Source organism: Chroicocephalus ridibundus, chromosome 3 (assembly GCF_963924245.1).
Source record: "Chroicocephalus ridibundus chromosome 3, bChrRid1.1, whole genome shotgun sequence".
Taxonomy (NCBI): domain Eukaryota; kingdom Metazoa; phylum Chordata; class Aves; order Charadriiformes; family Laridae; genus Chroicocephalus; species Chroicocephalus ridibundus.
In genome coordinates this window covers 14687381-14748328 of record NC_086286.1, presented here as the reverse complement: position 1 = coordinate 14748328, position 60948 = coordinate 14687381, and the positions used below count along the sequence as shown (strand labels likewise).

At 40.9% G+C, this 60948-nt stretch overlaps 1 long non-coding RNA gene across 1 annotated transcript; it reads right to left on the bottom strand.

Annotated features, from left to right (window-relative positions):
* Positions 1–1479: 1479 nt before the first annotated feature.
* Positions 1480–17921, bottom strand: LOC134513783 (uncharacterized). The gene is made up of 6 exons (XR_010070506.1): positions 17761–17921; positions 17534–17663; positions 13491–13770; positions 8639–8828; positions 2891–2981; positions 1480–1514 (listed from the first exon to the last, which is right to left on the bottom strand). It is a non-coding gene; the product is annotated as an uncharacterized LOC134513783 (long non-coding RNA).
* Positions 17922–60948: the final 43027 nt, after the last annotated feature.

Sequence of the window (60948 nt, the reverse complement as noted above, 5' to 3'; positions counted from 1 at the left end):
CAAACAACTCTTGGCTACTGCTGTCCTAGCTACATCTTATTTTACGATTTTGGCACTTAGATCTATCAGTCATCCAATTGCTTTTTGATATTTCCCTGATTTCATTGGCTTCGCATAAAGGATCAGCACGCGATTCACATGGTTGCGAGCACAGGAGTTGCTTACAGACTTCACACCAAATGCAAACAGACAAGACATTTTCACATCATCCAAGCCAGATTCTTCAAAATGGTAAATAATAACCATTTGCTCCACTCTTCACCAGAAGCGTATCATTTATAGCTAGAAAAATAGAATGATATGGTCTAAAAGTTTTCTCTCTTCTGCTTGAAGACTGCCAGTTCTCTCTGGTGGTAGCTTTAGATGCAGAAAGCTCTCAGGAAAGCAAAAGCATTAAAAATAAATGCAAGATGCTTCATGCAAGTTATAACATACTGAACCTTCAGAATAAATTATTTATACCAACGGTTGGATGTGCCATAATAGCATCCACCCAGCAGCTGAGCAATGTATAGGAAATGGGAGAACAAACCACAGAAACTAACAGAAAGAAGCCTGACAGCTATGGCCTCAAGCCTGATAGGAAAAATAACATAATGCTTAAATAAAATTATTCAAAGAGAGCACAGGGATGATCAGTTCACCTGGGTTTTGTTTTTTTCTCCCCTGGTAGTCTGTAACAAGAACACGAAGACCAGAGGTTTTTGCAGAATTACAAATATGGTGTATTTTGTCATGTTATGCATCCATATTTCTGTGCAAATAAAAAAGTCATAGTTGCCAAGCCTTCACTTTTTTTTTTTTTTAAAAAAAAAAAAGAGTACGACTTGAGATTCCCCATGCAATAATTATATACCAAGTCTTTTAATAGAGTATCTTAGTTCTTACATAGTTCTTACATTGCTTTTAGTATTATATTAACCAGCACCTTCCAGTAGTAAGGTATTAGCAAGTACAAGATTAGGCTTGGCCAGGATGCTTTCTGGAGGCAGTTGCAATCACATTGCAATCAAATCACCTCTCCCAGGATGGGGCTGTATGATAGAGAAAAAACCGTTGTGTAAGGCGGCAGATAGAGCACAGGTTACACACACCTTGGCTTTGTACAGCACCATATTTTATCTCCATCTCCTTGCTATTAACATATAAGGTTGAAGCGTTGGAACAAAAACCCATACACTGATCTGGGCATGCAGATCTCACACCATGGCACAGAAGCAGGAGATGGGGGCTAGTGAGGTAAAATACTAGGGGGAACTTAATCCCAATCCCTTTAATAAATCCTTACTTCCGTGTTCTTTAATCTCTCTTTTACACCACTGGTGATCAACTCTCTCCATACCAAGCATTTCGAATCAAGAGTTCAAAAAGATGGTGCAAAGTAATCTGCATATGGTATTACTTCTAAAGTTACCTTTATATTCTGAAAGCTCCCTCCACCACCAGAGAGCTGTTAGGTCAGAACACAAATACACACACCTGGACATGGAAAACCTTTCAGGCAGAAGTCTTTCCTGTAAAAAGGCAGTCAGAATATTAGACTCTCATTATATCGCATTTCTGTGAAATATTTTCGGATGATGCCATGCTGACAGTGTAAGAGGTTGGGGTTTCATATTAACATAGCTCTCCCTTCCTTCATGGAGGCCTGCTAAGCCGGGGAATCTACTAACTACGCACAGTAGAATATAACAAATTTGAGGGTGCAATATTCAAGTCTGTAAAGCTCTTCCATAAAGCAAGGCAACATGGTACAAATGCTACATAATATAAGCAACGTTTTACAGACAAACATGTTCACCGGATCCTAATGTTTTGCAACACCTTTGCATCAGAGAGCATCATGATGAGGCTGCAGAGGGCACACACTGCACCACCCTGACAGTGGTCCACGCTGCGTCTATGAACTGCTTGTTTTCCATGATGGCTAACAGTAACAGCACTGCTCCACAGCTATACACTACATGGGTATGATGAGCACAGCCAGGTACACCCGTATATTTGTGTTCCAGTCATAAACCATTCTACAGAAGGGAATTGTCCATGCACCATCTTCAGGGCCATCTGTAGGCTATACATCACACTTGGTGAAAGCCCCTGAACTCAGTAACACCCAGTTTATTGTCCAAGACTGTCACCTAAATATAACAGAGCACAAACTAATCATTTTTACTGCTGTCACGAGGCTGAGCACGGGAAGGTAGGATGAAGCTGAGGGGCATACTAACTTTCAATAAACAATCTAAAACACTATTTCAGAGTGTTTTTCAGAACGGGCAACAAAGAGGCTGCTCTTGCAGTGTGGGTTGCTTTGTAGGCTTCAAAGGCATGATGGTCTGCTTTGGATTTTTCATAGACCACTTTGGAAATGCACATACATCACAGATAATGTACTGGGATGTACATTATAATAATGTACTCCTCATTTCAGTATTTTGCCAAGATACAAAATTAAAGAGACACTGTCCTTTCTCACTGTAAATGGGTAGAGAGTTCCATGGTATGACAGAAGTTATGTCTGTATCAACTAATAATAATTTCAGCTGAAATTAGAAGCACATTAACAAAGCATGAAGCATAGAAAGAGATCTATAAAAATAGTTCTACAGTCAAACAAACTATTCAAATCTACACTACATTTCTCACCAAATACATTGGCATACAAAAGTTAGGAGGGCCATCGGAAAGAAAATCCCATCGTGGTATGCTTAGATGCAATTCTCTTATTAACCCCACTATGAATTCTGAGTAATTCCACTGACGTCAAAACTATAATGGTGTAAAAAGCATGAAAATTGTGAAGACAATTGTATCCAATATCGCAACCAGAATAACAGGATGAACAACGGACAAATTGAGGCATAAATTTAGCTGGTGTAAAGCAACTTACAGATTTCAGTGTGGCAAGGTTCATTTACACCAGCTGTGGATGTTGGTCCATTGTCAGCAAATCCTGTTTTCTCACACTTAAGTTAACAAGCCTGTTAGGAACATGGGAACAAATGCAAAAGTAGGTGTAATGATTAATTTGATTAAACTCTCTGAATTAATTTACTCCTTAAAAAGTAATACAGTATGCCCTATAAATGGACAATGTTAAAGTGTTTTTTTAAAAAGCCATTAAAATCACGGTAAGTATTGAGGAAATTAAAGGCTCTGGCAATGATTCATCATTTCATTACAATTAAAAACTAATTGTATGCCTAAATAAATAGTGTCAGAGTTTTATTCATGATACTGAGGAAAATAGGGTTGAACAGTTTATGTTAGAGAGAGACTCTTGTCCTTTCACTAATGGAGAGGATTATACTACATGATAAATTTTACCATCACCAGCATTTAGGCTGCAGCATTAAACACAAAGATCAAAATGATCTGTTTCAGTAAAGAAATTGGAGCAATGGCGTTAATAAAACTACAGAGGCCAGCCATCTTGTGCACCACAGGGAAATGCAGTTTTGCACAGTTGGTGTTTTGAGGCACATATGTGACACAATTAGTATAACAAAATAAGTTTCTCCTTGCTGAAGCATTTACTGCAAATTGAGTCATTAATCTCATTTATAAAACAGGCACGATGGCTAGCACACTGCAATTGGCCGATGCGATTTCTTCTCATTAGGGTATGAATAACTCAATCTTTTTCACTTTAAATGTGGGTCATTTTAACTAAATATAAATACTTCAGCCCTGAGACCCTTCTGAGAACTGTTACTGTAGTTATATGAGCAATTTAAAGTTCCAACATGCTGGTGATGCTGTGGGCTAGCACCTGCTCGGATTACACTACAACCATAGCAGCAGTTATATTGCAGTCATCATTTTAAAGATGAAGGCTCAAAGCTCAGAGGGATTCGGCACTAAGTCCATTGAAAGAATGCATCTTCTAAAAGAGGACACAACTACATTGAGGCTCCTAAATTCAAATAGTGATTCGGAAAATCTCTGTTGAATTGCTGCCAAAAGCTGAAGCTCCTTATGCTCACAACATGTCTACCTACTCAACTGTTTACAGTGTTGGTATCTACCCGAAACTGCCCAGGCTGAGGTACTTGGCACATGTCTCCTGCCTCATCCTGGTCATGTTTCAGAGAATAAGTCTTTTTGCAGCATAAGCCCTCTGTGGCATTGGATCCAGGCTCTTTTGCCACCTATGCAGTTTTGTGGGAGTTTTCCAGGGTCAGGGCCAGGCCATCACAAGTAAAGGGCTGCCGCCAGTCCTGAAGAATAGCTTATGCTTTCTGACCACAAATACAACTCAGTCACTATTTGTGTGGACAGTTTTTGTCCTCTGATTTGGATAGGCAACCTAACCCAACTGCAAAGTCATTGTTTTCCCCTCCTTCATATGGAACTTTCTTATTTTGGTAGACCAAATATTGGGTGACTAGAGGGCGACCAAAGCTGAAACTTCAGGTCACCAAGGAGATGGTGAATCCCTTGACTGACTTCTAGCAAAACTCCCTGTTCCCTGGTATGGGCTTCTCCACATAAAGAAAAGCAATGCAAGGATTCACCTATATTTCTTGTAGGCCTTCACGTACTTAATTTTAAAGCCTTCCTCCTCTGCATACATAACCACTTGGATGACTCATGCCATGTTTCCTTCAATTATATCACCTAATGTAATGCAGTGCCACTGATACCACCAACCACAGAGAACAGCCCATCAGATCAGCACTACAAAAACCTACAGCCCATACAGGAAGGAGGAGAGAGACTACACAACACTCTTTCACAGCACAGACTGTTTTGATTGCTTTTAACTTAAAACACACTTTTGTGCCAGCTGTTAGGCATTTCAGTCCCCATACAAGGGCTGTCCCATCAGCAGTGTCACTACAGGGTCAGGTGTTGATTTGGTACAATGCAGGCTCCCTTCACCTTGAGAATGCAGCAAGCTCCAACACGTCAGGGTTTCTTTGAGGCTCAATTCCCTTTTCCTTCCAAAGGGAACCTGCATCACTTAAACAGAGCAGTCAAGGACTAAGCAGTAGAGGGATCAAAGTCTGGCATTCTTCAAGTTATCAAAGGCAACTCTTTTTTGTTTGGTTGGGTTTTTTGTTTCAAACAAACTTCTCAAGCCAATCAAAAATCATGTTAGCTGCTAACGATCATCAGGCTCCAGAACCTCCCATTGCAACCAAAATGCCAGGTTTGTGGAGAGGCTTAAAAATCTCCTGCAAATAAAAGCATGAGGAAGTCCTTCAAAGTGCCAGAAGGAGCCACTCCTACATGTAACAAGTCTGCAGAAGTATGTCACCTACTTACCTGGCTAGAAAGGAAGAGATTAGCCCAGACTGCTGTAAGCCTCTTGCCTGCTTCCTAGAGATTCCAGGATGACTTCCCCCTCTATTTAAATGCCCAGTGACTCAAGAAGTGTATTTAAGGGGAAAGGCATCATTAAGGCTAGGGGAGATGTTTCTGGTGGGTTAGTCATTAAGGAATTGCTGTTTTGGGAGTGTAAGATGATGTATTATAACTCCCCACCATCTGAAAGCTCTGCTAAGAGAGGACCTTATACACAACTGTGCTGAACTGTCTTTATATGCATACAGATGTATAAAAATTGATATCTAGAACTTATGGTGTCTTGTCCTAGATGGCTTTGTTGGTATTTATAAATGAAAATAAAAGTTTAGGGGTTTTTTTCATAACAAATACTCTGCTCAAATAGGGCTCTTCTCTGAAACAAGGGCTCACAGTAGCAACTCTAAGTGAAGGAATTCGCTCCTACAAAACCCACTTGGCTAAGTTGCAAGACTTTTGGGGCAGAGATGGTCAGATGCAAAGTGCTTGCTGTGTTCCAGCATAATAGGGTCATCTGGCTCTGTGAAGCCTCTAGACATTTCTTTGTTTAGCTAGTCATAGTAAATAATTAATGAAATAGTGCATGCTCTTTCTCAGAGTTTAAAAACATCAACGCTTTGAATACTGTTATTACAAACTTTCATCAGTCACTGAACTTTGATCCCACTGAAATTGAAAATGCTGCTACTTTTCTTGCTACTTCCACCCTAGGATGAAGCCAAAAAGAGTGATGAATCTCAGAGAAAAGGATCATCTCTCACTTACTTTTGCAGACCAGGAAGCCCCAGAAGACTTGGCGAAAGTTTGAATCCAGGACTTTTGAAAATAGTCCTATGATATTATACGCAATTGTGGCATCTGAGAGCGGGATTACATTTCTTTACAAAGGTCTTATTTTTTTTGTGACTGAAAGCAGGGCTTCCTCACCTGCTCTTTCACCTGGCGCTATTTAACCCTCTTCCGGCAATCCTCCCACAATCTTGAAAAAAGGAAGGGAGTAACAACATTAATCCACCGCTGAATGTACAGGCAGGAGTTAAGGTACAGCACTCATTGGATGCCATGAATATTTATAATTGCAATCCACTCTGGCACGTGTTTTCTGCTTGCACTTTCATTGCATTTCTAGGCAATATACATTTTTTAGTTGCTCAGAGTAAATACAGAAACTCTGAACTATTAACAATTAGAGCACTTGCTGTTGTTTGTGAAATATTAGCTGACCTACTTCATTGCAGTTTTAATTAGGTATTACTCCCATGCTGTTCTCATCCCCGTGGGGATTATATAGTTGGCACTGATATAAGTGTTCCTATGGTAGGGCAATTCACCGGGAAAGAGGTTGTTTAGAAATACATCATTCAAGGCAGAGGAGCGCAACAGTGCACTGTAGCATTACCTGGTCCACACCAGCCTCCCTGCTCCCATATCAGGAATTAACAGGGCAGGGCTGCAGGTGTCCAAAAGGGAGGCAGTTTATGTATCCATCTGGGATTACTCCTTAATTCCCCCTGACTACAGCCTAACCCCAGAAAAATCCTGCTGTACCAAAAGTACTGAAAGCCTGGGATGGTGCCCAGGGCTTCATCACCTGCAAACTTAGGTGTATGGTATTGACAACCTACAAGTCATTTTAACAGTTCTTAAAACTGTTGTTTAAATTCCCAAAAGAAGACTTTCTGCTTCATGCCTCAATAACTGAAATAATTCCAAATGAACTACTTTTAGATTTAAAAGAAGTCCGTTGAGGAACGGCAAGGCACAGATCTTAGATTATTTCTTCTTTTACCCATCAGTAGAATCATGATAGCACACTTACTTTGTTTTTTCACTATGGTAGTTTGGTTGTATGCTGCTAACTGCAAAAATGTATTCCCTAGGAATTTTTACAGGGTTTTGTTTTTGTGGTTTTTGTTTGTTTTTTTTTTTTTTGGCAAGATGAATAACTCTGTATGCAAAATTTCACTGCTCTGTGTCCAAAAATAAGCCGCAATACATTGAGCAAGAATATGATTCCATGACACATGAAACAGATACAGTTTCACACACATCAAAGTAATTTCAGAAGCAATTAAGGATGAAACACAAATCAGGGGAGCCTGTACTCCCATTGAAGTGTCCCAGGGGAGAACAAACCCCTTAACTGCCACTCTCCTCTAATTATATGTAATGCCACTGTATAGGACGCAAAGAAATTGATAGCTATGGCTGCCTCAGCTGGCATTTGGAAACAAAAGAAAAAGTTAAAAGCTTCCACAGCAGTGAGGTTTTGAACCTCAAATACATCAGGCGTATTTTTGTTTGTTTTCTTTTTCCTCTCAAAGAGGCAGCTTTTGGGGTAGTCTTCCTTAAGCTGTGCCTTGAGCCATGGTCCTCACTGATTTTCACTGATCTATAGCAGAAACTTTTTCCCCCTTTCTTTATGAGTTTTAAGAATGATTAAAATCACCCTAAATCTGCCTTTCCTATTACAAATGAAAGTTAAAGTGGCCACAGCCAAATCCAATTAAACTGATGGCACAGTCTGACCTTTCATCTTTAAAATCAAGTGATTTTTTCATTAAAGAAATTCAGAAACCTTGAGTTTCTCAGTAAGAGGTGAGTGGCTGAACCTCCAATGCTTCCAAATTCAGGCTCAGATGAAATGAAACATCATCTGCAGTTGGGAGGGGTTGTAGTGTTCCTCTCCAGTTGTTGCGAAAGGAGACACATCAAGATTTGGTAGAATTTCTGCTTTTTATACAAGACACTTAGCAACAGAAAATGATGGTCTGGGAAAAAAAGGTATAATCTGTGAATTAGCTGTTATAAATGAGCAGACAACAAAAATTTGACTGAGTAGCTGGATGATTACACAAAGTTCTGGGCAATAAGAAGGAGTTTATCCAACAACCCCTTTCCACGGCTTTGTAAACACCTCAAATCTATAAAGGGAAAACTTTCCCTCACATCATCATCTACAGATTGCATGTGTGGTACCTCAAACATTTACAGCCCCCTTACCAACCGCACCTCATGCCCATTCCACCTCTCTTGCAACAAATGCATCTTTCCCTCTCAGTTCCCTATTGCATGCTTACTTCAAGCAAGGTTAGACTACCTCTATGTTTGATTACTCAGACAAAACTGGATCTGAACTCCTAAGAAGAGAATTGTAGCATTTCTCACACAAACTTGTGGTCTATTGGAAGATCAGTCCTTTCTAATAACGTGTCTTCAAACCCAATGAACTTAAGAGGAATGGAAGAAGTGAAAAAAAGTGAGACCACAACATTACACAAAGCACATGCGTATCCAAGCCAGGAGAGCTTGCATGAGGTTCACTCACCACTCACACTGCAGTTCATTCAGCTCAGCCTAACCTCCACAGCAATCTGGGGAGGGAAAACCAGCAGAGGGCAATTCCAGCTTGCTTTCTGTGCCATCTGGGTAGAGCAGGTACAGACAGAGTCAAGCGCAACGCAGCCCGCTGTGTCGGCAGATTAGATATTGACATTACTGTTCAAGTGTAGTGTCATCTATAAGGAAATGGGAAAAAACGTCATTTTAACCACAAGTCTGGAAAACAGGGACAGAGCACTCCCAATGACTGTGTAAACCAGACAGCTACAATAATGAGTTACCCTGATTTGGGACATACCTGTAATACTTTAGTTCACTCATTAGGTTTTGATCTGTCACAGCAAGGTTGTCACTGCTCTGCTTGTGCTGTAACACTTCATAAAGGTTGGGTAACTTCACGAAGCCTCTTTCTCCCATCATCTATAAACATCCAGTTAAACCACAACAGGCTTCATTAAGGTGACATAAAATGAGTAAGTTTTGAAGCCTTTGCAAGAGGATTTAGTCACACAACTTCGCAATTACTTTTATAGGACTCACGTAGCAGGAATCTCACTGAGCTACATGAAACATAGCTCTGTAATACCCTGTTTCCCCAATAGCACTTCCCTGCTTCCCTTTCCCCCCCCAGAAGGGGGTGTTGGGCAGTGTCATTTTGTCATGACCCAGGAGACCTAAGGGGCCATACCTGAAAGATGGGCTCCTTTGAAATCAGTGGAAACTCACTACTCTTCTCCCAGATTTCACTGAAGGTTTCTGAGCTGAGCCCAAATACACAGATGTGGGACAGAAGTGCTTCTAAGTTTCGGTAAGACAGAATGCTCCACCTGAGCTATGGATCTACATCAGAGGCTTCAAAGATGTTGCCAGCTCTGCCATTACTTCTCCCTATTCCTTTTGGTTTTTCCAGGACTGTGGGACTGATCACTGGAACTGCACAGGCGAGGCTGGGGGCAAAGGAAATACAGGAACCGAGGAACAATTTCAAGTGAGCAAAATAAGGTGGTTATTTTGCATTTGTACAGGCTGTACCTTGTACAAAGAGTTTGCGATTCTGTTCTATATATCTATATGTAGAAAGCTTTACAGTGAACCTCAGTTCCATCTGAAGGATGTGAAATTCTCTATCATAAGCATACATATTTCAGTGGAAAATACTCATATTCAGTAAAGCTTTTTTTTTTTTTTTACTATGTTCTTCTTCACTTATTTTTTAAAGTACTAATTGGAGACACCAAGAGGTGAAATACTGACTTGAGGAAAGTGATTTCAATGAACATACTGCCTTGTCAAATCACGAGAGCCAGATTCACCTAATTAATACAGGGTTTGAACGGGTAAGGTAGATCTCACAGAATTAAAATTGGCACAGCTAGGTTTTGTTGCAAAAGGTTGGTATGAGTCTACTGCATATGCAAATACTCTAAGCATCAAGTTGTGCAGCAGTCAAGCTACTGCTCTCTGTAGAAAGGGTGAAATTTAATTTCTGTGACTCCTGATCATCCTGACATCTTAAACATAATAACAACATTGCATATCTTATCTACCTATAACACACCATGCCATAGCAGTCTGTCTTTCACTGACAAAATGGAAATGCTTGAGTATAACAAATCTGAGTCATGACATTGGAGCAGGAAAAAAAGACATTTGAAACACTGCATGTTTTCTGTTCTTTTTTCATATCTAAGATTTAAAAATCACCATATACAAACGTAATCATAGCCTGCCATTCCTGAGCTATAAAATATGAGCCATGTCTTGGAGGAAATGGAGGAGAAAAAGTAGAGAAAAAAATGCCACCCACTAAAGACAGCAGAAAAAATATTGTAAATGTTCTGCTAGGTCCTTATCTACATGCAGGGCCATAACAGACACCTCTGCGGTTACTCCTGTATCCATGGCTTGTGAAAGTCATGTTATATCCGTGTGGGTGATGGGTTACCCTTATTGACTGAACATGGTACACACCCTAATGCTTAGGGCTGACTCCTTCCCATACAAGCATGTTTATCCTCGTATTTCATTTTTATTGAGATTTCTGATGCCAGGGTAGCATATTATAGAATTCTGACCCAACTGAACACGTAACAGAAGACAGTCATGCAACATTTTGGACAGGCTTTGAAAAAAAACATCCACAAAAACATACCTTCCGTGAGTCAGCAGCAAGCTACTGAGAGCATAATATGCTTGTAAAGCTGGGCTGAGCAGTGGGCACGGTCTAAGCAGGGACACTTTTACATGGTCAAAAAAAATATGCTTGTAAAGAGCGAAAGATGAATACGTTTTGCTTTTGTGGAAATATGTTTAGTGAATCATGCAAGTGGGCAGTTAATTTAATTTCTATGGTTGTAGTGCATTGAGTTATAAATTTCTAAGTAGCATTCAGAGAAGGAGTAGTTTATAAATTGCCTCATTTCTGTTCGTATTCTATATTAATGCTTATATTAATTTTCAAGCGACAAACAAATAACCAAAGATGACAGTCAAGAAACGAAATTTGGGCTGCTGCTGTAAGGGGTGGGTAGAGTATGCAGCTGCGTATGTTCATATAGTGGAACTGTCCGTGTAAGGAGAGTTACTCATGTGCATTAATGTTTCAGGAGAAAGCTCTTGGGCCATATTACACATTTTGCTTTATGGAACACAAGATTATTTTGTCTTTCATCTTATCCTAAGCACATTGAAATCCATGTCTGCCTTGCTTTGACTTCACTGAGGTTTGAATCAAACTCACAACTGCAATTATGAAGGGCAAAGAGTGATCATAATAATTTGTGATTATTTTGGTGACTTATAAACTGAAATGTTGATTTACCATGTTCATAGCACATTTCCTTTTTCTTTATGTGGATTGGAATTGATTCATGCACACATCCGTAGAAAATGAATTTGATGCTCCTTTTTTTTTCCAGTAAATTTGTCCAGAGCAGACAGCTATCTCCTTACTAGAGGCCACCAGCATTTGCCATTAGTATTTGTGCCAGGTCAGGACACTAAATTGCTCATGATGTCTTTTTTACAACTGCCACTAACAGTTGCCTAGAACTTGAGGGCACGTCTTCATGGGAAATCCCATGATGTTACAGCATATGCTACCTGGCACCACACAGAGTGGTGAGAAGAGGGATGGTCACATTCACAATCTTGCCAGCTGGTCAGATTTACACATAGCAGTAACTTGAAGTGATGCTAATCACCATAGGTTTGACTGTGCTGAGTGCCCTGCCAAGTTTATTGTAGTTCTGGTTAATACTTTTGATTATATTTTCAAATACAAGCAGTCCCTAAAGTTCCCTTTTATCTAGTTCCCTACCACCATCTTTTTAGTGCTGCTCCTAACATGTCCCCCTAACTAATAGGAACAATTACAAATGTGCCAAGAGTTAATTAGCCCAACACAAGAACAGTTTTTTTGGCAAGTTTCCCAGGTCCTTGACTGACATCTTGGCATGGGCTCATCACAAGTGCTTCACTGGTCTGTGAATATGCATGCATATTGCAACCTGGGCAGGGGACAGAGAAGAGGGAGATGTTTCCCCAGTTCCTATGAGGAATAGTGATAGATAACCAAAAACTAGGTTTCACACCTCTGCCGTTCTATATATGAGATTTACTTACAAATTAGGATTTTACAACTATCCACATAAGCACAAGACACAAAGCACGAGGCCACAAGTTTGACTGTGGGGAATAGCACAGAACTGCATGTTTTCTTGCAACATTTCTTAAATAATTGTAAGTGACAGCCATGTCTATAGAAATACAATTTTCTTCAGAACCACTAGAAACCAAGAATTAGAGGAATGGTATCTTGCAATGAAAAAGTGTTCTAAACATCTCTGTGTGCTGATACAGATCCATCTCTATTCTGTTCATGCCTATTTTCTAATATGATCTATCCATAACCATTTAAATCCAGTGAATAGCTTCAACAGATATAGCCTGTTTCTGGCTTTTCTGATATTGTTTTAATCTGTTTGTGTATATGTCCTTTCACTGCATCTATCCAAGAAAGAAGACCAGACCTCTTGTTTATTTATTTGTAAATTATATAGATTAGAGAGTTTGTTTTCAGAAAGCTCCTTGACTGTATCTGGCTATTCCAATGGATTAAATGCCAAGTTCTGTTCTCATTATAGGCAAAAGAATGACTTCTACCAGTTTTAATGTCTTTGCAAAGCTCTTCAAACTTGCTTCATAGCATTATAACAAATGTAGTAGTAGCAATTGAAGTGAAAAAGATAATCTTTGTGAATAGAAAGGCATGCCCCCAGTTTCTCTAGGTCCTTTCTCTAATAGAACCAGCTGACAAAATAAGGAAAACATTAGTCATGACATCTGGTGTCAGAGAACTTAGTGACGACATCATAGTTTTAAAAAAACCAAACAAATTAGTAGAGCAAAAATACCAGCATTCCCAGAGAATCCACGGTCAGTCATTTTATTCTAAGATTTTTATGGTCTTTCTCTATAAATATTGTAAAAAGGGATTTGAGAAATGTAGTGGCTTTGGACAGTTGTTGCTTTATTTAGAAGGATAATGGACTGCAAATTCCCCTTCCAGCCTTATGAGAAGGTTTTATGGCATATGTCTGCTTAAGACATATGTGTTTCTTTTCCCATATACAAATAATAAGATGCAAGATTGAATTATGACTCCTACTATAAACTCTGTCGTTACCCATACTGGGATCGGCATTATGAATAAGTGTTGGAATAAACCTGAACCCTTGATTTGCTCAGTTATGATGACAAGTCTCCCTCCAAGTCCAAAAGTTTCAGATTAGTGCTCCAATGAGACTTATTATAAAAATAAAAGTAAACATACTCACTGGGAGGTACTTTTCTTTGCAGCTCATATATATCCCTGTTGTCCCACATGAACATTTGGAGATGAGTAAGCATTTTGAATCTGTTTCTCCATCATCAGAACTCTTCTAATTCTGCATCTTGGTTTCCCCCAGCACCAGCCCTCAGAGTGTATCGTTTTCCAAGGCCACCACGTCATTCTGTTAGCTGAGCTAGAAGCATTTCCAGGGTCAGTTTATTCAAAATTCCGTTGTAACTTTATCTCCCAAAGATGGATGCTCCTGGCTTTTGAAGACTGAATGCCTAAGGGAGAGTAAAAGAAACCGGCATAATGTGATGGCAATGGATGGGGAATCACTGAACTCCACAGACGTGACTTGTTCTGCAGTGCTCACTCTGTAATGTTTCATGATGGTTGGTGCTATTGGTACCAATAGTCAACACTATTGCCAATCCTTTCCCAACCTCAGTGTTCGATGTCCTAGTTTTCCAAAGAAATTACACAGACCAGAAAAGAGTTCCCTGTGCTGGTCTGTGAATCACAGTTGGAGAATCCCCACACAGAAAAGACAAGCACGTTATAGGAACCGGTGATAAAACAATCATTTTCCCCTCTCAGTTTAACCCCCCGCCCTTAACTATACTTTGTAACTTAACATAATCTACAAACGTTTTGATCACATTTTGAAAATAAGCCGTGGTCCTGCCCTGTCCAAGGATTTATGTGGGATTCAGGGAGACAATTAAGCATGCCTCCTATGAAGACAGGCTGAGTTCATTGCACTTAGTTTGACGATATTTACTGTTGTGGCCTAGACGTATTAGTGGGCATTAGCCCACTCCAGCTGAGGAGATTGTAAGAAGGGTTGTGTTAGTGCAGTTCATTTTAGTGTGAAAGAACTAATCCTCTTACCCACAATTTGTACACCTTTAAGACTGGTCCTAACCTTATCTGAATTTGCAATAAACATTCCCACTTCTTTTGCTCCTAAAACATCATAGCTGTGCCCTAATTTCTGTTGTATGAAATTATTTATCTGTAAAGGGTGACAACCCCATTACTATCCAAAATACCAAGCAAAGCAGAATTTCTCTCAAGCTCTTTTCTGAGCTCAAAATTTAGGAATTGCTGATCCGTAGGTTAAATTCCATAGATACTGAATGCTCCAGTGCTAGTCAAAAAATCACTCTGAGGTTAGGACAAAACATTTTTTTTTCTAGTCTTCAGTAAAAATTACCTGCATACTTGAAGCTGAACATCTGCCTGAGTGCTCTGTTGGATTGAAAACAAAATGTTTAGCGCTTCTCCAGGCAGGGCTCTGACAGTCTCAAGGCCAATGATTTTTACAGCAGAAAGCCATCAAAGGATTAAACAATACAGAAAGAATGCCGAAGATATAAACTTATTGCCTTGCTTCCTCAAGGAGATGACAATGTGTACCCTTTTCACAAATTTTTTTTTAAAAAAAAAAGAGGTTGTAACTGTAGTAGCTGTGAAAGTCAGACACTCTGGGCACAGGATTTATTATGCCTCTACTACACCACAGGCTGCATTCATTTACAAAGAGGTCCTTAACATCAAGAACAAAAGAAACAAAATTTCTTTGAATGCTGAGTGTGCTGACTGCCTAACGCTTTGAGTGCCACTTCACAAGCTGAGCTGACATGAAATAATAATATAATTAGGCAATAATGACCTTCAGGTTGGGCACTTCCTGGCAGTTAACCCAGTCTTTAACCTGAGAGCTTCAGTGCTCCCGGAAAGTGCCCGATCCTGAGGCTTTCATAACTATGACAACTGTGGGAGCGCTTAAAACAAATAAATTACCATTTTTATGTGCTGAAAAGTTAAAAACTGAACTGCACATTGCCATGGATACGGTGTGCTATTTAGAGCACAGAGATTTTCCAAGTAGTGAGAGTCCAGTTTAATATCCAACAAGAACGAAGGCTTCAGTCTTTATGTTTTGTTACATTTATAATCATTGTATTTTGCATATAGGCTGCACACAGATAATGTTAATTGAGTCTTTAAAGTTATTTGTGCATTCTGGAGGCAAATTGTTACTGCCATATTGGAACTGTGTATTCTGCTCTGGTCTGCTCCAGTTCTCACACCACACGCTTTCTGTGATATCTTAGCATATTGCTATAGCCATCAGAAGGGACAATATCAGGCATTGTTTAAGTATCAGTCAAAAGAAATACTGCAATAAACTGCCTTGAGTTTGCAGGCTCATTTAATGCATCGAATGCCCCCAGTTACAGGTGTCCGGACCTGGTTGAAAGTCTTTCTTTTTAATATATTTTGGGGGAATAGAAAGGTTCCACGAGTTTGCTGGTAAACGCAAATGGAGTTATGCTATCTGGATGTCAGACAAATGCTTGGTATTTGTAAAAATAGTGTGTCCCAAAGCATGAATGCATTATACCAAGAAATCTTATTGATTGAAAGAGTCATCCTGACACTTTGCATTCCTTATTGTTTTATTTTAAATGTTTCTGTCATCTTGTCAAGGACTAGAAAACAACACATGAATGAGCTTTTATTGTAAATATTGATTCTAAAGCAACCTATTAGACAGAGACTCTTGCATATAACAAATGTATGAGAAGAAAATAAAAACACGTGGGTTTAGCTCCCGATTATCACATACAAACAGTTTGGCCAGTGCTTCAGTTTTGTATTATTGGATATAGTCTCTGATTGACAGAACTGTTTCAGGTTGTTGGTGGTTTGGGTTTTTTTTAATAACTTTTTAAAATAAACAATGACTTGTGAGGTGGTTTACAAATGATTCAGTGCAATGTGAAACTGAGCATGATTCAGCCATTGTCAGGATGCCTCAGAGTGACATGCTTTCCTGGAGGACACTTGCAGAAAAGTCAAAATACAGATTTATCAAGCAGTCCTGCTGAATATCTGAAGATGGGTCTGAAAGGTGGAAGGGATCTAGAATCTGAACATTCTCATTTACGTACAAGTTGTAGAGGAAAGCATATGTAAGGTCATGGGCAGAAACATACTGCAAACAGCGCAATATAAGCTATAGCAGGATTCGTCTTACCAAAAATGTACTAGACTAGACATGGGATGCTTGGATTTCATTTCTTGCTCTGCCAAAATTCTTGCAAGGCCTTCCAGATCTTTTTCTGTAATGCCTAATCTTTCTCAACCCCATAAGTGCCTGGTTTATTTAGATATAGACTCATGAACTAGGCTGTGGGCATCTTATTATTTTTTCTTTTTTTTTTTCCCCCTCTAAGTACAGAACATTAAGGTGCTATACAATAATATATTACAACTATCAGGTCCCAGGGGAACTTTATTATATTAGTGGGAGAGAAGGCACTACCTATTAGCTACTTATTATTATTCCCTTGAAAATTTCTAATGCTGTAAAATACGCACTGCAATGCCCTGTATAGGAACAAAGATTAATTTGCTCAGCTGTGCGATAAACCATTAAAAATAGCTAACCAAAACTAATTTGACAAATCATTATAAACAATGAGTCAATTTGAGAAAATCAGAAATTGCTCTCAAAGTGCCTCTAGTATCTTCTGTACTGGAGAATGTTGGGCTGAACTCAAGAGCACCTCAGGCTGAGGCTGCCCTCTAACTGAGGGGGAAAGATCCCTTTTCAGAAGGCGCTACCAGTCAGGGACTGATAGCACACAGGTATCACAGGTTGGAAATGGGAGAAGACAAAGGTGGAGATGACCCATAGTCACTAACTCTGTCATATTGAAGGATCTGAATTTGCACACTTAAGGTTATGCCTGTGCCGCATGTGAATTTATCTGCTTTGTACTTCACACTAAGTGAAGACCTCGTAGCCACAGTTAATATGGCACCAGCCTGAGCTAATAAACTCTTCTCCTACAGTAGCAGACCAATACGTTGTCTTGGAGCACAGGCAGAATGAGCTCACGTCTGCCCACAAAAGCCTTCTTAAATATATTTAATATTGGTATCCAAACACAGGCATAACCACAACTAAAAATCCCAATTGTCTTTATTAGCAGAGGTGGCCCATCCAGCCTATGAAAAATCATGGCATACCTGCAAGATAAGTGAGAAGCTCAGGCTGAGCGTAGTCCCAGAACAAGATATCTTGCTTGGGATTCTGCCAAGCTTTGTTTTATCAGCATTCAGAGCTGCTGTTGTCTTTGTGGAAAGGAAACAAACACCACTGAAACAGAAGAGACATAAAATGAGAACAGTGATAAGGACTTCCCTAATTACTCATATTCTGAACTTTCACTCTAGTACTGCATTTTCTGACTCACCTTACGGCAAGTAACTGGCAACATCTGCAAGTATCTCAGAAAAAGCAGGAGAGGTTCTGCATATCTGTCAGGAAGATGCCGTTGTTTACCTGCTCTTTACATTACCTTCATTTCCTTCCATTACATCAATAAGCAATTGCTTGCACTCTTTCTCACACACAAGTGACCTCTGTCCCTGCAGAGCAGTAGATCATACAAGACCATAAAGGAAAGAACACGGTCATCTTCTTGTATTTTAGTAGAGAAAATGGAAATTACAAACACATTAACTCACCAGCAGAAACGATACGTGGTATTTAATTGTTATTCTTGAACTCAAGGGAACTGCTCTAGGAATGGTATCAGATTACCTCAGGTGGAATCCAGCAACAAGTTCTTTTGTGGTAGGGATGAAGCAAGGACAGACTAATTTCTTTTCCCCTCATCTGAAAGGGAAGGTGATGGCAAAATAAATCAAGAGAAACTCACCAGAAAAAAAGAAAAAGACCGTTTCATCAACAAGATACGAACACAATGCTTCTCCAGGCATCATGGTGGAAATAGTGGCAGCAATGCATTCATTGAGGGATGGGACAGAGTTGGCACCAGCATAGACAACGAGAGTGTTGTGTGGCAGCTGTAAACCACCCTCTGGTCCCACCTGCCCTCATATGCTTGACTCATGCAGTAATGTTGCCACTGCTTTGGGTTGAAGCTTTTTCTCCATCTGTCTGAGCAGATGAGAGCTCTGAAACAGCGTCTTAAGGAAAGCTATTGTAGTTATAATGAACGGCATGTTTTTCCATCTTACATTTTTCCAGGCTCATACGTACCCTTCTAGACAGGTCAAAGATAATATTAAAAGAAAAAGACGCTTCAGTTTACTTGAAGTTTGCTCTTGCAGATTACTCAAAGACAAAAAGTTTCACTATTTCACTATCAAACTTCACTTTGTACTTCACAGGAAAAGAGTATTGTTGACTGAAACCTGGACCTTATATCTGGTTCCCAATTATACAGTAACCATTAAGATTTTTGTTATGGCCTATTGTTCGCTGCAGAGTAAAACAAGACAAGCATTACTGATCTACTTTTTCCTGACTGAGGCTCTGAAAAAATCAGCAACTGTAAAGCCAAATGGTGGTTTTATTCACTTCACTTAAGACGTGGTTCAGAAAAGTACTAATTTTTAGCCTAATTTTAAGTGTCTAAGTAGATTGACTGATCTTAATAGGACTACTCAGGTATATAAGCGAGACACAGAAATAAGTATCTTGCACCATCAGCTTACAAATAGCTCTCAAACTGATGAGAGAGTAATACTATCAATTTTAACAGCAGGCTCCCATGTCATACCAGAGTGGAAGAAGAACCTGTTCCAGCAGAACAAACATCTGCTTCCTGGCCAAGTGTCCAGGGCAAGATATAGCAGAGAAATTCTGAAATCCAAGGTGAAACCTTCACTAGGAGGCTGAGAAAGTTATTTTTTTCCCTATTTCTAGCTCGCTTTTGCAAGCATCTTCCTTTTTGTCTCCCCCAGAGGCAGGGATTGTCAGTGATTACAGGTTTGTGCAGGATCTCCCACTCCATAATTCCACCATTTCCTTATTTACATTATAAAATTTTGAGTTACAACCATTACTGCAAGACCTTTGCCACTTCTAATAGATAGCAAGATGCCACCCTGCACATAGTTGCCTAAGGACACTTGAAGTGTACCAGCTGTATGTCCCAGGGTACCAGGATGCACAGCAATCCAGAAGCAGCATGAAATCCAGCCCTCACACTTATCAATAATTTTTGGAGTCATCAAATCTCCATGTCTCAGCAGCAACAAATCTCATTCTTGGTGTGCACAGCGTCGCTCAATGGAAACAATTGATTTTCAATGTGTTCCGGCAGAAGAAAATCTGGTTTGAAAACTGCTTTTCAAGCTTCAGCTCTTAAAAAATGAAAAAGGGAGAGGAGAGGGAGAGGGGATCTTATGAAGATGTACCTAGGTTTGCATTCATTTATGCCTGGTCTCGTCTGTTATGTCATATGGTATCATGAAGCACAAACTGATTTCTGCAAGAGAGAGGATCTGGCTGCTACTAGTTATGTGATCCACTTGGGACTTATCACAGAAAAAAACTTGAAATGCCACAATTCAGATGGACCAAAGCTTCTTTTTTCTTTTAATAAAACCACACTAAATTGCACGAAAAATACTGTGGTTGCTTTCTGGCACTGTCAGTGTTTGGGGTTATTTTTCCTTTTTTTTTTTTTTTAAAGCTACATGAAATCGATAAAAAACCTCATTGTCCAAAGGGTGATAATTTTCCAATTCTCAGTAAAATCAGTGGGTGGGAGATGTTCTCGACTTCTCAACTCTTTCACATGTTGGTGCAGCAGTGCCTGACCAGTTAAGGCAAAAAATACATGACAGAGAAACATCAGGTTCACATTCTACAAACACATAGTTTCCCTCACTGAGGTCTTATAGCTCTTTAGTTCTAGTAATTTCCTTTCTAATTTTATGCGCACCATTTCTAATACCTTGGTAGATCACAGAAGGAAAATTCTCACTCCAGAGAACACGTGAAACAAATGTTGAAGTTAATGGGGCGATTCTTGCCCATTGCAAAACAAAGAAGCCTCTTAGTGTATGTCCTTAGGCCAAGTAAGTGGTATTTAGTGTTAGTTCTTAATCTTCTGCAGTGAAAAATCTATTGCATGTTACCGAGGGGTAAAATGAATCAATCGGACATGTAAAACATCGACAGTGATGAAGTCAACCTGCAAAGACTCAAGAAACATACTCTTTTCCTTTTATGATTGTCAGATTATGTCCTACAGAGTGCAAGTAATTTCTGAATCTGGAGAGTATGCTGGGTCTGTAAAACCCAGTCCAAATAATCCCGTGACTCCTGCTCACTGAGCTGGCTGGTTGACAAAGGAACATGTTTCCTAAGGGTGGTCATATGTGCTGAGAGCTCCACTGACTGCACTCAGCAGCTTTCCTCTGATTGCACATCCTGCTCCCAGGCCTAATTCACTTGCCCTTTTTCCCCTCAAGAAGAAAAAGCTTGGCACTCCCAAAGGTTACAGAGCATTTCAGAAAATCTTTACTTATTAACAGATGACTCCTACTAGTTTGTGGGAAAAACTAGATGATATGACCACTAATGTTCAGGCATTAAATGTCAATACTTCCAGAAGTCCAATAGAAAAATCTCCCCACTTTGCTTGACCTCTTCAATTTTTTATCCTGTAGAGTTTTCTGGTGTGATATCACAGACAGTAAATTTTTCTCTTCGTGCTTGGCAAGGCTCCAGATGGTTTTTAAGTCACTTGTTCAGGCAAAAGAAGAACGGTACATTTGGGATGAAATTATCCTGGAGGGCATTGTTGCAATTAGAGAGATGAATGGCCTTTGGCTTTAATTAGAACACTAGGTACACGTTTCATACCCTTATTCAGAGGAATTCAGCTCAGTCAGCTAGCTAATGCAGTGCTACTAAGTCAATACCTGTAGAACTGCAAACACTACTTCTAAAGAAGGGGACATTTCAAGTCCATGTTTACTTGTAAAAAAAAAATACAGCTTAGTAGGAAAAAACATCCTGATCATCATGAATATGCCTGCCTTATTCCTCCTAGCATGTTGGAGCTGCTTTTAAATTTACAATAGAATAGTGTAATTGAGAAGCTTGGATGGGTGTGAAAAGTGAGATCAGGACATTTATATTACCGTCATAAGTATACCCATGCCAGATAACATGCAATTACATATCTCAAATCCCATTCTAATAGTAGAATTGTTTTTGTGCTACTTGAACAGAAATCTGCTCTTTATGACCTTAATAACGTTCTTTTAGTGTTTTTGTGTTTGTGAAGCTGTAGATATGTAGCACAAAATGGTATTTCATGATGCTTGAAAAGCACAAGAAAGCAATATGGTTTAAAGACAAACTCTCTTAGGGTTAGGAAAGGAAAGAATTAAGATTACTAGTGCTGAGTCAGCTCAGATTCCCTTTTGTATGTGACTTACAACGTAACCTTTGATGATACAAGTGTATTTTTCCACAAAATTTTTCCTGCCTCCTTTTGTGCATAGAATGGACTGTGCTCACTTAATGAGCAGCAATTTAATATTTTGTCTTCTGCTTCTTGTTCAATGTATTGCCCCAGGCCTTATTTACTGCACATTTACAAATGTGGTTCTGAAGACAGAATTATTAATTTCCTCCTGGTGTTTCTGTGGTGCTCATCATTCGTGTATGTGAGTGCTTCACAAACATTACGCAATTTATCTTCCCAACACTTTTGGGAGGTGAGGAGACAGAGCCATCCCCAGTTTACCGAAGGGAAACCAATACAAAGACATTAGAATAAGGGGAAAATACACTAATTCTGGATGCCTTGTTTGTGACAAACAAAAATTAGTGACTAATAAATGATAGGTCTTTCTATTAGAGTCAATTTTTTCTCTTGTTCATTGCATCATTTCTCAAACTGGTCTGGTTTCTACTCTGACAGCTCTTCACCTTGTCTGTTTCCTTTTCCCCAGCTTCATCTTGCTGATTCCTCAGCCAGTCTCAACGCCACCTCTGTATTCCTCTTTCAAATGTTTCTACCAATCCCACCCTTTGTATCTTAGCTGCTTTTCATCATTTTTCCCCATCCCTTGCTCCATTAATTTAATTACAAGACTGGCTGGACTAGAAGAAGGGAAATCTCATCACACAAACTTTCTCTCTCCCCCTATCTATTTTCTTCTTGCTCATCTTGCCCAGCAGTCCCCATCTCCTTTCCTCACATCTTTCAGGGTGGTTAGTTTTTTTTTTTCCCTCTACCACCTCTACACTTCTAGCTTTTGCTCTTTTGCCTCATTTCACGTTGTCACCAGTGTATGCCTGTCTCCTCAGCAAATTCCAGCTCTCATTCTGTGAAGGGGTCGTATTTCTGGTATTGGTGCCCAGCAGGGGCTTCTCTTCTTGGAGAGGGAAAAGAAAATCCTTCCTTTTGTTGGTAGCTCTCAAGTTTGACATTATATGTAATTACCAAGCAGGCTGTTTCAGCCCTGTATTAAACCATGCCCCATGCATGCAGAAGCTTTGGAAGACTTAGCTGTCAAACTTATGAACTTTGTTGAACTCCAGCAAATCAGGTATTTTCAAAGGCTTATAGTTTGACTGACAGTGGAATTGTTTTGTTTTGTTTTTCTGTAGACATAACAACAGAAGCATCCCTATCAGAAACTCCCTGCTCCATTCATTATTTCGAAGCCTCACTTTGAAAATGGGAATACTAGAGCCTTCTGATGACTCACTCTATTTTTTTAAGACAAGGAAACCTTGTTTTGTCATGTTTCAGTTGTAAACCAACCAAATATTCTTGTTGAATAATAATTTGAATAATTTGGATGGGCCTGTTATAGAAAACCCTGCCCTCAAAATTCACGTTTTGGAGGGCTATAACATCCTATTTTCAGTTTCTTGTAATGGGAACCTTTTGGCAACTTTAATTATAGAAACTGTCATCAGCCCTTCCTGTAATACAGATACCTGAATGCACACACATAATCTTCGTGCGTGTGTGTCTATCTCCACGACAGGGGAAAAAGAAACCCAAACAACTAGATATGTGCAGTCACAGAAACATGAACATATACAAATGCCTTTAAGTTTTCATTTGCTTAAATAAAAACACCCAGGGGAATTCTTTAAGGGAAAATATATAAAGCAGAAAAAACTAATTTTCCGGGCAATTTATCACATCCCCGCTCAAAAGCATATTCCAACCATACAGTCATCTCACAGCTCTTGAAAAAATGAGCTAGCTCTTGTTAGCAAGGGACAAACTACCAGTACCACAGTATAGCTGAATTTCTAAATGTATGCATTACCAAGAGGTGCTGGTACTCTCATGGTAATTACCATATGCACCCTAAAATCTGTCTGCACCCCTCTGTTGCCACTGCAACTGTGGTCCCAAATCCCCTGCCCCATCTATTAATAGTAATAGGATCACAACGTTTAACAATAACATAACACTTTGCATCACTATTGTGGAAGACCCAGATGGTCGTGATCACATATAGCAAGCTGCAGGACACTGTCACTAGCATCCAGGACAACGCAGCACAGAGCCTGTAGCCAAGTGCTTCGTGTGTTTGTTTATTTGTTTGGGGTTGATTTTATTGGGGTTTTTTTGTTTGTTTTCAGGTTTTTGGGTTCTGTTGGGGTTGTTGTTTTTTGTTTTGTTTTTTTTTTTTTACAGATGAGATCAAACTCAGTATCTATCAGTGTCAGACTCCCTCAGGACCCTCAGGCTTCTGACATTTTCTCTGTTATCTCTCTATACAGCAGGATACTTGCTTGGATAACAGCTGCTCCCAATGGACATTTCTTTCATCCACCCCCTGCATCTCAAGTACTCCTAGAGGCTGGAGCTGCTACTGCTTGGTCACCTTAGAGAAATTTAAAAGAGTTAGTGCAAGAAAAAAACAACAAACAAACACAACCAACAGTACCCCAATGACTTTAAAGATCTTCCTCTTAACAGAAATGGGATATTTTGATGCTAAATAAGCTTGAAAACCCTCAGAACTCAAACCAGGTTAAAATGACTTCAAATGCAAGTATTAATTTACAAAAGTCCAAAGCATACAAACGCTATTATAAAGCACGTGTGTATCTTGTCTGGAAAAAAGAGTCTCTTGCACTTCCAGATTTTGTAGTTATTAGACTTTCTCAGACTTCTAGCAGAGGCTCCAGTTCTTTACCAACGCTTTACCTCTGAGTTACATTCCTAGAAACTACTCGATCTGGGAAAATAGGCTGGTTTTCACACTCCTACAAAGGAGCTTCCTTGAGGATTCATTGAGTTTCTGAGTTTCATTCTCGTTTCCCTACCCTCCTTCATAGAATCATTTGATATTTCTTATTAGACTATTAACTACTCTCACCTCTTTAGAAACATCCATGTGTCTGACAGGTTGGGTGCACCCCTCTCTTGTGCTTGACTAAGCCAATTGTTAACTCCCTAAGCAGTAAAAAGTTCTTTCTGTCTACGGAGGAACTATATATCTCTTAACATCGAGCATTTCAATGCATTAAAAATGTGTAAAACACACCAACAGGTGACTATGCTTTATATTAAAAATGTATGCTTTATATAAAAGATGGATAAAATACACATGGCACAGTGGAGTTGATGGGATCCTGATGAGTTTGGAGATGTGTCCCTACAGCTGCCCGATGCCACGCAGAAGGCTGAGCAGGAGGTGGAAATGCTATGTATAGTAGCTGCATGCCAAGACCTGCATAAGCTAGCCAGGGTGAGCATTTATCTCTCCTGGGTGCTGGTCCAAACTGAGAAGCTGGGGACTTAACAAAATGAGCGCGTGTCATGTAAAACTGTCTTTGAGCTATAAAAATTGTTATTCACTCTCCAAGCCCGTCCCAATATATTTCAGATGATATGTCACTAAGTAATATGGTAATGCTCCTGTGTCCACCCTATCCTGAATTCCACCATGAGAATATGCCAAGCCTCATCAGTCCTTCTGACCCTAACAGAGCATGGCTCCTTTCTACATAACTCTTTTCCAAGACATTGTTTGTAAAAAATCAAGGACATATTGCATAACCACTGATTAACAATATACTTAGGCTAAACTACATTCCTGCAACCTTAGGCTTGAACAATAGCAAGGTACATCAGAGTGCCCGCTAATAGGCTTCTAAGTGCACTACTCTGAAGGTTGAAAATTACATGGCATAGCAACGTACTTGGCTTACAAAGCATTGCTGTAGGAGTTAGATGCCAAGGATTTATTGCTTTTGATTTTATACCCCTCAAACAGTTCAGCACTGGGTCTACACACTCCCAAATAAGGTTGCGCAAAAGGGAGTGTTGCAAGCACTGGTGTGCAGGTACTCAGGCAGCTGGAGGATGTTACCCAAATGTGTTCCCAAGGACACTGCAGCTGTACTCCTTCACTTTGCCTTAACCTTTACCTGTGGATAGAGGATATGCCACAGGAGTCTCTCCCATGGAATAGATATTGGATATTGATCTGACTCCTCTCTGTATGGAAAAAAGTTAGAAGTGGCTCCTTTCATTGTCCCCATCAGAACTGCTGTCAACCAATGAGAAGAATGGTACCACCCTTACTTTACGCCTTATTCACCCAACATGTGCAGCAGAGGGAATTTCACTATATGATGTACTTTTCTCTAGCAGGGATCAAGCCCTTGATCAAGCCTAGCAATGCCTTTGAGGGCAACACAATAGACTTGTTGCTGTGTCCACAAGCTGGCCAGAAGCAAATAACTGAAAATATTTTTTTTCTATATACTCCTTCAATACAAGCAGCTAGCTGTAGTATTTTATTGATTGTGCTGTTAGTTTCTATGGAAACAGATGTGGAGTTAATTAAGATCAAGGGTTAGAGCTGATAAAAATTGGAATTTTCAATGCAGTTCATCTATCATGCACATTCAAATTAGTTTCCCCAACAAATCTATTGTAGAGAAATGGTGATGGCTGAATCATTTTAGCAGAAGTAAATTAAACTTGTTAAGAAGAGCTTAAAGCTGATACATTTGTTTTCTGTTTTTCCTGCTGAAAATATTTTTCCTTTGATAAATAAATAAAACCAATTTTAAAAATTTTTTATGTAATCACCAAAAGATCTTTGTGATCAAAAGCAATTCTCGTTATAATCTGCTTGTCAATGTTCATTTCTATTAACTCATTCACCCGAGGACCTTAAGTGTTTTGCACAGCTGCTAAAACATTTGTCTAGGTGAAAGGAACCACTTCTTTGCCTGAGACCTCGTTGTTCCTGTTAATTCATTCTACTGCATGAGCTGTACTGCAATGAGCTGACGGCCCTCAGATGCTTCCTGCGAGGTGGTATGCATTTGCCCCATCTCCAGGTAACCACAGCTCTTAGCAGAAGCTGAACATGTCCTCGCTTTCTACAAGTAGTACCATGAAGAGACAGTTCCCGAGACCAGGTTATGATAACAGGCTGCGTGTGTTTTGGCAAAGCTGTCCCGAAACCACAATTAAAATGCTGGTGGTTCTGAATTTACCTGGATTTACCTGAATTTACCTGAATTACCTACTCTGCATCCAAACACCAGTGCATTTACCCACTCATATCTCATATGTGACTGATCCGAATGGATTCTTAGTGCCTCATGTTTGGAAAGATGAACCTTCTCTTTAGTTCCATCAAAAAGTAGAGGGGCAAAAAGACTCCCTGACCTGCTCACTGTATGCTAGCTACAGCTTAATCATCTTGTCAGTTCACAAAGTGTGCTGTATTTTCTGAAATGGAACAGGAAAAGAAAAGGAAAATTCATGGAGAACGCAGTACATGACCCTTGACTCATGCTTTCACATTTCATCTTTGCAGGGAAGATCCTTTCCAAATGAGCTTACAATCAACAAAATGAATTAAATTACTGTGATATTCCCGGCCCTTCAAAATGGCATTAAAGGCACAGTCAGAGACTGTTTTGTGTCAGATACAGTAGGAGATGTAAGCTAGATCTGAATTCAGTGTTTCATTGCATTTCCCCAGACGGGCTTTAGAAATGTGCCAGGCTCATCTGAATCTCCCAAGGTAGCACAGGTATCACTGGGAGGGGATGCTTTGTCTCAAAGATGGTTTACCCAGTCCCTTTCCTCTCCCCAGCGCTACCTCTCCATTCCACCTGTGCACCTGATTACGTTGCTACTCTGTGAACCAGGAGGATGAACTGACATGATTAAAAATACAGGCAGCCACTTCAAGCTGGCTTTGACATAAAGAGGAAGGTTCAGCTTCAGAAGGAAGCAGAGAGAAGTCTAACACAGGAAGGCTAGTGAGTAAAGAAAGTGCTAATCCAGTTTGTCTGTCAGTCTGTTTGTGTATTTCTAACCACTGCCTACCTGTTTATATTACGGCCATCACTTTAACGTGCCAGTCCTCATGTTTGCTGCATCTACAAATTCTACTAACATGGTAAATATGACAGAACAGTTGCTCCTTACCTCTACCAAAGTGCATTCATCTCTTTTTTTTTTACCAGCTAGGATTTGCCAGATGCTGACATGCTACACAACTCTTCATAACAACCCCAACACAAGCACGCGTGGTGTAAGTCGTAACTTACCCAGCAGAAACTCCAGAGGGAAAGCAGGTAGCCAGAATGTAATTACCTATGCTGGAATTTAGCCAGGACAATGGGGTTAAAATCCCTATTTGTTTGGATTAATTTAATTGCTAAATATATTGTTCCACTAGTTGCTGTAGAAATAACCTTTTTGTATTAGCCAGCAGGTTAAATAGCACTTTTATTGCAGTACTTACCGGCTTCTCCTCCTGCCAGTCACTTCTGCTTTTTATTTGACTTCCAGGTCTTTTGCATTATCCCTTGTCAGCCTTGGAGCTGCACTTCCTAAAGACAGGTACAAAAAGCCACGATATGAGGGGAAAAAAATTGGGCAAGACAACCAGCGATAAGTCATCTTGCACGTACTACTTCAGTCAATGATATTTGGCAATAAATGGGAAAATACCTTTGTAGTGGCTATATTCTTTTCTTTAATAACATCATAAGGAAAAATGGTCACAGATCCTTCAGCCGTTGAAACAAAATTAGCTTTTATTACAGTCTAAAAAAGTAAATATCATAGAGTACCAACACAGTATTGCTGCGGTGTACCCAGAAGCATATATTGGCTGTCCTCTGTATTGTAATTTAACATTGCTACTATTCCTGAGAGGACTAACCCTGCCAAATGCCAAGTATTAAGGGATCCCCCACCTAACCTTGCTCATGCATGGTGTGGTGTATAATAGAAACATAGAATTGTCTAGGTTGGAAGGGACCTTTAAGATCATCAAGTCCAACCATTAACCTAATGCTGCCAAAACCCACCACTCAACCATGTCCCTAAGCACCACATCTACCCATCTTCTAATACCTCCAGGGATGACGATTCCACCACTTCCTGGGCAGCCTGTTCCAATGCTTGATAACCCTTTTGGTGAATAAATCTTTCCTAATATCCATCCTAAAGCTCCCCTGGCACAAATTGAGGCCATTTCCTCTCATCCTATTGCTTGTTACTTGGGAGAAGAGACCAAGACTCACCTCGCTACAACCTCCTTTCAGGTAGTTGTAGAGAGTGACAAGGTCTCCCCTCAGCTCCTTTTCTCCAGGCTGAACAACCCCAGTTCTCTCAGCCGCTCCTCATAAGACTTGTGCTCCAGACCCCTCACCAGCTTCATTGCCCTTCTCTGGACCTACTCCAGCACCAGCACCTCAAGTGTCTTTCTTGTAGTGAGGGGCCCACAACTACACACAGTATTTGAGGTGCAGCCTCACCAGTGCTGAGTATAGTGCCACAATGCACAGTATAGGCTCTGCTCAAAGTAGACTCATATATTCCCAATGAGGTTTTTCATCCTTCTTTCCACATGACTCACATTCTCCCCAAAATTACTTTGGAAACTAAAGCAGGACAGAGCAAATGGTCTACAGATTTATTATGTTTTTTTCAAAAAAAAAAAAAAAAAAAAAAAAAAAGCAAGAGTTTCTTCTCTGCTCTTGATTCATAGGCCTGCAGCTAAGCTGCTGAGAACAGACCGCACAGGTACAGTGGGGGGATATTTTAAGAGGCCCAGAACCAAAGAAACAACTCACAAGTGTCTAAATGTCTACACTATTGTTGCAGGATGGGGAGGGCAAATACAGAAAAGGCTCCCCTTTCTTTAATAGTAAGTATGCATACATCTGTGCAATAAGACCTTATTCAAAGCCACTCCCTTCTGGCCTTTTCATTTTCCCCTCACTGATGTGCTATCTGGAAAAGCTTTGCACATTTCCCTGGGAGACAAGGACCACAACACCCATCATTAATGCATGTGAGCCCAATACAATGAAACCAAGACAATCCTGTGGTAAGGGTATGATAGAAGAAAGCTGGGATGTCTAGAAGTGCATTTTGCAGATTACTTAAACAAAATGCCAAAAATGTTTTTACTTCAACATCTCCCCCATTTTGTGTGGAGGAGACATGCTACCAAAAAACCCTGCAAAATAACAAAAAACCCACAGAACTTGTTGATGGAAGTTTAAGACATTTTAAAAAAAATATATATTGAAGTTCTTTCATATTTCTATTACCTGCAAAAGCAGGTGTATAATTACCAGCTATAAAGAGCTCAGAGGGAATCATAGAAAACCATTAAAACCATCCAAAAATAGCTCATACATAAAGATGTCAGAAATGTGAAGCTTTAAGTCCTTCCAGGGCTTGAAGGAAATGCTGGCTCACCAAGAAGCTAGATCCAAGACTGGAAAGCAGGTGTTTTCAGTTGTGAGGAATCCCAGTTCTCCCTGGTTGAGAGTGTACTTTGAGGTCCAGAAGCAGTAAAAGCCCCTGGGACAGAACTGACTCCTGTGCAATTCCGGCACAGCTGGCCTCTACGGAGGCACCATAGGCACCTCCCCTTCTGCTGGAGGAAAGCACCTGGAGGACAGACAAACTGTCCTCAGAAGAGGAGGGTGCTACAAGCCTTACAATAATGAGCTTAATGCAATGGAAGAAGGCTCAAAAAAATCAGAAGTGCCCAGTAAAGACAAGCACCTTCCAGAGAAACGTTTCTCTAGAATCTCTATCACAAAGATCCTGAGACTTACAGAAACAGAACTGGAGAAATTCTTTTGAGATTCAGCCCCTCACTGTCACATCATCATATTGCATATTCCTTTTAATAAATTTCCATAAATCATCCCTTAACACTAGGTAAGTTTTGGGAAAGAAGAGACTAGTAGAGAACCTTATTCCTCTAAAAATTAGAATAGATGTTAGAAGTTCATAAACTTACTTGTTGCTGAGGCATCCAGATATGTTTCTTTACACATCTTGTGTGCAAAAGAATGAAAAGGAGAGAAAGCCAGATTTTAAAGTCTTTGAACTGCCTATGGCTTTTCTGAAGTACAGATGAAGAGCATCTGCTCATTAACTCATGGTAGAAATGCAGCTTTACAAGATATCATGAGAACAGAGAGTCAGGGAGCAGCAGGACTAGGGGGGAGCCAAGGAGACCCCAGCATGGGGCAGTGCCCTCACCAGTCTTGGCAACATCCCAAAGCATCCAGACTGGCAGCTAGTTCCTTGACTGTCCCAGCAACATGACATAAAGGGTTGGGGCTGGACTCAGGTGGGGCTCCTGGTCCACGGGAAATGGGTGCATGGGTGACAGTACCTGGTGGGTAGGACGATTAAGTCATATGAGTGACCTCAGGGTCCTGGTGCAGAGTCACCCGATCCTCTCCTAATCTCCAACGCAAACCAGGTCCACTTCTGCAACATGCACTGCTAGAGGTGCCAGCTCTGAATGTAGTCCAGTGAGCAAAGCATCCTCCGTCAAAGCAGTGGATGCCAACAGCTCCAAGAGAGCACGTGCTTTCCAAAAGTCAGGCCTCATAAATCCAGTATTCATGCCACTCCAACCATGGGGGACTTTCACAACAGAACATACAGTTAGTGAAGTATTTTTTACCCAGCTTAACTCCTGAGCAAGAATCAACTCCACTTCTTTGGATAGCGCTTCCCAAGTATCATGTACGGCTGTTTTGTATGCACGGCATCTATCACACTGCCTTTCTGTAATAAGTGGTACAATTCCTGATCATTTTTCCTAAGCAGTGCTTCTCCTCCTGTACTTTTCCCTTCATACAGCTGGTAAAACTTGATAAAGTAGATTAGCACGCCTTCCTTCTCACACCTTCAGTGCTGGACTTCAGGTCCCACAGCAACAACGTTAAAAAAAGTTTCTTTTTATTTCTTTTTTTTTTTTTTGTCCTCCCAGACTAACCCAACTACAACTGTGGTGTCACAGTTCGGCTGCTGGCTATAGTGACCTGTTATCTGAGATGCTTCCCTTTTATGATAATACCAGAAGGCGAGAAGATGAGAGTGGGTAGGGCAACAGGTGTCTATATTCTTTTCACAAGAGCCTCCTTTGTTCCTTGTTCCAACTCCATTCCTTTTTCAGTGACAGGTCTAAGGGTACTCTTAAATATAATTTCTTCCAAAAACCATTGAACCACCTTTTGTTAACCTTTCAGTTGTCAGAGTTCTAGTATGTGGGACATCATCACTTCAAAGGTTAACTATAGAATGATTATTTTATACCAAGTACTTTCAGTACTTTCACAGACATTTTCTTTCAGAACTAAAAATGCCTTATAACATGTAGCTAATTTAAAATGTTCCATGAAATAAAATTTCAGGCCAACATAAATTTGAAAAATTGAAATGCAGTATCATCTGAAGAGAATACTTTCTGACGGAAGATTACATGACATTTTAGAAAGCATAGCTTTTTTCCAAAGCTTCAACTGAAAACAAACAAACAAGAAAGACTGAAGCTCTAGCCAATTTCCACATAAAAAAAAAGCTAAGATATAATGTCAAATTTTATGAGATAAAGATTTCTTTCAACAAACCCTGTCTAATGAAACGCCATCAACCAGGCAATAGCGTTGGTATCATAGTCTTACTACATCAAGAATAAGCGTCTCCAGCCATGCAAACCTCCTCCCTTGTTTACAGCCCTGGAGCGCCAATTCCAGAGAAGCTAGACCTCTCATTTGGGGGAATTCTCTCATGCCATTGAGTCTCTCAAGGATCTGCCTTTGATGAATATTAACATCAGCACTGTTCCTTGTCTTGATCAGCTTCCTCTTATGATAGTTTGCTACCGTCTGGTAAAGAGTTGTTCTGCTATACCTTTCATGACGCCATAAACAATTATCCTATGCTGCCAGTTAACAAATATTTGTTATCTCAAAGAGTACAAAACAGACTGTGTACCACATGGAGCACAGGTCTAAAGCAGTGGAGTTGCCAGCAGGGCTGGCTTGATGACTCACAGAGATGACTCAGAAACACATCCTTGGTCCACCTCCATAGCTTGCTGAACCTGGGGCACCTTCTTTAGCCATAACAGCTCCAGGGCCCAAGGTTATTTTAGTACCTGCATGGGAAAAATGGGTAAATGAGTGCCACCAACATGCACAATGATGCTCCAGAAGCACATTCTCTCCATCTTGCCATTAATACATTCCGTGAGTCTGTGCTCGGTGCCTGAATACATGGAGCTCAGCTAGGAGAAGCCTAACAAGAGGAAGGAAGCATAAATCCACGGTTTTATCAACCTCGGTTTCTGCATATTTGCAGGCCAGCTCTGGAGCAAAACTGCATGTGGTTTGTATTTAATTTCCTCAGGGATTCAAACAGTAATTAAAATAAATTATAATTAATGACTGACCAAGTCCAGAACTCTTCATGCACCTTAACAAAGACAGTAAACAGCTGATAATGTTGAAATAAACAAAACGATATGCTTATTCATCAAGACCAGTCGCCAGCAACACAAAAGAATAAAAGAAATTTTTAAAAACCTTCTTGGAAGCTATTGATGTGAGTTACCTTGAGCTCTGCTAGGAAAAAAATTCATGCAAGGTTTCTTAACAAGCTAATGTCCCTGATTTGGTGCTCCTGTGTCCTCTGGCTGTCCGCAGTCCCTACCAAACAGGTGCGATATCTCTCCTCTATCAGCAAAGCAGGATTTGTAGGGTCTCTGCAGGTGAGCACTTACAGTGCAGAGTATTTACAGCTCTGGAGAGGGGTGAGGTTATCCTTCTGGATTTAACAAGGGATTTAACAATGCCAGGAAGCTGTACAGGCATGACTGGCAAAGCCACTTAAACTAAGCCTAGTGCAGCCATTGGTTTTGTTAGGTCCACATCATCCAAGGGATGCCTTTTTCCCCACAGCTCCCAAGACCATGAGGCTTGCCAACCAGAGCTACCTCTCCCCAGCAAGCTTCCCACCTTCATATTCACCAGGTGTGCTGGCAGCACAGACCCACATGTGTACAGGTCACTCACTCTCCCTGTGACAGAAAATTGCAGGTTGGGAGGTCTGTGTGTTTGGTCCTTTAAATACTGCCCATTTCAAGAAACCAGAGCGGTACTTCCTTACAGACTTTTCTCAATTTGTTCATAGGGCCCTTAAGCTTTAGATTAAGCACTTAAGCCTATAATAGAAGAGACATAAAGAAAACAGTAAACTGTTAATTTAGATAATGGTAAGAAAGAAAAACTCACAGATTGCATGCCATTTTAATTCCTCCCCCTCATGTCCAAAGCTAAGTCTCTGTAGGCTTCTACATTCAATATTCTTCTATGCAATGCGAACTCCACGTAACATGGGCCCCCCACTACAGCTTATAAATCCTGGAAAGTGATAGAGAACAGAATGTGAGAAGTAGATTTTTTCCACCTCACCATGCCAAAACCTAGAGGGATGGCCCAGGGCTCTCAACACTAACAACTTATGTGATATAATTACAGACCACACTGCACCAGTGTAAAACAAAGCCTGAAGTAAGTCCATTTGCTACCAGATCTCCAAAAAGAAATTTAACTCACCCACCCAGAATGAGGGAGGTGATTTGGATCAAAGGATTTTCAGCAACAGGAACACGGCCATCCCGGGGGAATTTGGAGCTTGCCTCTTCCCTGACAGAGGACAGGCAATTCCAGTGGAGCCGGGCTGTCACACCACTACGAGTCTGATACTGAAGGGGCATCAGTGGCTTCTTCATGTCTGATTCTACCATTTCCTGAAGAATTATCAAAACGATATATCCACCATGTCACTGCAGATTGCATCCACCTATACCAAAGCCCCTGCCTCTGGAAACAGCCACTCAGCAGCGCTTCAAAACCTGCCTGTCCTTCAGGTCACTGCTGTGGTGGCTAGTGCAAATGTGCTCTCTGGACACAGCTGGTGCCTTCTGCAGGAAAGAGCGGGGGTGCAGGTGTCTTTCTCAAGTGGCTGGGAAACAACCTCCTCACGTTGGTGTGAACTGGGAGATAGGCACTGCCAGGGCTGCGATGCCAAACAGCTGGTTAGGCACTGAGGATGGGTCAGTTTAATTTTGGGAACAGCACCCTCGATCACTTGGCACGTGGCTGCTGGGGCACTAAGCAAGGTGGTGGGGTGCGCCAGGCTTCAGTATGGACGAGGCTGCATGCTTTGGAGCTCTTCAAAGCAATGGCAATTCATGAAGATATGAACATGCATGACTTGTTCGTAGACGTGGGCAGTCCTCGGGCACCCACCTACAGGTACTCCAACATGCTAGCCACCCAGACGTTTACTACAGACCATCTTCCAAGAAAAGCAAGTCCATTCCATGGCTCACCCAGCAGCACCCCTGCTGCAGCACTCACTCCATTCCCGCTGGCCCTGCGAGCATGTGTCAACATCAGCTTTTAATGAATGAGGCCCACAGCATGATGTAAAAGAGTGCAGGGCAGAGAGTCATTGCTGCTTTGCGGCGATGAGTTTCCCAGATTCACTTTCTTTGTAAAGGTGTTGCCTTGCACCTTTACATGTATTACGCTGTAATTTGGCAGCTGCATTAAATCCTTTTGCTTTTACTTAGAGAGAAGCAAAATGCACACAATTTGCCTTCCCTGTAACAGTGATTATTCAGTGTAGCTATAGCATGGCCTTGTGTCTCTACATTAAGCAGTATTAATCTTCTCTGTCTGTCTGCTTATGGAAGTCTTTTCCATACCTCTAATAATTTTTAGCTCTCCAGACACCTCTGTTTCTGCTGTATGCTTCAGATAAGAAAAAAAAAAACAAAAACACACACCACAAAACCCAAACTGTGATAATCTATATTTATATACTATACAGAGAGCCTATACGCAGCAGAGGAAAAAAAAAAAAAAAGCTGATTAGGAAGGACTACTGAAACATCACCTACTTAAAGCAATGCCATACGTAGCCAGTGAAGGCTTATAAAATAATGAGACTTGTAGCAACGACTCAAAGTGGGTATTACACACTAAATAGAGAGGTGTTACAGCAGCCTGTCCAAGAAAAAGATTTAGTAGTTATTTCAGAAACGCTCCTGAAGCATTCAACCTGATATGCTGCTACATTAACAAAGGAGGCACATAGGATGCTAGAATTTCTTGCTAGAGGCATACAATGTACATCAAAAGGCTGATGGTTAAATTACTAAACAAAGCACTCCATGTGGACTAAAAATAGACTCTCTTCTGTACTTGAAATAAGTTGTAGATAGCAAGTAATTACTTGCAGGTTACTACCTTTATTCCTTCCCATTATGCTAGTCCTTTGCTTCCCCATAACAGTATCTGTCCAGTGAACATGTTATTCGTAGCAATTCCTGTCTGCATTCATAGTAACTTCAAGCCATTTTTTGGACAACGTTGGGTTCATTTTTAAGCTGTTGATTGGATGAAATCACAGAATGAATGAAGCACGGGCCTGTTTTTTCTCCCTTTTGAATTTCTTAATTAAGCAGGTCACTGATACACCTTGAGTTAATAACCACCAACCTATCCTGATAAAGGTGTAGCTGAGGGTCTCTTCTTCTGTACTGCTGCAAGCAGCCGTGGCTTGCTACTCTCAAAAAATACCTTGGAAACAAGCCCAGGTTGTTCCTCTGCTGAGAAAGAAATATGCATTGCTTTGTTCAAGGGAGCAATAAATAATATAAAGGGCTGGATGAAAATAAACACCTCAAATTGAACTGAATATAAAGCAAAGTGAGATGGTGGAGATCACTTTTAAATGCTGCCAGGGTTTGAGAAAATGAAGTCCATTTGAAGGGAGAATTTTCCTCTCAGTTATATTGCTCTAGATCAAAAGCCAGTGTAACAGATTGCTGTGTAGGACAGATGTAATTGGAAACAATATGCAGCCTAACTATTTCTAACCCTGGATATTAATAAGGCACACAACTGATAAAAAAAACATAAAATCATGAGATATATCTAAAAGAAATTCTTCTTTTTAAAAAAAAAAGAAATACATTTGAATTTTTGTTTGCCATCTCCTTTCTGAGACTTCAGGAAGTAAATAATATTTTCATAACTCTCTCCACCAGTATGGAAAAGCAAGTAATCAAATATACACACAAGCATATATATTTATATGTTCAGAAAAATCATTTTTAAATCACCTGACTCTCAGCTGAGCTGAGAATATAAGGAAAACACCAATGTTGCAGGACATGCAATAGAAAGTACAAGTTTCCAGCACAGCAGTTGATTTGTTCTGAGTAGGCTTTCAGTTCCATCAATGCAATTCAATATCAGGAGTCTTGAATAAATAGACAACAAGTTTTGCAATACTTCAATGATCATGCATCTGATTTTTAGTATAGGACAAAGCAAAAATTGTCAGCGGTGCCTTATGCAGATCTGGGTTTAATTTATTACACTTACTTTCCACCTCAGTAGCAATTCTTGTATCAGACCATGAGAACAGAAGCAGATGCTAACATGCAGAAGAGGGGAAAAAAGACCAGTGTGAGTAAAATTCCTTTGTGTAATGCGGCACATTAGACTCACATGACGATGGCAAGACCTTTGTTTTCCTTTCATGGGAAGATTTAATGAGCTACCTGGGATACTGAAATCCTTATGATAAAAGCTGATGCTGAATGGGAAAGAAAAAAACAGTCCTAGAACAAACAGCTGCCATTTAAGGGCTTAAAAATCCCTTTTTGCACCTTTACCTGACATCCCCCAAAGAAGCACTTTGCCCTCTCTGCTCCTTACATGTTTCCAAACCTGCCTAAGTAACTAGTCTTCCTCTTTTGGATCTTCTAAAATGACAAGCTGATGAGCCATCAGATTGAAGAGAAACAGCCATTTGGTGGATTTATGAAGCCTGCTCAAGAATGATGTAGCACCTAAGGAAAAAAAAATTATATAGGTATTTGCACTGTAGCTTAACATCCTTCATGATGGTTCCCTTGAGAATAAGCCCAGATAGTGGCTTACCACTAAGACAGAAAAAAAGGCAGAAATCGAAAGCAGGGAGAACGTTCGACGTTTTGTAAAACATAAAAGATTATAATGAATTTTAATTCCAGAAGTAGAATACCGGTACTACTATGGAGAAAAAACTAGAGTATTTATAAATGCAGCAATATACTTCCTAAGTGCAAATTGAATAGGTATATTTAGCATTCTGCAGGGATTCATGAAATTAGGTTCAAATAGAAGAAAACTGGCATGTGAGCGCTGTTATTTCTTATAATAAATGAACAGTGAAACAGGCACATTTTTATAAGAGAAAGTACATCTCATACAGCATACTGATGAGCAAGACACTCAGCTATCCTGGAGAAAAAAACAAACAAACCAACCAACCAACCACCAAATGTTTCCTCCTTTGTTTTATGATTTATCTTCATGACTAGAAGAGCCAGCAATTGCATCTGTCCCCTAAGGTGAGGGCTCAAGAAGAGCACTTCTGCTCCCTCTGGACTCTGCTGTCTCGGCTGTGATCGCTTTTGCAAAGGCTATGGAGCCTGCTAGCACTGCCTTGGTCACTCGAAAACAACACACGCACCGAGGTTTGCCAGCCAGAATTGATTTTGAATGCTGCTTTCACCCCAAGTCAACAGCTCTGCTTTGTCTCCACTAGAAGTGGCTGATCAGCTCTGGAGGTATGTTTCTGTCTGAACTGCACAGCAAGCTCAAAACTAGATTTGTGGGTAGCAGGGGCTGCACCAGCATAGCTGACAGGTGAATTCGCCCCACTTGCTAGGTTGGTGGGTCACTGTGGAAACCTGGAAAAACGGAGTGGTCCCTTTCCCCGTCTCTATGCTAAATTGTGCTGGTGCTGCAGAAGAAAGGCTAGTCCACAAAGCCTACAGAAAACTCGTAGACAAAACCAATTTCATTAAGCTAGAGATAGGCTTCTAAACAGCTGTCTATTGCTGACGGGAAAAACCTTAAGTCAATACTGGATTTTTCTCAAAAACCATTAAAAAATCTTGGGATTTGAAACTTCAGATTATAGTAAAAAAACAAAAAACCCAAACAAACAGAATGCCGCATCACAGCTATTTGCAAAGAAACGTATATTTAAAGTCACTCAAGCAACCTTAATTTTGTCTTCTCTTGTGTATGCCATTCACCTCTCTCCAGCATCTGTGTCTCATGCGGATGAGACGCATTTTGATGGAAGAGTTTTCACTAAAACCTAGAAACAGTTCACCGGCTGTGAGTAGAGGAAACTAAAGTCCCCTCCCTTGGATAAGTTCACCTAAGGAGATGGGAAAATCTGGTGCACATAACATTGCAAGTGCACAGAAACAGACAAGTAGATGTTGAGACCAAAAGAATAAAATAAACACAAAGTCTGACCTCCTGCATAGTACAGCACTAAGAATTTCATGTGTAATCTTTGCCTCAAGCTCTGCTTCAGCTGGAACATACCTTTTAAAAAGATTTTGATACAAATATTTCAAATGACAGAAGATTTACCATATCCCCAGCTCTGCTCTGTGATTGTTTTGTAACATGCACCCTCATGAATGGGAATCTAATTTGTAGTGAAACACATAATTTCCTTTGGCGTTGTGCTACCTTCTTTGCAAACTGCAGTACTTTATGCCTTGTTCTGTCCTTAAGGAGTTTTTCGCTCAGACTCGTCAGATGAATACATTTCCTACCTTCATCTAAATGCTTAAAATGGATGTTTTTCTTCACACATTTTGTTTTCAGACCATCTCCAAATCCTTTCTGCTTCCCTTAGGTTTCCTAGATGAGATTCTAGTTGGAAAAAAAAAAACCAACAAAACAACCCAACCCTGCTCAAATTGAACAAGTGAACTTTGTAGCCTTTATATGCTCTGAAAAACCCCACTTCTCCCTTAAGTCCAAGGTGGCAACCTCATGCTTTTACTGTGAGTCCCTAACTGGTTGATGCTTTTAATTAAAGCCCCAACTCCTGGAATCGAAGGACAACAAAAATCTCAGCCTCCAGAAGAACTCTAGCCCTCATGATAAGCAATAAAACTTGAACATATGACCCAAACACCACAAAAATACAGCCTCAGATGTAAGTCTCTGTTGACATTCCAAACCCACCTGCACACGTTCCTGTGCAACGTGCTCTAGGTGAACCTGCTCTGGCAGGGGGATTGGACTAGATGATCTCCAGAGGTCCCTTCCAAATCCTATCATTCTGTAAAATTGTTTCATGATTTCAGACAGATGAATCACACATTTGGTGCATAGGACTAGGAGAAGTATACCATTACTAACTAGAAGAGTGTGAATCTCCTCCATCTGGAAGCTTACCATCACCTGTGGAACACAATGGCAGGATCTTCCCAGCAAACCCTGCAACTCAGCCTTCAGCAGTGAATTTCTGAAGCAGAAAGTCTTCTTGTCCTCACCTGCTAAAGGAGAAGAAACGCTAAAGGAGAAGATAGAGATCCTCTCTGTTTTCATATGGAATGTGTTTCAAGAGACCAGCTTAAGTCCTCTCCAGTTCCAACAATCTCACTTTCTAAAAGCAAGAATTTCCTCAAGGAGAAAGCCCAACAAAGAAAACTCTATAGACAACATAAACTTAAAGATGAAATGTCTAGCTTTACCTTCCTGAGAGTCCTTCACCATCTGTAGAAGATGGAAGCTATTCTCAAAGAACAAAGCAACTAGTAAACACCTCTGAAAGAGCCTCCTATCCCACAAATAAAGAAGGACATTTGAAAATAACCAGGTGTTCCCAGGCACATGTTCCCCAGCTCAGGACTGTGTAGGTTATAAACACCTATCAGCTGCAGCTCAAAGCTGAGCTTATTGAAGCAGTCAAGGCACTATGCTCAGTGAGAAAAGGATTTTGGCGGAAAATGTTATCAGGTAAACAGATAGCTCTTACACCAGGTCTATGGCAGAGTTTGGAACAGGCTTCAGCTTTCGAAGTTGCCATATAATGCCCTGTTATCCCCAGCAAAGGGAGATACAAGCCCATTCACTGGAGATTTTCCATTCAAACGCTCCCTGAAGGCTGACAGTTGAGTCAATAGTTTAAAAAAAAAAAATCCCAACCATTTACAGCAACAAATAATTGAAAGCAGCCAAACAAACCTTTCCTCCATCCCTCTAATTCACTTACACAAAGCAAATTCTTATTGCTGGTAGAAGCACAAAGCTCTGCAGGGCATGAGGGACTGAAAGACAACTGCTGAGCAGCTGGGCGAGGAAGAGATTTCACTACTTACCAATTTCATGTAAGCTCAACATAACAGCACTATTAGGTTTATATTATGTATCAGTAAAAATACTAATTACAGAGGTCCAGACTTGAAACAGTTTCTCAGAACAACATGCCTACAGCTAGCACGCGGAATGAGTGTTCTTTACAGGGATACGCATTCCTTACTAAACAGAAAAAAACAGGCACAGTTATTATCATTTAGAAAAGACAAAAGCTGCCAAAGCCAAGGATACGCCATCAGTGCTCAGAAAAGAGGCCTTTATTGTTTGCTACTAATTGCAAGGAAAAAGAATTCAAAGACATTTCAAAGCAGCTGCTGTCTTGTCCTTAAAAACTCCTTCCACTTAGAAAGGAAGATTTTAATTTTAACAGCCTCCAGAAGCTTTTATGCCTTGCTACTATCCAAGGCTGCTCAGATGTGTTATTTCTATATTGATTGCATTGTGGGGTTCAGCAAAAAGGTCTAAGAAGCTAAGAGAAAAGCCTGTTGAGCCTGTAACTGGAGAAATTACTATTTAAGCCTCAACAATTTCTGTTAAATTAATGGTTATTTTTCCCCCCTAACACACACTGGCCTTGTTAATTTTACTAGTAAAAATCTATGCAGACTCAATTGCTCAGGAGACTGCAACTTGATCCTTTGAAGCTACAGGTTCCAGCTGCTGTAAATCATCTGTGGAGTGAAGCTGATTTACATTAGCTGAGAATTGGGCCTGCTGTGGCTAAAAACTCCCCATCTGGTTTAATCAGTGTCCCCCCCCCTTCTGGAAAGCCCTAAGGATCATAATTTTAAGCTGTATTTGTCTCTAGGACCTTTGTAATGTTGATCTTGTGCGTACAGCCAGGAATATCCTACCCATTGGCTTGGCTGGGCACTACCTCAGTGATGACTGAACTTGCTAAATGAGGTGCAGGGTGCCCACCTGTTTTGCAAGGTCCTGCAGAATTTTTTGTTTCAGCGGTTTCCACAGCTAAATGTCTTTCTTTTGAGGTGTTGATCCTGCTTTTATCAGCCAGTAAAACTGGCAGCCGTTATTGTGTGCGCCTGACTGTTAGGAGCTGGCATCATTGTATTTGTGGCATTAGATGAGAAAAACAACAACAAAAGCATCTAACTTCTTTTGTGGAAAGATTTCACTTAAATGTGCTTTTCATTTTTTTCTCTTGTGGGAATAGCGTCTGTTTTTCTGTCTCCAGATCTCCAATTAATACTTGGTCGTGAGTGTAAACATCAAGAGAAGCTTTGCTTGGGCAAGGAGTGAGTAAAGCTAAGGCCTCATCTAAAGCAGCTGAAGGGAAAGACAGATCCAAAGTACATCAAGACTTGGGAGACTGGGTTTAGTTCTTTGCTCCGTCACAGACTCTGCTACTCAAGGTCGGATTCAAAATGAAATGTAGGCAACTACAGAGGGAAGGAGGCAGAACTGTAGTCTGGAAAAAGCTTACACATAGGCACTTCAAACTCCTTGTTAGCCAACTTGGACAGGCATCAAAAAACCCCAGTCATTAAAGGACACAACTTGGGACAGCCAGGTCCAGTTCCTGCACCTGCCTAAGGGGATTCAGACATGTCTGCCATCTCACAGGAGCATCGGAACTGTCTCTGTCCAGAGGGACTGAAGAGGGGAAGCCCCACAGCTACATCACAGCTGCATCATCGTGCAAAAAGTTACTCTGGAAATCACGTGTAAGCAGACTGTATCCATACTATTGTAGTTAGGGCATTCATCAGGAAGTACCAGTCTGTCCTGGTTCATACTCAGAATGCGTTTATATTCCCCAAACACTATATCCCCAGGCAGCACACTGCCAAGCTAAACTCCCTCCTACTGCTTGTCTTGCTCTCAAATTATTTCTGATGCAGGGAACAGTTTCAGCGTGGGAAGGGAGGGAAAGGGAGATTAAACTTGGATCTTCCTGAACATAGCAGGCCACTAAAGCACTGCGAAGAGGGAGAGAACTCCTCTTCCTCCAGTATTTTAAAAGAGCTGAGGGAACCCTACCAAGCACTGGGAATGCAGTGGGACACCCATGGCTGATGATCCAAAGCCAAAACTCCTCTTTGAAAACCTGAGTGAGGTAGCCAGGTAGTACAGTTGAACACCTACCCTTGCTCATAGCATTTCTTAGCTGCACAGCTCAAATCAGAGACATCTAAGAGCATTGATTTAAGGCAGCTTTTTTCTCAGTAAGTTGGTTATTTTGGTTTCCATTTAGAGAGGATGAGCCTGTCCTATATATGTAGGCTCCTCTAAATGGAGACTAGGTGTCTAACAGTGTTCTGGATAAAACATGGGCACCAGATGACTGCAAGGTAGGTGCTGCAGTACTGTAATTCTTTATTAGATTTGGCCTTTAATACTTCAGCTCTCCATCTGCAAAATCAGGATAAAAGCACTTCCCTGTTTTGTAGCTCATTTTCATGCTCATTTGTAATTACTATAGAAAGATATTCAACACTGCACCATTTTCCCAGAGCAGTTACCAACACAGTTAAGCAGGAACAAAGCAAAATATGGATGCTTTTAATCTGATTTTATAAACTTGACGCATAACTTTCAGAATAATTCTGTAAGGAACTGATTAGAGCTTAAATGACATTTCCATTTCACTTCTAGGGAGATAACTACATTTCTCACAGCAATGGCTAGGTAAACGTGCAGGCACCCCTGTACTGCCAGCCACACGGCTCACTGCTTCACCGTTACTAGTGCCCAAGAGAGCCATCTTACGGGAATTTAGGTGTGATTAACCCCGCTGGATACCAATTAGCTCTTCCAAACACACGATTTATCAGAGACTATCGGTGACTTTGATTTTCTTGAAGCACCACACTGTGAACTGCAGTGGCTCAGGAGTTATTACTCAGGTGTTCAGATGTCTCTGTCCCAGGGGATACAACTACATATAGCAATCTTATAATCTGTCCCTAAAGATGTCACCTCTATTCATCCAGCTGAGCCCACATGTCACGTGACAGATGTGGATCAGACACATGAAATGGTTCCTGCTCTCAGCTCTCCATCCTAGCAGGCTACCCCTGCATAGCAGGGACAGCTGCATAGGATGCTGGTCCTCTTCAGGCACCCACATTAAACTTGGACCACACAGCTGCAGACCCTGCAGGAACTCCAGCGCAGATTCAGCAATTGGCTTTCAGCCAGATGGTAGGCACCCAGTCAGCTTCAACCAGCTTCTAAACCACACAGCAGCAAGGCTGGGTTTAAAAACATGGACCTGCTCACATACGTTAGTCTGGGCAGCAAACAAACTGCTTTATACTGGGCAGGCACAGTTGCAGTTGTCTGCAACGAGTCCTGTGTATGAATCCTGAGGTACCTGAGCTATCCAAGCTGGTTTTGAAACCGGAAGTGGAGTTCCTAGTCTTGAAGGAAATTATTATAATATTACCCTTTAAGTTTATTGAGAATTTGCGGGATCTGTGATCCTTCCTATTTTTAAGGTCTCCCTTGGCACATACCGCACCAGGGTGTTAAAAGTAATAATAATTAAAACAAACCAATAATTCAGTTGGTGTCCTTGCTGCTCTGGCTCAGCAGCCATTTTTGTGTATGTCTTCGGGAAGAGGAGCCCCTTCTTTCCCCTTTGACTCAGAGCACTGTGGCAGAATCAGGGTGTGATCACAGCATGACCCCCTCCCTGTGCATGTCACCTTCACTGACATTATAATATAATACATGAGACTCTGAGCTGCAGCAGCTGAGGTTCAGGCCGCTCTTTTATCCAGCTGCCGCAGATACAAGGATGAGAAGCCTCGCGGTCAGAGAGAGCACGTGGCAGGAAGCTGTAATGCCTTAAACCACCTCTGTGAGATTCACCAGAGCTCCTTCTGTCAGGGAGCCTTGGCAAGTGAAATTTTCATGAAACGCTAAGCAAGCCTCATTAACGTCTCCTTGAGAAAATGACAATGTTGGGCAGCAAGTAGTTCCTCCATTCAGTCAGCTTCTCCCACCAGCCCGAGAGCTGTTCATCCTGCTGTATGCTTATGGCACAGGACAGTTTGCTCCCTGTGAACACAGGGCAAATCCCACCTGGCAGACTGATAAATCATTAATTATTTGTTAGAGAAACATTGGTTCTGACTGAAAATACAGAGATATTTTGAGGGTCTGAAATAAGTTCTTTGGACACTAAGACTGCACGTGCAAACAGCAAGGCTTTCTTTATCCTGTGGGAACATGTAATGAATTAGGTGACACCCATGACTGAGAAAATACTCACTGTTAGTTTAAAAAAAAAAAAAAAAAAAGAGGGGGTGTTCATAGGAGTAAAATTCTTTCCTTCTGTCTTTTTTTCTTTCCTTGTTCTCACTTCAGAAATGAGACACAGCTTTTACAGCTGGAAGGCAGAGAGTTTTGCACATTAATAGCCACACTGAAGGTCAGTAAGTCTAACTCACTCAAGTAACGGCTGAGTACATTGGATCTCATTTCATTTTATTACAATGGCAGAAGCAGTGCTGATCAACAGTGTCATATTTCCTTTTCTTCAGCATAAAAGATGAAGTGATTGTTCCGTGAGACAGCAGTGGGGGGAGGAAACTAGGAGAGGAGCAATATACCCAGCAATGCGCTCACTACACCTCTATCTGTGTTTTGTCTTTCCTTAGCTCTTCCTCTCTTAGTGCTAACAATGGAGGCTCCGGATAACTCCTTTGGGGTATTGCGGTGTTGCCCCAAAGTATTTCAGGGTCCCTTTTATACTCAGAAAATGCAGATACCTGCATCATGAGTGCCTTCTGCATGGGAATACTGGGGAAAGTGGTACTTAATATTTCTGTCCTGAACGCACCTGCATAAGGACTCTACAGTTCACGAAAAAGATGGAATGTCTTGTCTGTCCTATTTTGTGCAATACAGTGTTGGACATGTCACTGACTGACTCTCCAGGGATAAAGCGGGAAGAATTCTCCCTCCTAGAGGCTGCAGAGGCTTTCTGAATCTTCCAGGTTAAAATAAGGTGGGGAAGGCCCTACATGAGCGAGGTCAAAGGAACCGGGATGGTGACTAAAGGAGTAAACTCCTCTAATATGCTTAAGTGTCTCCCAGCCCCTTAAGATCCGAGTATCTTGCAGTATTTCTTTGTGGCAGAGGACTCGTATCCACATTTAACAGCATGGAAGAAGTGAAATGACTGGACCAGGTGACTTAGAGGAAGCTTGCAATGCAAAGAGAGTTGGAAAAGATTTCTGAAATGTGAGGTTAGTTCATTTCCCACTGAGCCCTTTTTCCTCACTGATTCTCTAATCATTTTCTAAAGACCTTGAATTATTCTCTTCTATACTGGAATACTGCTCCTGAGATCAACACTATATGGTTCCTATTGCTGGGGCACAGGCGTTTTGCCCACAGATAACTGAGCAAGAGGCAAATTGCTCAGGCAGTGTCAATTATTGTCTTGGTCTTACAGAGGATAAACGATGAGCTGTGATCCCTGGAGAAGAGCAATTATTGTTGACAAAATCTGGATGGGCCTCAAAGTGCAGTTAGTGTACAGAAAGTACACTAACTTTCCTCTGTACGCTCCTTAACGTTTCCTAGCATCGATTTCCTGCATGTTAACAAGACTATTGGAAACATAATAGGGATACCGCTAATAACCCCACGCTGGTGTTCATTCAAAAGTAGTCAGACATAAGGAAACCTGCCCCCGAATACCAATGCAGAGCTCGCAAGCTGCTCCTGAGAGCAGTAGGCACTACTTCTGCGCAAAAGGAGCTGTCTTTCCACCTGCTGCTGCAAGAGGGTGCATATCAAGGGAAACAAGCAGCTGTAGATAAGCTGTAATTCTTCTCCTTAGCTTACAGAAGCAGCAGATTTATATATACCCGGCCTGTTCCATCCTCCCTGGCACATGCTCACTTTAATGCTACAGCATTGTGAGAAAAGCAAAGGGTTGGATTCCCTACTGGTGTAAATCAGCCCACTGCTACAGCCACGATAAAGGTTTTGACCAAATATTCAACTTGCCCGTGAGTCCTAAGAGGCGGCGCATGCTTTCCAGTGCCACTTCTTGGAGCTTTGTGCTCCAAGTTCTGATCCACAGTTTTTCACCTCCTGTTTTATCAAAGGCTTTAGAACAGTTCCTCAGGGGGTATCTACATGGTGCAATGAAGTGTTCTGCAAGGATAACAGAGTTATCCCTGGACTAATGGAGTTATTAGGAACAAAACAGCTACATCAAAAAGCTGCTCTGCCAGGGTGGCTGTGCTGACTACAGAGCAGGGTTTATGGGCCCAGCTGGCATGCTATGGCGATACAGTCTGGCACCAGCTTATGCAGACCTAGTTCTTGTCTCCCTGTGTTGCCTTGCCATGTCCCATCAAAGCCCCTCAAGCAGCTGAATCCCTTCGGGCTGCCAGGGCCTTTCACCTGATTGTCCTTTCCCTTTCTAGAAGTGTGGGTCTGTCACAGGACAGACAGATATGACACAGGGAAATCTCTGCCTGGAAGAAGAGAGGTACTTGAAAGTCAGGGTGCCAAGGGCATTTAAAATGATGCTAGATGCACGTGGTCAGGCACACAGCTGCTGCCCACAGATGGGGAGTTTTCAGATATCCAGCACCCTCAAGGTACTTTCAGCAATGGGAATCCAAACTTTAAATTCTGTCTGAGCCAACCACCACCACGTATTCCTAAAGACCCCTCCCTTATCTATGAGGAGACTTGAGGGGAAGAAAGAGAGAGAGGATGCTATTTAAGTTATTTGTAAGTGACCCTTGTCAAAGCTGCAGATAGCCAGCAAAGTGGCCAGAACAGGAAGAAATGCACACGTTCCTATGAGTGGTAACTTACTGAGAGGGAGCATCCTCTGAGGAGTGAGAGCTGCAATGGCTGCTGCCTCAGCTGAAGGGGTCAGCCGGCAGCCTGGTTTGGTGACTTTGTCAGGGACAGCAGCAGGACCCAGCTGCTTGTGTATCACAAAACCCTGCACCATAATTGGGACATTTAAGTTATTAGTCACCTGAGAAGGAATTAAACTGTGGTCCGAAAATGAATATTTTTTTTTTTTTATGCAAAATATCAAATCCTGTGAGCTTCTACTCACCTTCCCTGCTTCTGCAAAGAGTTGTGCTGGGGAGCATGCACACCAGAGCAGCCGTAACTGTGGGAAAGAAAGGTTTTTACACCACCAGTGGGAGTTATCCTGTTGTAGCATCTCCTTCACAATGTGATTCTGGTTTTTTTTGTAGGAGTGGGAAACATTGATTATACATTTTTGCTGAGTTTTTGCCACTGCTAAAATGCAAACTCCAATTTTGTCACAAAATGCAGTATTTCTGAATTATTGCACTTTGAAGACACAAAGGAGCCCCAGAGGAGCACTTTTGAGCATTCTTTTTATTTTAGATTGTTTGCATTTTTCCCCAAGACTAGTCAGATAGATCTAATACATTCCTGATGTAGCAATTTGTTGCTGTTTATATTTTTGTCAAAATGACCTCCACCCACCCACACAAGCACCTTTCAAATTTCTCATCAACTTTTATTAAGCTATTCCTAAACCAAGGAATTAAATAGCTCTTTTTTTTACCAAAATGTTAGATGAGCACACCAGACTCCAGCTGTCTGTATTATATCATCCACAACAGGGAACAGAGAAGTTACACTGTGCAGGTGTTCAACAGCAACAGGAACTGCTGCCGAGAGAAGCCCTAGGCAGTGGCTGCAGACAGAGCGGGGAAGTAGAGAGAATTAGTTTCTCCATGGCCATTTTCCCTGAGTTTTCCTTCCCACCCCAGTGAGGACAGTCACAGAGCAGTGTCCTGCCTCCAGGAATCCACAGATACTCCTCATTTACTGGCAGACGATCCCTGCTCGGTACAAGTCAGGAATTTCCCCTCAGCTGTGCTGCACTGCTGGGCTTCTGTTCGCACTGACCCCAATCCAAAGCTCTCACTGAAGCCAATAGCATTTTTCCAGTGACTGCACAGGGTTTTGGATGTGGCCCATTACAGCCAGTAGCACTAGCTGCAGCCAAAATCTTGGCTTATGTTTTGCAGTCGATGGGAACTGATGATCACAGTTATTCTTTCTAGCTATAAAATCAATGCAATATCTTCGTCTGATATTCCTTGCCTCTCCCTAACAGAGAGCACTTGTTCTGCTCTATTCCTGACCAAGTTTCCTGGGAAATATTAGACTTCATATCGGGTTTTCTCACTGAAATGTTCTCACTGGGATGCTTAGACATCAACACATTTATATCCAAGGGATCCTGAAGAGGTTAGCCAGAGGTGATTACGTCTCAAATGATGTTGTACTATAATTGCTCAGGATATCAGCTTAAATGAAATAATCCGCACAGGAGAGAAGAAACAGTAAAGCTAAGGAAGGAAATTGCTGCTATAATTACTAGAGTATTTCTCTTTGAGGTATTAAAAAGAAATGTTTATAACATAAAAAGCCTGGAGAGGATGACATGTGGCAACTACAGACTGTATGGCAGAGCCTCTCTTACCTTACATCAGCTGTAACAAGCTTCCTGAACATTACTTATACGTGAATGGAGGGTAAGCGTGTAAGGTAGGAGGTAGGTAGAAAATAGCCCGGAGTGCTCATCTAGCTCAAACACTTTATAATTAGTTATAAAGATAAAAAGATATGAGACAGGTACTCTCCTTTAGGGTCTTTTGCCACTGAAATAGTTCAAGCCTTGCTATCAACTTGCATAGTGGCACAACCAGACCCACAGCCAACAAGGGTAAAGAGGACAGCAGTCATTCCTTACAAACAACTGCCTCACTTTTTTCCTTTGATCATTTTTGTCTCTCTCCCTGCCAGATTGTCCTGAACAAAAACCAAACTGAAATCCTCACAGCTAGAGCAGCTGCCCTGTTCTAAACATAACAATACCATGCAAAGTTCTCATGTTTCCTCTCCAGCTCTTTTACTGTTTCCAGAAATATGCTTTATTGGAAACACTCTGAAGAAACACATTTACTGTGGATTTGATATTTCAAAATCTTTTGTGCTTTAACATGCAGGTACCTAATTGTGTGAACCTCACTAAAGCGACACCCATGATTAAGAAAAACAAAACAAACTTATCACCCAAGGGAACATCTCCTGGTCTAAATCCCTCCTGAACCCTACAAGTGGCCAGATATCGGGTCATTTGGAGATTAAGCAGAGCCCTGAGACATTCACTGTTTCACAGTCCCTCTTGGTACAGGGGGATTACAGGATTAATTTTATTCCTAGGGTACATCAGTGTGACAGAATCCTGAGGAGGGATGGGATACAGGAATTTTTCTAACCAAAGTCTAAGTGCCAGTGATGCTCTTAAGGCATGAAATCCTCATGGACCTGCTTGAGAGTTGCAAGACAGATCTGTTTTAACCATTTTCTTCAGATTTTATACAACTTCCAGCAGGGTGACCAGTGACAGCAAACAGATTGGAAATTCCTCCGTTCCAGGACTACTCCCCATTTTTGCTCAAGCCACTGTAGTATTAAACCAGCAAATTCTCAGGGAAAAGCATGGCTTACAACACAGAACAAAAGAAAAGACTCTAGAAATTGATGAGCAGCCCAGGTGAGCGCCATCCGCCTCTCTTAAAAGCAGAGTGACTAATGATTGCTGCCCAGCAGGGAGGTCACTCTGGCCTAATAGATAGTGTCAGGACTAGGTAGGGATGCAGGTGTATCTAACATGGCAATCAGAGCTAATGAACCAGGGACACTTTCATAAACACAGCCCCCAGTTGTGCCCTGTGCTGTCCTCTTTGTGGATTTAGAGGAGCAGCAATACTTGTTATTGCAGTATGCAGAAAAACAGCCCAGCTTTGTTTTGCCTGTTTGTGAATGACCCCCATGTACAGCCGCAGACGCTGAAGGACTTCTGAGATCACAGCAGCATCTCTGAATGTGAGGAGCATGGACTGCCTTGAACTGAAGAAGCTAAGCATGTATACCGGGTGATGAACAGCTTCATGCTTCATTAGCAGCCCCCAATGTTCTGGTCTGATAGGTGCTGGTATATGATCCATGATTTGAAATTGTATTTCATTAAAGTAATTTGGTTTGGCTGGGGTGGGGGGGCAGTGTTTGGTTTGTTTCAGACACCTTCATTTTATTTCAGCAGAAATACCAGGTGATGGTTTGCAGGAAGGAAGGAGAAATCCTTACAGCCATTCCAATGCAAAGCCATATATTTATGTTCAGCACAGGAAGCATTGCAGACACTGAGGGCAGGTACTTTCCTGAAAAACAGAGCCGCACAAGCCTGCGCTCCTTTACAAATAAGACACACAATCAACTCTAACTTCTTCTCCCAGTAGGGATCCTCTGTATGCATTCCTCGCTGTTTCTTACCGCTTCCAAGTCCTGCTCTATTGCCATACATCAGGCCTCTCTCTAGAATTTCTCCTCACCCTCTTGCAGCACTTTCAAAGTCTAGAACTGGCTCAAAAGATGGATTCATTCTTCTGTGCCAGCTGTATTTAATGCACAGATCCCATCCTGCTCTCAACACAGAATCTTGCTTTTCTGCCCAAAAACACTAGGAGCAGGAGCTTTCTCTAAAAATACACATTCTTCAACATATTTGTTTAAAGTTATTATCCTGAATTGGAGCACCAGAAATATAAATTTGTATTTTCCTTACTAGTACTTGATTTGTATAAAAATTCCTGTATACGTTTGAAGCCATAGCATGATGGGCACTGCAAAAACACACTGAAAGAAAATCTGTACCTGATCCAAACAGACAAGACATAGTGGAAAGAAAACAAGGAATTGTTACCCCACTTTACAGAGACTTGGAAAGATTAGCATGACTTGCTCAAGGTCACATAGAAACTCCAGGGAACTGAACGGCGACCACTGCAGTCCCAACACAAAATCTTAATTACCAAATCCCATTTTCCACTTTTCCTTTCATATGTTTTTTTCATACATTAAAACACTTCACATAAGCTTCTTTTTTCTCTCAGGAAGAATAGCAAAAGCAAAGACTGCAAGTTGCCCTTGTTAAACTAGATTGCACAGCCAAACAAATTTAAAATGATATCTCAGCAAGATTTTGCAACCTGTCTGCTACAAATAAAAGGACTTTCACCCTGAAAACATCTGAGCGCTCAGGAGGACTAGCTGAGAGAATTTAGCAAGGCTCCTAATGAAAGAGCTGAGCTGCAATATGTATATGCATGAGTTCATGTATTATTTAAGCCATTCTGATCAGAATAAGCATCATGAGCACAGTACTGAAAGTGTCACTAGCGTTCATGCACTGAATAACTTGTCCTCATAAAGGTATAATAATGTGTTCATCAGTTTTGTTTGTAGTCCCAAAGCAGTAATAGCATAAACAGAAAATAACCCTATATGTTGCAAAAAGCACATAAATATAAATCTAATTATATCTTTCCTTGATATCATGAACAAGAAATTATGATGCTCACTCAAGCATAACATATGACACTAAGTGCATTCCCAAGGGCCTTTGTAAAAGTCTGCTGCCATGTTAAGTCTAGGCTGGGATTTTAGGGGTTAAAATAAATATATTGTGCCAAAGTTGGTCAGGCTGCCTCAGTAACATAGTGGTAGATCCCCTCTTTGACGGGTGGGAGGTTCAGATTATATTTTCAGTGATCCTGTTACAGCTCACCCAGTGCTTGCTGCCACACACCATGCATCTCTCCACAGACACCCCACAGACTGACAATCAAATCACAGTGCTGATGGCTACCTGGGAAGATGTCTTATCCTCAGCGCTCCCACGGACAACTGTGCTACTTGAGATGGTGGGAAGGGTGAGAAAGGAAAGAGACCATAGGAGGAAAAAAATGGAGGGATGCAGCAGTTCTCAAGGTACACCAAAAGCACCCCTGCCTACGTCCACACCCACCTTATCAAGCAAAAAAATAAAGTCAGATTAACTGAAATCAGGATGTAAAACAAAAATAAAAGCCGTCCACAGACAATTTTTTTTTATTGTACTCAAACAGTTGCCTCAGTGCAAGATTTCTATATTAGATTGACTTACGAGCTCTGATCTCAGTCTTTTGTTTTTTTTTTTTTTTTTTTTTATCCTTTTACATGTTAGTGAATTGTACTTTCATGTGAGAAACTTATGCAGCAGCCTGTTCTTGCTGGTAAAAGTGGCAAGACTCCCACTGGTTTCATTCAAAGGTTCAGGCTGTTAATGATGACTCAATCAATCAATCAGTCAAGACATGAGAAGCTGCAGAGAGAACCAGAGCCAAAATTGGCCTCAAAATTCAGTGAGCTCACTTGTTCTTGTGTAGTTTCATCAGCTGAATCAGATATGCTCTCTGGAGTAGTGAGGAAAGATGCATATCTAGGACTCGTTGGGTAGGCATCTTTGGTAAGCACTGTCCCTTGGTTATTTCGCTGCAGTTCCTGTGCGTTAAAAGCTTCAGAAGAGCACAACACAACAGGATAGTGCTGGCTGGGCACTAGGACAAGAGCAGATGCGAGGGGAGGGGACACCAGGACAGGAGAGGTCGAGGTGGCTAGGGCATCAGAAGAGATAACTCCATTTTTGGGGGATCCAGAAATAGCAAATGAGATTGAAATGGCCAGTCAGGCTAGGGGGGTTGAAAGAGACAAGAATGAGCTGGGAAAGACAACCCGGTCATTTACACAACATCAAAATTAGAACTGCGTGGTCTATATTTAGGAGGGGAGACCTAAGACCTTTCTCCTCCAGGAAGTACTGTGGGAATTCACTTACCCCATTTGCTTTTAATGGATGAAGTTTAAATGATATTACTAATCATATTACGCTACCGGTAAATGCTGGACACGTTTACCTCCATAGTCTATGTTGTTAGGAGAAAAATTATGATTCATGTCTTTCTCTGAAAAGACCTATTTGCAATTGTCAAGCTTTTCTCTTTTTTTCCCTTAAATCAAGACCTGGAAAATTATCTTGTGTACTAATTACATTGAAGCAGCCCATAAAGTTTGAAGGAAGAAATGCCCAATAAACATTTATGTACTCTGCAAATGTAAGTTTCACTAGATCTGTTCCATTTTCCTTCTTTAAGAGCTAAAGAGTAATAGATAATACAAAGACACGAATGAGGTATTTATAGCAGAGAAGAACACAAGGTTGCTCTATAGTGCAGGAATGCTTAAAACTAAGTGAAAACAGAAAAGGTTTATTGCAGATACATTTAAGTTGGGTATGCTTAAAACAGTTGTTTACTGAATGGAGCAAGGTATAACTGACATAAGCATATCTACACTGTTTTCTGTCTGCAGATTTACTGTTATGCAGAAGAGTCTGTAGTCTTTAATATTTTAAGCTCAGAGGGAAGAAGCTTTAAAAACAGGAGGAAAATTAGGGGAATACAAAAAGCTATCCAGCACTCTGTATCCTACTGGTTGTTGTTGTGTCCTCCTCCCCCCGCTCCCCGGCTCTAACATCTGAAATGTTCAAGGCCAGAATGTTTAATCCAGATGCTGCCATAATTAGATAAATGGCAGTTCACTGCATTCCAGTGATGTTGCTTGATGAATGAAATGTTGTTTGTTTTGATCAAGGCCTTATGGACTTTCCAGTTTAAACCAGTTTTAGGATTACAGCCTCTATGCGTTCACAGTTCCTGTGCACAAGAAATAGGCTTACTTTTTTTGTTGCCTCTCTACTCCGCAGAAGAGAAGACTGGCCATTGTTCTATACGTACCAATATTTTGCCATGTATTCACACTACATAGAAAGGGGAAGATTTATGGGATTTAAGATTAAGGCTCAAGAAACTTGCCTGTGATGACCAGCTCTGCAATAGGCTTCCTTCAGGCAAAACATAATGACATAGTATGGACACTTTTTCTGGGCTTAAGCACTTTTTCCATAGCTACTGAACAGTTTCTTTCTGCAGCAGCATCTCCTACCTCCATCACTACCAAGAGCTCTGTGATGGAGTGTGAATGAGGAAGGATGGCTGGAGAGCAGGAATGCTGGGAAGGGGCCAAGGACTAGGACACAGGAACCAGAGGGATTCACCAGAACAGGTGCAGAGAGGGGCTTTAGGATCCCCATCGAATCAGCCAGTAGCCTCCAGCTACATTCTGGCCACATAGGGCGACAAGGGAGTTGAGGATATTCAGAGGGATAGCATTTCATTGTTCAGTGTTTCTACAAGAAAGGGTGAAGTAGCCTCTGTGCCTCAAATAAGATTAGAAGCAAATGATTTTCCTACTTCAGCTTGGGTTATGTATTAATCATGATAGACTTTCCAGATGGAAGATACTGGATATATGCAAAATCTTGCCACAATTAAGTAGGCTTTTTTAGCGGGGGAAAAAACCCCAAACAAACCAAACTGTAATGTGAGCTGTTCTACTTTTCCTTTTTTTATTTTTTTTAAAGACTGGTAGTATGGAAAGGTTTAACTTTGTAAGTACTCTGACAACTGAATGAAAGCTTGAGGTATTCAACACCTGAATATTCATTTTAAGAACAAGCAATAGTTTGAAAGTACAAAGAAGTCACGGTTGAACTGTACGACTGAGATAATGGAAAGATCAGCCTCTTTCTGTTTTTCTGTTGTTCCTTAAGAACATAAAGAATTGACTAGTTTGTTTCAGTTTGGCAAGAGTCAGTAATTCAATAATACGCCATATAATGATGAATATGCAAGAGTAAGAAATCAATGACAGAAAGTGTAAAACTTTAAAAAGCTAGTGAATTATTTAGAGCTTTCTCTTAATTGAGCATTTTTTCTAGGCATGTTTTTGAGTAGCTAAGTGTGTTTGGAGATCTAGCTATTTTTCCTCATACATTGTCTGCATTTTGTTTCTTTATCTGCCTAAAAGTCTATAGTTAGCTGCAGCTAAGGGTGCAGGCAAAAGATTTAACATAAAGAAGTCAGGATGGCTTAACAAGTTACCACCTGTCTCCTCAGCTGACATCATTCTCCATCACAGGTTGGGTTTTTTTTCCCCCCTGAAGTTAAGGCAAAATGTATGAGCTTTAGCCTCGTTCATTATTGCTTAAGCTAAGACACACAACTCTTCAGGCAATCTCAGGGCACACACACATGTAGATACAGTGGCTCAGTTAATACATAATAGCTTTAATGAGCTTCTGCAACTCAATCCCATCCTATGGCCTTACTCCAACACAGACTGGCATTGTACTTCAGTAATTTAGTTCTTCGTAGCTGCTCTGCTAGCTTTCATCCAGCTTTTGCTTAGGCAAAGCCAATATGAAACTGTCCTTGACAGAGCAGTATTGTTCTAGGGATACGCTCCTTTCTCACCATGTACAGATGAAGACAGAGGGGGAGAAAAAGCCCCAGTATCAGCAATTGGAGCTAAATTAGATAGTTACATTAATATAACGCTTTGTGCTTGTTATTTTATCCCTCGTTTCTTTTTAACCTCTCTCATCACAAGCACATTTTGCCCAGTATAAGCGGCTTCTAAGCTAGGAAATGTGTTGGCACAATTTATGAAAGTATTTCTGCATCACAAACACTAGGATGGACTGGATCTTAGTAAATAAAATAGAACTTACAGTCAGCTTTTCTAAAGAGCTCAGCACATAATAGCTCACACCACTGTGTGCTTTTGAAAGCTGGACTGCATTAAGGTCTCTATATGGGCTCAGGGTTTGAAGTAACTCAGATCCAGTATTTATTCTGAGGGCGCCTTAGCAAGAATAGAGATCCTGTCACTTTCTAGAGTGAGGAGGAGAACTGAAGGTCAAGGAGGAAAGAGAGAGGTGAGATTGCCCTCTTTCCCCTATATACCTTGTGTCTTTTACACGTATCCCCAAAGGAAGCAGAGAAAAAAAAAAAAAACAGAGCAGGTCTGCTTCAGCAGGAAGCGGCTGATCCAAGATGAGGCAGTTTACATTATCTTTTTTACAGCAAGACCCTTGGGAAAATCCTGTCCTTCCCTTAGGCACAGCTCTTTCTACTGTGAAAATAGTTACCTGGTACCCCTTGCTTAGAGATCTCCCTCAGTCCCTAAACAACTGACAGGCCAAGCCTTTGTAGAACAGTGCAAAACAAAACTAGAAGGACTGATTTAATTGCTGAAGATTTGGTACATATTCCCACATGTTTTGACTTAAGGGTTTGTGAAGCACCGCAGAAGCTTCTATGTAAAATAAGGTTCTTTCCTATATTGTATTTGTCCTATTTACGTTTTAATTCCACCAACTTTACATACAGCAGATTTATAGCAACCATTTTAGTTGCGATCTGGTCTTGCAAAAGGACCCAGTTCACCTGTAACTTGGTACTGTCAGTGCTTCTGTTGCTGTAGTAACAAAGTAGTGTTATATACCTTCAAGGATCAGTGCTGCAGAACTGCTGATTTTTCTAATAAGGTAAAAAAAAAAGATAAAAGACCCTTTTGATTACATTTATTGCTCTTCGTGTTGTAGTGCTGTAACAATGGAACTTTAGTGTTCCCTCTGGAATAACAATATGAGAAAGCAGGGCTTTCTCCATTGTACAAGTTTGAAGGAAGGTCTGAACTGTAAATCCCAGTGACATGGACATATACTGCTGGGGTCAGTTTCATGTTGGTGCAATCATGAAAAATTGCAATGAAGCCTACAGAGTTATGCTGACATAAAATGCCTCTGAGCAAGGCTGGAATCCAACCAACTTCTGTAAAGTAGCATCTGCTATATAACCATGGGCTAACCTGAAGACATATCGTGGTCCACCTCAACACAGTACTGTCCACCTCTGTGATGGCTCTGATGTTTGGTGGCAGTCCAGTGTGCATACAAACGTTTGCTCTAACTGGAGTTTTGTTCATCAAGAACACCTTTCATTCCTACTTTCATTTCCCACTGCATACACTAGAAAAAATGGATAATCAAGAAGTTTCCTATTCTTGAAATGTGCAAGCTCAAACTTAATATAAGTAAATACTTAAGTATTTACTATAGGATGGGTGTCCTCTTCCTTTCTCCCACTGAACGCACCAGCATGGCTACAATTACACTTGTATGCACAGGGGGTTTTGCATGTGCTTAGACAAACATATGCTAGTATGGGAAGCAAGGTCAGTTCAAGCAGTAGATGCTTTAGAAATTATGATGTCTTTCCACATTTATACATACATGGTTATAGGTATATTAGGAAGAGAAAAGCTCTCTAAATGGAAAAATCATATTCAATAATGTCAATATGCTGGTGAAGTTAATCTAGACAATTATCTAGTTTTTAACGAGGACAAAAATTTGTAAGATGAGACTTTCTCCCTACTCATGCTAACATTTCATATGTTGCAAATACTCTTATTTTAATGAAAGTCTTAGGCTTTGTAGTCTGTTTCATATACTTTGAGCGCTTAGAATGAACACCACTGTAGCGACAGAGGGACTGACTGGACAGTATTAATATGTTTGTTGTTGATTTGGGGTTTTGTAATAGGCCTTTTTTGTAAATTTTCACAAATTATTTTAAAACCCCAATGGAAATTATTTACCATGCTAATGCTCAGTTATTTGAAACCTAAGTGTTGGCATCATATAAGAATTTGAAAGATTATTATGACTTAACTCAAAATTGGTATCATTTGATTGTTCTTAACCAGCCTTAGGAAAAAATAATAAAAAAAAACCTGTAAGGGAAATCCATATGCAGTGGCAAAAGCACTTCTCTGCATTTCAAAAATTCCTGGTGGATGATAGTGGGAGTAGAAAAGAAATGTAGCTGTTCAGCGAAGAAGCTCCAGCTGACAGTGTTCAATAAGCATGTGAAGGAAGATTCATGAATCAAATTCAAATGGAGCCCTGGGACCGCCCTGCAGCAGAGACTGGATATGCCCCACAGGAATGAAATTGCTAGTGCTTTGCCATTTTTTCCAAAGGAGTTCTGCCTTACTTCCTTTGGCAGACCCTGGCTGCCCCTCACCACATCCCACAGTCCAGGTATGGCAGTGATGGTGCATCACCCAGCTTTATTGTGGGTCTTCTGTCTGGGGAGCGTGGCAAAGAGGCCTGAGTGTCCGCACTGCAGCTTGCACGAAGGTATCGAGATGATGTTGAACTTGCCAGCTGAAGCGCAGACAGCTGCATATCTGCAGCACCACAGAGCTGTGAGAGAAGCTGGTCAGCTGCTGAAGCAGCTAACCCATACTGAGCTGAGGGCTACCACAGCCACACCACTACAAACACTAGGCTGTCTTATCTCCCTACCTAACAGTCATAACTGGCAGCTCTGCAAACATTTCCAAAATGTTTTCAGAACTGAGGGCCTTACAAGGGTACAACAAAAGCGAAGTCTCATTGTTGATCAGGGATATTCAGTGCTGTTTGGCTCCTTTCCTCCTTTTCCTTTTCTCTTTATTTTCCCCAGACAATTGCAACCACTGTGGCTGGTGACCTTCATCATTTTGCTGTTCTATCCTATTATCACAAAGCCCCACTGTTTGATATTTATTCCACTTTCATTACATAGCATCTGCACGATTTTTGAAAACAATTTTGAAAATTGGAGTGTCCTGCTTGTACAGTCCCCATTTTGTTAGGCTGCATTATTTATTACGGTAACATCAGGCGAGTTCTGAAAGGCCACTAAGGGCTTTGCAAACGTACGTTATGCATCCATACCAGCCTATTGTCCATTTTACGAAATCAGATTTAGTTTAGGTTCTTTGGATTGGCTTTTCTGTGTTTAGGATGCTTGTGCAGGGCGTATCCTTCCTCTCAATCTGCTTTCTGTAGCATTTTTTAATATACTGATTTGTTTGGGGTGCTACATACTCAGGATGAAATCCCTGCTCACGCTGCAGTTAATGGGAGTTTTGCCTCAAGCAGAGTATATATTAATGCCAAGTTCTGCTTTTGAGAAAGTGACTTTGCTGGTGCACAGCAGTGTCTATGTAATAGTTCCCATGGATGGATAATCACTGAACGTTTTCGTGTGGGGAGCAGAGCAGCATAACAGGCAGAGACCATGCTCACATGCAGGTCTGGCAAAGCTGCCCTTGAGAAAGGCAGCATGTGAGATAGGCACCAGACTGTTGCCACAGATTTATTCATACACACTGAAACCTTCACCCAGGATGCGTGGTAACTCCCATTAAGACTCCGATCAACAAAAATTCCAAGTTTATTTTCGAATTTGAAGTCTGTAAAATTTCTGAATTAGCTTAAATGACACCAAGAACTTACTTAATGTGTCTAAAAAGTCTGAAGTCGTATTTTTGTTGCCAAATTGAATTGTTCTCAACTGAAACCAAACTGTTTCTGAACAAGCTTATGTTAGCAGAGAATGTTTCTGCCTATATTTAGCAATCAACTTTTGCTAAAGTATAATAATAAAAATAGACATATCACGATGATTTTTGGAACTCAGGCAGAAACTTACATGCAGCCGCTTAAACACAAATATGGTCATTTACAAGAATTCAGATTTAGAAATCTTTTATCATCAGTCTGTATCGTCAGTCTTTGATGCTTAACTCTTAGAAATTTAAAAAAATTAATGGTGACTATTCAGAATACTCGTATGAAATGCTCATAATAATACACAGTGTGCTAGAGGGAAGTGTAATCACTCTGTAGTTAAAAGCAGCAATGAAGTTGCAGTCTTAATGGAAATGGCAGCTTTCCTGTCTACAGAAGATACAACGAAAGATCTCAAAATGTAGCCCCAATCTCTTGTGGTTTCTCATGATATTTTTAATACTAACTAAATCAGGAATCTGATTACAATTAATTCCCTTACAGGAAAGAATTGATTTTGGTGAGAACTAGGTTAGAGAAGACTGCCAAAACTTCAGTTAAAAGCAGAGCTGTGTTGCTGAACCTAGAGTTTCCCTAAAGACCAGCGTTGTTCAGTGGGGTTCTGCCTCTTTGAGCAATGGCCAAACCCAGCTCTACCCCAGCCATTTCTTCCAGTTCACCTACTCCATCTAGAGCTCTAGCAGCAGCAGCTTTGCTTACAGTTTATTTCTACAAGTTAACAATTGCACTGTTGGTGTTCTTGGCATTGGTAACATGGCTTCCTTCCGTAGTGCCTATCTAAAAATACTTCCATATTTATCTCCACCTATTCAAACGAAACAAGTCTTTCAAACCATTACTTCTTTAGGCTCAAAGAAAAGC